At 48.1% G+C, this 72089-nt stretch overlaps 2 protein-coding genes across 3 annotated transcripts; both read right to left on the bottom strand.

Annotated features, from left to right (window-relative positions):
- Nucleotides 1-3819: 3819 nt before the first annotated feature.
- Nucleotides 3820-30557, bottom strand: IFITM5 (interferon induced transmembrane protein 5). Of its 2 annotated transcripts, XM_038764820.1 has the most exons (4): nt 30279-30557; nt 12052-12138; nt 10892-11093; nt 3820-4729 (listed from the first exon to the last, which is right to left on the bottom strand). In XM_038764820.1, the coding sequence occupies exons 3-4, from the start codon at nt 11075-11077 to the stop codon at nt 4517-4519; spliced, it is 399 nt and encodes a 132-aa protein (XP_038620748.1). In that variant the 5' UTR covers nt 11078-11093; nt 12052-12138; nt 30279-30557; the 3' UTR covers nt 3820-4516. The 2 variants fall into 2 exon arrangements, with proteins under 2 accessions (XP_038620748.1, XP_038620747.1); XM_038764819.1 differs by having other exon boundaries at nt 10892-12138.
- An 8372-nt stretch (nt 30558-38929) lies between these two features.
- LOC119943547 (interferon-induced transmembrane protein 3-like) lies at nt 38930-46047 on the bottom strand. The gene is made up of 2 exons (XM_038764600.1): nt 45823-46047; nt 38930-39483 (listed from the first exon to the last, which is right to left on the bottom strand). Exons 1-2 carry the CDS (start codon nt 46006-46008, stop codon nt 39313-39315), a joined length of 357 nt encoding a protein of 118 aa, XP_038620528.1. The 5' UTR covers nt 46009-46047; the 3' UTR covers nt 38930-39312.
- Between the last annotated feature and the right edge of the window lie 26042 nt (nt 46048-72089).

A 72089-nucleotide genomic window follows, 5' to 3' on the forward strand; every position in this document is an offset into this window, starting at 1 on the left:
CCCCATGTGAGACATGGACTGGGTCCAACCTAATTAGCTTGTATCTGCCTCAGCACTTAGTACAGTGCCTGGCAAGTCGTAAGCACTTAACAAATATCGTAAAAACGGGGAATAAAGCTGTAAGCCCCATGTGAGACATGGACTGGGTCCAATCCGATTAGCTTGTATCTGCCTCAGCGCTTAGTACAGTGCCTGGCAAGTAGTAAGCACTTAACAAATATCGTAAAAACGGGGAATAAAACTGTAAGCCCCATGTGAAACATGGACTGGGTTCAACCCAATTAGCTTGTATCTGCCTCAGCGCTTAGTACAGTGCCTGCCAAGTAGTAAGCACTTAACAAATATCATAAAGACAACATCAGAAAAGCAAAACACACACACATATACGCTCATTCATTAAGTCTGTGCCCGTGGTTCCCCCAGTGAAGGCAGGGACCACTGTCAGCAGCGCCGGGGAAGCCAAACCAAACGCTTCGGCCTCACTCGTAAAAATATCCACGGGGTCCACCCTTGAGGCCGCAGGAGGAGGGCGAGACCCCAGGCCAGTTTACCCACAATCACCAGCTGCCCGCCCACCCAGTGAGCTGGGAAGAGGGTGGGGGTCGTCACCGAGCCGATGGGGAACGGGAAGGAACCTCTGGCCATTGGAGAAGCAGTGTGGCCTGGTGGGTAGAGCCCAGGCCCCGGAATCAGGAGGACCTGGGTTCTCCTCCCGACTCTGCCACTCGTCTGCTGGGTGACCTTGGGCCAGTCACTTCACCTCTCTGGGCCTCAGTTCCCTCCTCTGTAAAATGGGGATTAAGGCTGTGAGCTTCTGGGGCATGGGCTGTGTCTATCCCAGTGCTTAGTACAGTGGCACATAGTAGGTGCTTCTCCCCCTTCTAGACTGTGAGCCCACTGCTGGGTAGGGACCGTCTCTATATGTTGCCAACTTGGACTTCCCAAGCGCTTAGTACAGTGCTCTGCACCCAGTAAGCGCTCAATAAATACGATTGATTGATTGATTGACAGAATCCATTAAAAAAAAATCAGTTTTTCAGAGGCAGGCTGGGAGCTGGCAGGACCGCCGGCAGGACCGATATGCCCCTTTAGCCTATAACAATAATAATAGCCATGGTACTTTTTAAGTGTGCCAAACACTGTACTAAGCACTGAGATAGATAGAGGAGAGTTAGGTCTGACATGGAGTTCACAGTCTAATAATACTAATAATAATCGTGGTATTTGTTAAGCGCTTACTATGTGCCAAGTACTATTGTAAGTGCTGGAGTAGCTATGAGGTAATCAGGTTGTCCCATGTGGAGCTCACAGTCTTAATCCCCGTTTTACAGATGAGCTAACTGAGGCACAGAGAAGTTAAGTGACTTGCCTAAGGTCACACAGCAGACAAGTGGCGGAGTTATAGACTGTAAGCTCATTGTGGGCGGGGAATGTGTCTATCAGCTCTAATATCATACTCTCCCGAGTGCTTAATACAGTGCTCTGCCCACAGTAAGCACTCAATAATAATAATAATAATGGCATTTATTAAGCGCTTACTATGTGCAAAGCACTGTTCTAAGCGCTGGGGAGGTTACAAGGTGATCAGGTTGTCCCACGGGGGGCTCACAGTCTTAATCCCCATTTTACAGATAAAGTAACTGAGGCACAAAGAAGTGAAGTGACTCGGCCAAAGTCACACAGCTGACAATTGGTGGAGCTGGGATTTGAACTCATGACCTCTGACTCCAAAGCCTGTGCTTTTTCCACTGAGCCATGCTGCTTCTCAATAAATACAATTGATTGATTGATTGAAGTAGGAGGAAGAACCGGGATTGAAGCCCCATTTTGCTGATGAGGGAGCTGAGGCCTAGAGAAGTGAAGTGACTTGCCAAGGTCACACAGCGGCCAAGCGACAACGGGGATTAGAACCCAGGTCCTCAGACCCCCAAGCCCGGGCTCTTTCCACTAGGTCACGCTGCTTCTCATTATGTAGGTGACTTGCCTAAGGTCACACAGCAGACAAATTCATTCATTCATTCATTCAATCGTATTTATTGAGCGCTTACTGTGTGCAGAGCACTGTACTGAGTGCTTGGGAAGTACAAGTTGGCAACATAAATGCAAGCACAAAGTATAAATGGCAGGGCTGGGATTAGAACCCAGGTCTTTCTGCCCCCCAGGCTCGGGCTCTAGCCATTAGGCCACACTGCTGCTCGATAGGGAGAGGGTGTCCCCACGAGGGGTCCAGCAAGTATGCCAAAAAGGGGGATTGCTTGGCCTGTCAGTGGGGATCGGAGGAGGGAGAGTCTGGGAGTCAGGCCTGGTGGTGGAGGGGAGAGGTGGCGGTCTTTGGGGGTCCCCCAGGTGACCCAGAGCTGGGATAATAATAATAATAATGATAATAATAATAATAATAATAATAATAACAATAATGGCATTTATTAAGCACTTACTATGTGCAAAGCACTGTTCTAAGCGCGGAGCACTGTTCTAAGCAGTGAGCACTGTTCAGGGGGACGTGCCATTCTTGGAACTCTGTGGTCTCCTCCCCCTCCGGGTCTGCAGTCCAAGCAGTGTGGCTCAGTGGAATGAGCACAGGCTTGGGAGTAAGAGGTCATGGGTTCTAATCCCGGCTCTGGCACTTGTCAGCTTGGGGCAAGTCACAACTTCTCTGGGCCTCAGTTACCTCATCTATAAAATGGGGATTGAGAATGTGAGCCCCGTGTGGGACAACCTGATCACCTTGTATCTCCCCCAGCACTTAGTGCTTGGCACATAGTAAGTGCTTAACAAATGTCATTATTATTATTCTGCTCAAGCCACAATACCCCCAACCGAGTGGGGTCCTACAAAGGTCATTTCAGTGTGGCTCAGGGGAAAGAGCCTGGGCTTTGGAGTCAGAGGTCATGGGTTCAAATTCCAGCTCCGCCAATTGCCAGCTGTGTGACTTTGGGCAAGTCAGTTCACTTCTCTGGGCCTCAGTTACCTCATCTGTAAAATGGGGATGAAGACTGTGAGCCCCACGTAGGAAAATCTGATCACCTTGTATCCTCCCCAGCACTTAAAACAGTGCTTTGCACATAGTAAGCACTTAACAAATGCCATCATTATTATTATTATCTCATCCAGCCCTCTGCCTCCAAGGAGGATGACATACCCCAAACACTCCCTTTAATAATAATAATAGTAATGATGGCATTTATTAAGCGCTTACAATGTGCAAAGCATTGTTCTAAGCACTGGGGAGATTATAAGGTGATCAGGTTGTCCCTCGGGGGGCTCGCAGTCTTCATCCCCATTTTCCAGATGAGGTAACTGAGGCCCAGAGAAGTGAAGTGACTTGCCCAAAGCCACACAGCTGACAATTGGCGGAGCCGGGATTTGAACCCATGACCTTTGACTCCAAAGCCCGGGCTCTTTTCCACTGAGCCACACTGCTTCTGCTACTGATACAGGATAATTGGATTGGACCCAGTCCCTGTCCCACACGGGGCTCACAGTCTTAATCCCCATTTTATAGATGAGGAAACTGAGGCCCAGAGAAGTGAAGTGAGTTGGCTGAGGTCACCCAGCGCACAAGTGGCGGAGCCGGAATCAGAACCCAGTTCTTCTGACTCCGGGGCTCTTTCCACACTGCCTGTATAACAGGGTTCTGGCCTGTGTCCCCCCCCGGACCCCCACAGCCGAGAAGGGCCACTGCAGGGGCCACTTCTTCAGGTCTTTTGGGTCAGATCAGGCCCCTCCAACCTGAGCCGTGAGGGTCCGGAGACCCCCTCCCCAAGACGCCACCAGTTTCCCACTCCCCCAAGGAATGAGGCCAATGCAGTTATGGTCCCCAAGGGGTGTGTTTAATGAGGAAGGGGAGCCCCTTCAGTACAACCACTTGGGCCGGGCCTCCCAACTAGCCCCCCAGGATGCAGAGGGACAAATGTCGGGGCCGCGCACTTCGCGGGGAGAGGGACGGGAGGGAGGCTCAGTCCTCGGGTGAGGTGGTCGGAGGTCTGGGCAGCCCCCCGAGTGAGGAGAGCGATGGGAGATCAGGATGTGTGTTTGTGTATGGTGTGTATCTGCTTTGGGGAAGACCCACTGAGGAACTATTTCTCGCGGCCCCAGCGGATGGAGCGATGAAGGAAGTTGAAGGAAGATGAAGGGGGGCGGCGGGCGGCTCAGGGGTTGCCCCCCAGTTTGAGGGGGAGCCCTGCCCCTTTCCCCCGACCTCCTTCTGCTGTCCCTTTCCTGGGGGGGTGGCAAAAGAGGAGAGCGATGGGAGATCAGGATGTGTGTTTGTGTATGGTGTGTATCTGCTTTGGGGAAGACCCACTGAGGAACTATTTCTCGCGGCCCCAGCGGATGGAGCGATGAAGGAAGTTGAAGGAAGATGAAGGGGGGCGGCGGGTGGCTCAGGGGTTGCCCCCCAGTTTGAGGGGGAGCCCTGCCCCTTTCCCCCGACCTCCTTCTGCTGTCCCTTTCCCGGGGGGGGCGGCCAAAGAGGAGGAAGAGGGCTCGGGGAGGGGACGGTGGGCCGCAGAGGGGGCTAGTTGTAGTCGGCCTCGTCGAACTTGACGCTGAAGTAGCTCATGGAGCCCTGGGCCAGCTTGGAGAGGTGCAGGGCGCCAGTCACCAGCAAGGCCACCAGCAGCAGGGGCAGCACCAAGGTCCACAGGGTGGCCAGGATGTTGAGGCACTTGGCCTTGGATGCCAAGTGGCGGGCGGCCGCCACGTTGCCCACCACCTTCTGGTCCCGGGCCTGGAGCGGGGGGGAGAGACGGGAGGGGGAGCGGGGAGAGGGGTCAGCGACAGGTCGGGGACAATCAATCAATATCAATCAATCGTATTTATTGAGCGCTTACTATGTGCAGAGCACTGGACTAAGCGCTTGGGAAGTACAAATTGGCAACATATAGAGACAGTCCCTACCCAACAGTGGGCTCACAGTCTAAAAGGGGGAGACAGAGAACAGAACCAAACATACCAACAGAATAAAATAAATAGGATAGAAATGTACAAGTAAAATAAATAAATAAATAAATAAATAAATAGAGTAATAAATATGTACAACCATCTATACATATATACAGGTGCTGTGGGGAAGGGAAGGAGGTAAGATGGGGGGATGGAGAGGGGGACGAGGGGGAGAGGAAGGAAGGGGCTCAGTCTGGGAAGGCCTCCTGGAGGAGGTGAGCTCTCAGCAGGGCGTTGAAGGGAGGAAGCCCCAAGGACAATGAAGCCTCCCCTACGTAGGATGATCTACAACATAGGCGAAGCAGCGTGGATCACTGGAAAGAGCACCGGCTTCGGAGTCAGAGGTCATGGGTTCAAATCCCAGCTCTGCCAATTGTCAGCCGTGTGACTTCGGGCAAGTCACTTCACTTCTCTGGGCCTCAGTTATCTCATCTGGAAAATGGGGATGAAGACTGTGAGCCCCCCCCCGTGGGACAACCGGATCACTTTGTAAACTCCCCAGTGCTTTGAAGGGTGCTTTGCACATAGTAAGCGCTTAATAAATGCCATTATTATTATTACTGTTATCTACAAGGTTATCCTTGGAACAGTGCTTGGCCCAGACTAAGTGCTTAACCAATGCCATAGTAAGAATAATAATTCCCCCTTTTAGACTGTGAGCCCACTGTTGGGTAGGGACTGTCTCTATATGTTGCCAACTTGGACTTCCCAAGCGCTTAGTACAGTGCTCTGCACACAGTAAGCGCTCAATAAATACGATTGATTGATTGATTGAATTATATTTATTATTAGGCTGTTTTCCAGGTTCAGCATGCCAGAGGTATCCATCCATGGGGCTGGGGGTTCCTACGTTATCCCACTCCCTGCGAAGCGGCGTAGCTCAGTGGAAAGAGCACGGGCTTGGGAGTCAGAGGTCGTGGGTTCTAATCCCGGCTCCGCCACATGTCTGCTGTGTGACCTTGGGCAAGTCACTTAACTTCTCTGAGCCTCAATTACCTCATCTGTAAAATGGGGATTAAGACTGTGAGCCCCATGTGGGACAACCTGATCACCTTGTATCCCCTCCAGCGCTTAGAACAGTGCTCTGCACATAGTAAGCACTTAACAAATGCCAATATCATTATTATTATTATTATTATTATTATTATTATTATTATTATGTGTTCAAATCCCCACTCCACCACATGTCTGCTGTGTGACCTTGGGCAAGTCACTTTTAACTTCTCTGAGCCTCAGTTACCTCATCTGTAAAATGGGGATGAAGACTGTGAGCCCCCCATGGGATAACCTGATCACCTTGTAACCTCCACAGTGCTTAGAACAGTGTTTTGCACATAGTAAGCACTTAATAAATGCCATCATCATCATCATCATCATCATCATCACTCCCCAGTGCTGCTCACATTTCTGCCCCATGTCCCCCCCAAGCCACTCTTCCTACACACATGCACAATTCCCAGCTGTCAGCAGGGGCTGTGCCCCACAGTAGGTTGGGAAATAATAATGATGGCATTTATTAAGCGCTTACTATGTGCAAAAAAGCACTGTTCTAAGCGCTGAATACCATAAATTCATGTCAAAAGGCACCTTGGTATTTGCACTGCCTCATCCTGCCTATACAACAGAGCATCAGTTGATCCATCAATGGTATTTATTGAGCGCTTATTGTGTGCAGAGCACTATACTAAGGGCTTGGAAGAGGATGATATGACAGAGTTGGTAGACAGGTTCCCTACCCACAAGGACCTCACAACCCCATCTCTTAATAATAATAATAATAATTACGGTACATGTTGCCCCACTTGGGGCTCACAGTCTTCATCCCCATTTTCCAGATGAGGGAACTGAGGCCCAGGGAAGTTAAGTGGCTTGCCCAAGATCACACAGCTGACAAGTGGCGGAGCCGGGATTCGAACCCATGACATTTTTAGACTGTGAGCCCACTGTTGGGTAGGGACTGTCTCTATATGTTGCCAATTTGTACTTCCCAAGCGCTTAGTACAGTGCTCTGCACGTAGTAAGCGCTCAATAAATATGATTGATGATGATGATGATGATTTGACTCCCAAGCCCACAGTCTTTCCACTGAGCCACGCTGCTTCATGAGCCCCACAAGGGACAGGGACCAAGTTTCATTCCCACCTGTGTATTCTCTCCCAATCAATCAATCAATCAATCGTATTTATTGAGCACTTACTATGTGCAGAGCACTGTACTAAGCGCTTGGGAAGTACAAGTTGGCAACATATAGAGACAGTCCCTACCCAACAGTGGGCTCACAGTCTAAAAGGGGGAGACAGAGAACAAAACCAAACATACTAACAAAATAAAATAAATAGAATAGATATGTACAAGTAAAATAAATAGAGTAACAGAGTAATAAGCACTTGATACATCTCATTTGTACTACCGCTCAACCTTAGCCATCCACCCCCAGCTTGATGCCCACCTTCACTTGGCTACTTTGACCCACAGGGCCGGTCAAGATGGTAATAATAATAATAATGATGATGGCATTTATTAAGCACTTACTATGTGCAAAGCACTGTTCTAAACACTGGGGATGATGATGATGATGGCATCATCATCATCATCATCAATCGTATTTATTGAGAGCTTACTATGTGCAGAGCACTGTACTAAGCGCTTGGGAAGTACAAATTGGCAACGTATAGAGACAGTCCCTACCCAACAGTGGGCTCACAGTCTAAAAGGGGGAGACAGAGAACAGAACCAAACATACTAACAAAATAAAATAAATAGAATAGATATGTACAAGTAAAATAAATAAATAAATAGAGTAATAAATATGTACAAACATATATACATATATACAGGTGCTGTGGGGAAGGGAAGGAGGTAAGATGGGGGGATGGAGAGGGGGACGAGGGGGAGAGGAAGGAAGGGGCTCAGTCTGGGCATTTATTAAGTGCTTACTATGTGCAAAGCACTGTTCTAAGCGCTGGGGAGGTTACAAGGTGATCAGGTTGTCCCACGGGGGGGGGGGGGGAGGTCACAGTCTTCACCCCCATTTTACAGATGAGGTAACTGAGGCCCAGAGAAGTGAAGCGACTTGCCCAAAGTCACACAGCTGACAGTTGGTGGAGCCGGGATTTGAACCCATGACTTCTGACTCCAAAGCCTGTGCTCTTTCCACTGAGCCACGCTGCTTCTCTAGCCACTTGGACCCACAGAGCCGGTCAAGATGGTAGCCACTTGGACCCATGGGGCCAGTCAAGACATCTGAGGTTGTACGTTGGTAAGGTACACTAGTTTGGAAGGTTCTTGTGGACCATGTTTACCAGCATCATCAATCGTATTTATTGAGCGCTTACTGTGTGCAGAGCACTGTACTAAGTGCTTACCAACGCTATGGCACTCTCCCAATCGCTTAGCCAAGGGCTGTGCACACAATAAATACCATCATGTGGCAGAGTGGGCTTGAGAGTCAGAATAATAATAATAATAATAATGATGGCATTTATTAAGCGCTTACCATGTGCAAAGTACTGTTCTAAGCGCTGGGGAGGTGACAAGGTGATCAGGTTGTCCCGCGTGGGGCTCACAGTCTTAATCCCCATTTTCCAGATGAGGTAACTGAGGCCCAGAGAAGTTAAGTGACTTGCCCAAGGTCACACAGCTGACAGTTGGCGGAGCCAGAATTTGAACCCATGACCTTTGACTCCAAAGCCCGGGCTCTTTCCACTGAGCCACACTGCTTCTCTGAAATGTCACGGGTTCTAATTCCAGCTCCACCGCTTGTCTTTTGTGTGATCTTGGGCTAGTCACTTCACTTCTCTGGGCCTCAGTCACCTCATCTGTAAATTGGGCATTGAGACTGTGAACCCTACATGGGACAAGGGCTTGTGTCCAACTCGATTTGCTTGCATCCACCCTAGCGCTTAGTACAGTGCCTGGCACGTAGTAAGCACTTAGCAAATACCACAGTTATTATTATTATTATTGTTATTGATTGATCCTCCCCCTTTTTAGACTGTGAGCCCACTGTTGGGTAGGGACTGTCTCTATATGTTGCCAACTTGTACTTCCCAAGCGCTTAGTACAGTGCTCTGCACACAGCGCTCAATAAATACGATTGATTGATTGATTGCTGGGGACTTAGGGGGCATGGGAAGTCCACACCTAGGGAAGGGTTAATGGGGCAGGATGCCAGGATGGAGGCAGTCAATAAATCAACCAATCAGTGATATTTAATGAGCGATTCGGGCAGAGAATGTGTCTGTTTATTGTTGTATTGTACTCTCCTATGCTCTTAGTGCAGTGCTCTGCACATAGTAAGTGCTCAATAAATATAATTGATTGATTACCAGTGGATCATGGGAGTTAGAGCTAGGACATCATGGATAATTGAAAACCCCAAATTGAATATTGAAATGGAAGCAGCGTGGCTCCATGGAAAGAGCACAGGCTTTGGAGTCAGAGGTCATGGGTTCAAATCCCGGCTCCGCCAACTGTCAGCTGTGTGACTTTGGGCAAGCCTCTTAACTTCTCTGTGTCTCAGTTACCTCATCTGTAAAATGGGCATTAAAACTGTGAGCCCCCCGTGGGACCACCTGATCACCTTGTAACCTCCCCAGCACTTAGAACAGTGCTTTGCACATAGTAAGCGCTTTACAAATGCCATGATTATTATTATAATAAAACCCCTCTTTTAGCTAACATTTCCAACCAGACCTGAGTGAACGGTTTTTCCAGAACTGCTGACTCAGCAGATCGGTTGGGTTTGCATTTCATGGAGCAGGAAAATGGGAAGGATCGGAATAGTGATATTTGTTAAGTACTTACTTCTCTGTGCCTCAGTTACCTCGTCTGTAAAATGGGGATGAAGACTGTGAGCCCCCCGTGGAGCAACCTCATCACCTTGTGACCTCCCCAGCACTTAGAACAGCGCTTTGCACATAGTAAGCGCTTAATAAATGCCATCATCATCATCCCCAGCACTTAGAACAGTGCTTTGCAAATAGTGAGCACTTAATAAGTGCCATCATCATCATTATTATTATTATATGTTGCCAATTTGTACTTCCCAAGCGCTTAGTACAGTGCTCTGCACATAGTAAGCGCTCAATAAATACGATTGATGATGATGACGATGATTACCATCTTGACCGGCCCTGTGGGTCAATAAATCATTTGTATTTATTGAGCGCTTACTATGTGCAGAGCATTGTACTAAGCACTTTACGTCAATAAATGCCATCATTATTTGTATTATTACTTACTATATGCTAAGCACTGGTCTAAGCACTAGGGTAGATACTAGCTAATGGGGTTGGACACAATACTCTTCTCACATAGGGCTCCCATTCTTAATCCCCATTTTAAAGATGAGGGAACTGAGGCCCAGAGAAGCTAAGTGACTTTCCCAAGTTCACACGGCAGACAAGCGGCGGAGCCGGGATGTGAACCCGGGTCCTTCTGACTCCCAGGTTTGTGCTCTATCCATAGGCCGTGCTGCTTCCCAAAGACAGGAATTTTATCAATCAATCAATCAATCAATCGTATTTATTGAGCGCTTACTATGTGCAGAGCACTGTACTAAGCGCTTGGGAAGTACAAATTGGCAACATATAGAGACAGTCCCTACCCAACAGTGGGCTCACAGCCAATTATCAGCCACATTCTCCCTGGGAAGGTGGCCTTAGCATCCTCCCGCCACCCCCAAACCCGGATCGAGAGATTTTGGGAGTCCAATTGGCTGGTGGGGTGGACAGCATTAGCTGATGACTTGACACCAGTCCACATGTTTTGTTTTGTCGTCTGTCTCCCCCTTCTAGACTGTGAGCCCGTTGTTGGGTAGGGACCGTCTCTACACGTTGCCATCTTGGACTTCCCAAGCGCTCTGCACACAGTAAGTGCTCAATAAATATGATTGAATGAATGAATGAATGAATTAGCTCCCCCCTGCCCACCCCCAAAACCTTACCTTGATGGAGTAGGCCAGCGCCATAAAACCCAAGCAGCAGAGGTTCAGGTAGATGGTATTGAAGATGGACCAGACCATGTAGTCCTTGGGGAGGACGGGGGTCCCCATGTTGATGACCGTGGGGGCGGGGGTGGGCTTGTGAGGCTCCATGGATTGGCGGTCCTCGTGGGGGTGAGATGCTTCCATGGGCTCCGGTTGTGGCCTCCCAGGAGCGGCCCAGGGCGGAATGAGGCTTTATAGCCTCCGGTTCGGGGGCCCAACCCCTACTCCCGCTATATATAACTGGAAAATTACAGCTCCCATCCCAGTGTGGTAAGCGGGAAACCCTCAGTCTGGGCCCGGAGCCTGGCCCCCTCAGCTCTCCCGGCCCCCCTCGTCCACACGACCCCTTTCATGGGACCCCCACCCACGTCTCGTGTTAGTAATTTGGGAATCCAGGCCCAGGGAGGGAGAAGAGAGTGGAGGGGCAGAGGAGATGGGCTTTTGCTTTGTCAGGAGGAGGGCGTGAGGGCCTGCTCATGGCATGCTGGCTCTTCCCACCCTCTTTCTTTGCTCCCCATTTACTGGCAAAGGCGGGGTGGGGAGGTAATGTGGGGGCAAGACCTGGCAGGGGCTGAGTGGGTGGTCCCTGTCAGGGGGTCAGTAGGAGCCAAAGCTACCTGTGGAAGCAGGACACTTTATTTCCCTAGACCCCGGGGACAGTTTCCCCAGCTTGCCAGTCAACCCCCGACCCCTTTCGCTCCAGTTTGGGAATTCACGCTTCCCAGGACAGGAGCGTGTTCCTGGGAACCCTTCCTCGCCCCCCATCCGGGACCTCCCCACCCCGCTGCCGATGTCGGCTTCCTGTTCTACCCCAGGATGGACCCCACTGGATAGCAGGTTCTGGGGTGGGTGTCCTGATTGACCATGGAGAAGGTGGTGAGAGTCATGGGGGGCGAGTAACCCCACTTCTCCGGGTCCGGGGGTGGGGGAACGAAGCCAGGCACTCAGCCTGGGGTGGGGGCAGCGGATCGGGGGGAGCAGGGGGACAGGAGCGGCTCATGGTGGGAGACTGCCGAGGTCAGGTCAGAGAGGAGGATGGAGGTGGGCTTGCTGCTAGATATGTCCCAGAGCTTCTTCACGGCCATGTACAGGAAGACACAGAACAGGGCGATCCCCACCGTGGTCACGGCATAGTCCATCAGTTTGATCCGCCGCCTACGGTGAAACGTGATGTCCAGCTCACCCCTCATGCTTCAGGCTGTGGCCTGAGGGAAAATCGGAGGGTGAGAGGGGCGGTCAGCACTTCATTCATTCAACTGTATTTATTGAGCACTTAGAGTGTGCACAGCACTGGACTAAGTGTTTGGGAGAGCCCAATGCAACAATAAACAGACACATTCCCTGCCCACGACGAGTTTAAAGTCTAGAGGGTACTGGACTGTACTGTGCACACTATGCGCACTCTAAGTGCTTGGGAGAGCCCAATACAACAATAAACAGACACATTCCCTGCCCACAACGAGTACTAGACTGTACTGTGCACACTGTGCACACTCTAAGTGCTTGGGAGAGCCCAATGCAACAATAAACAGACACATTCTCTGCCCACAACGAGTTTACAGTCTAGAGGGGAGAGTGCCTACAGTACTTCCAGAAGAGGCTAGAACCCTCCTTGTCCCCCAGCCTCTTCCCTGATAGATAGTATAATAAACAGTAATAATAATGATATTTGTTAAAGCACTTGAGTTGATAGTCCCCCTTCTAATAATAACAATGGCATTTATTAAGCGCTTACTATGTGCAAAGCACTGTTCTAAGTGCGGGGGAGGTTACAAGGTGATCAGGTTGTCCCACAGGGGGCTCACAATCTTAATCCTCATTTTACAGATGAGGTCACTGAGGCCCAGAGAAGTTAAGTGACTTGCCCAAAGTCACACAGCTGACAGTTGGCAGAGCTGGGATTTGAACCCATGACCTCTGACTCCAGAGCCTGTGCTCTTTCCTACTGAGCCACGCTTCTTCTCTAACTGTGATCCTACTGCTGAGTAGGGACTGTCTCTATATGTTGCCAACTTGTACTTCCCAAGCGCTTAGTACAGTGCTCTGCACACAGTAAGTGCTCAATAAATACGATTGATTGATTGATTGATTGATAGTCTGCATGCTTGACAGGGACTGTGTCCGACAATTAACTTGTCCCTCCTGCAGTACTTAGAACAGTGTTTGACACATAGTAAATGTTTAATGAAGAGAAGAGAAGCAGCGTGGCTCAGTGGAAAGAGCAAGGGCTTTGGAGTCAGAGGTCATGGGTTCAGATCTCGGCTCTGCCAATTGTCAGCTGTGTGACTTTGGGCAAGTCACTTAACTTCTCTGTGCCTCGGTGACCTCATCTGTAAAATGGGGATTAAGACTTTGAGCCCCCCGTAGGACAACCTGATCACCTTGTAACTTCCCCAGGACTTAGAACAGTGTTTTGCACATAGTAAGCGCTTAATAAACACCATCATTATTATCCTCCCCAGCACTTAGAACAGTGCTTTGCACATAGTGCTTAATAAATGCCATCATCATTATTATTATTATTGTTAATGAGTACCATAAAACAAATAAAGAAGCACTTACTAGGTGTCAAGCACTGTTCTAAGTGCTGGGGGCGATACAAGCTAATCAGTTTGGACACAGTACATGTCCCACATGGGGCTCACAGGGTTAATCCTGTACAGCTAAGGGAACTGAGGCACAGAGAAGTGAAGAGACTTGCCCAAGGTCACACAGCCGACAAGCGGTGGAGCATCCCTTAGGCCCATGTCTGTTATTTATTTATTTCTACTAGTGTCTGTCTCCCTGCTTTAGACTGTAAGATAGCTTAGTGCAGGGAATGTGTCAGTTTATTGTTATATTGTACCCTCTCAGGTTCTTTGTACAGTGCTCTGCACACAGTAAGTGATCAATAATAATAATACTATTATTATAATACTATAATAATAGTACTATATATAGTACTATATATACTATATATACTATATACTATATAGTAACAATAATAATAATGATGGCATTTATTAAGCGCTTACTATGTGCAAAGCACTGGTCTAAGCGCTGGGGGGATACAAGGTGATGAAGTTGTCCCACGTGGGGCTCACAGTCTTCATCCCCATTTTACAGATGAGGGAACTGAGGCCCAGAGAAGTGAAGTGACTTGCCCAAAGTCACACAGCTGACAAGTGACAGAGCCGGGATTTGAACCCTTGACCTCCGACTCCAAAGCCCAGGCTCTTTCCCACTGAGCCACGCTGCTTCTCTATGGTATATATAGTATATATATAGTATATATATACTATATATACCATAGTACTAATAGTACTATAATACTAATAATACTATTATTATTATTATAATAGTAATATTATTACTATTATAATTATAATAGTAATGGCATTTATTAAGCATTTACTATGTGCAAAGCACTGTCCTAAGCGCTGGGGAACGCTGCTTCTCTAATAAATCACTCAATAAATACAATTGAATGAAAGTAAGTGCTCAATAAATATGATTGACTGGCAGACTACTACGGCCCAGCCAAAAGACTCCACTCTTCTAACACCAACTATTGTCTGTACCTCAACTTCATCTAACCCGCCTCCAACCCCTTGGCCACATCCTCCCTCCCCCTTCACAGCGTGGCTCAGTGGAAAGAGCCCGGGCTTGGGGGTCAGAGGTCATGGGTTCTAATCCCCGCTCCCCCACATGTCTGCTGTGTGACCTTGGGCAAGTCACTTAACCTCTCTGAGCCTCAGTGCCCTCATCTGTAAAATGGGGATGAAGACTGTGAGCCCCAAGGGGGACAACGTGATCACCTTGTATCCTCCCCAGCGCTTAGAACAGTGCTTTGCATATAGTAAGCCCTTAACAAATGCCATTATTATTATTATTCATTCATTCATTCAATCGTATTTATTGAGCGCTTACTGTGTGCAGACATTATTATTATATTATTATTATAAAATTATATATTACATTTTTTATTATTATTATATCCAGCATTTAGAACCATGCTTGGCACATAGTAAGCGCTTAACAAACACCATCATTGTTATCTGACAAACCACTGCTCTTCCTGTGGTGAGCCCACAAGGAACTGCCTTATCAGTGACCGTTTGTGATCCCGTGAACAATAATGAGGAAGAGACTGGTGAAGGCAATCAATCAAATCAATCAATCAATTGTATTTATTGAGCGCTTACTGTGTGCAGAGCACTGTACTAAGCGCTTAGGAAGTACAAGTTGGCAACATATAGAGACAGTCCCTACCCAACAGTGGGCTCACAGTCTAAAAGGGGGAGACAGAGAACAAAACCAAACATACTAACAAAACAAAATAAGTAGAATAGATATGTACAAGTAAAATGAATAAATAGAGTAATAAATATGTACAGGGCATTTGTTAAGTGATTACTATGAGCAAAGCACTGTTCTAAGCGCTGGGGAGGATACAGGGTGATCAGATTGTCCCACTTGGGATTCACAGTCTTAATCCCCATTTTACAGATGAGGTAACTGAGGCCCAGAGAAGCTAAGTGACTTGCCCAAAGTCACGCAGCTGACAATTGACAGAGCAGGGATTTGAACCCATGACCTCTGACTCCAAAGCCCGGGCTCTTTCCAATGAGCCACGCTGCTTCTCTTGATGGGCAATGATGGGCTCTACCTGAGACAGGTGATTGCAGGCCTGTGTGGGTGGAGCATGGAGGGAGTCGTGGCTTTCTCTCCCTACTCTACCCAGTGATGGGCCTGGACCAGTCGGTGACTGCCACGTAGAGCCACAGCTGCGACACCTTAGACAGGTAAAAAAGTTTTGAATAACGAGGAAGCACACAGAGGGAAGCGGCACAGAGAAGCCAGCATTGAAAAGGCAAGCAGCAGAAGAAGCATCAGTAGAACAGGATCCTTTGATCAGCAGACTGGTACTGGACACTTGGTGGACAGGAGTGAGTGTATGTATGTGTCACTCCCTTGCACGTTGGTAAAACTAAGTAAAAAACCTTCCACAGTAATAATAATGATGGTATTTGTTAAGTGCTTACTATGTGTCATGTATTGGGGTAATAATAATAATAATAATAATGGCATTTATTAAGCGCTTACTATGTGCAGAGCACTGTTCTAAGCTCTGGGGAGGTTACAAGGTGATGAGGTTGCCCCTTGGGGGGCTCACAGTCTTAATCTGGCTCAGTGGAAAGAGCCCGGGCTTTGGAGTCAGAGATCATGGGTTCAAATCCCAGCTCTGACAATTGTCAGCTGTGTGACTTTGGGCAAGTCACTTCACTTCTCTGTGCCTCAGTTCCCTCATCTGTAAAATGGGGATTAAGACTGTGAGCCCCCCGTGGGACAACCTGATCACCTTTGTAACTTCCCCAGCGCTTAGAACAGTGCTTTGCACATAGTAAGCGCTTAATAAATGCCATTATTATTATTATTATTAATCCCCATTCTACAGATGGGGGAACTGAGGCACAGAGAAGTGAAGTGACTTGCCCAAAGTCACACAGCTGACAAGTGGCGGAGGCATGGTTGTCCCACATGGGGCTCCCAGTCTTAATCCCCATTTTACAGATGGAGTAGCTGAGGCCCAGAGAAGTGAAGTGACTTGCCCCAAGTCGCACAGCTGACAGGTGGCGGAGCCGGGATTAGAACCCATGATCTCTGACTCTCAGGCCTGTGCTCTTTCTACTAAAGTACGCTGCTTCTATTGTAACCTTGGTGGTCGGTGGTGTCTACCATATGTCACCGAGGCACCCCCGGTCCAGGAAGGTCCTGGTTGGTATGGGCCGGGGGACGGCTCATGATGCTCCCCAATCTTCGAAACAGTCTTAAAATCCCATCTCCGGCAAGAGACCATCCCTGACTAAGTCCTCCTTTCCATATTTCCTCTCCTTTCTGTATCGCCCTTGCCCTTGGATCTGTCTCCTTGAAGCATTTGATATTCACCCCATAGCACTTAGGTCCGTATCCATTATTTATATTAATGCCTGTCTCTAATGATGGCATTTATTAAGCGCTTACTATGTGCAAAGCACTATTCTAAGCGCTGGGGAGGTTACAAGGTGATCAGGTTGTCCCACGGGGGGCTCACAGTCTTCATCCCCATTTGACAGATGAGGGAACTGAGGCCCAGAGAAGTGAAGTGACTTGCCCAAAGTCACACAGCTCACAATTGGTGGAGCCGGGATTTGAACCCCTGACCACTGACTCCAAAGCCCGTGCTCTTTCCACTGAGCCATGCTGCTTCTCTAGGCTGTGAACTCATTAATAATAATGTGTGGAGGTTGTTCAGCACTTACTATGTGCCAAGCACTGTTCTAAGCGCTGGGATGGATATACAAGGTCATCAGAGAAGCAGCACGGCTCAGTGGAAAGAGCCCGGGCTTTGGAGTCAGTGGTCATGGGTTCAGATCTCGGCTCTGCCAATTGTCAGCTGTGTGACTTTGGGCAAGTCACAACTTCTCTGTGCCTCAGTTACCTCATCTGTAAAATGGGGATGAAGACTGGGAGCCCCCCGAGGGACAACCTGATCACCTTGTAACCTCCCCAGCACTTACTACGTGCAAAGCACTGTTCTAAGTGCTTAATAAATGCCATCTTTGTTGTTGTTATCAGGTTGGACAAAGTCATTGTCCGTCATGGGGCTCCCAATCTTGATCCCCATTTTATAGATGAGGTAACTGAGGCACAGAAGTTAAGTGAGTTGCCTTAGGTCACGCAGCTGACATATGGCTGTTGTAGACTCTTAAACATATTTCCCTGCCCCAAGTACCCCAGAGTACTCTGCACTAAACAAAAACTGTGGATACTGACTGACTGCCATTACTTGCAACACCCAGCTTGATTTCCAGAGAGTTTAAGATGGACTCTTTAGATCAAGAAAGGATTTTTTTTCTTTTTGTGGGCCGTGGGAAGGGTTCCCATCCACCAAGCTAGCTCTCTTCCTCCCTTCAAAGCCCTCTTGAGAGCTCACCTCCTCCAGGAGGCCTTCCCAGACTGAGCCCCCTTTTCCCTCTCCTCCTCCCCATCCCCCCTGCCCTACCTCCTTCCCCTCCTGACAGCACCTGTATATATGTCTGTACAGATTTATTACTCCGTTTATTTTACCTGTACGTATTTACTATTCTATTTATTTTGTTAATGATGTGCATCTAGGTTTATCTCTATTCAGATGACACCTGTCCACATGCTTTGTTTTGTTGTTTGTCTCCCCCTTCTAGACTGTGAGTCCGTTGTTGGGTAGGGACCGTCTCTATATGTTGCCAACTTGTACTTCCCAAGCGCTTAGTACAGTGCTCTGCACACAGTAAGAGCGCAATAAATGCGATTGAATTGAATGGATGAATGAAAGGGTTGGTCTTGACCCGTTCCTGGTCCTTCCAGCCCAAAGCTAAAGAGGGGCTTAGGAAGTAAAGTATGTCACATTTCCCAAAGAGCAGTGATTTCATGGGACATGGTCCCTAAGGGTGACTTTTTTAAAAAATGGATTTTGTTAAGCTCCTGTTCTATGCCAGGCACTGTACTAAGAGATGGTATAGATACAAGAAAATCGACTGTGAGCCCGTTCTTGGGTAGGGACCATCTCTGTATGTTGCCAACTTGTACTTCCCAAGAGCTTAGTACAGTGCTCTGCACACGGTAAGCACTCAATAAATACGACTGAATGAATGAAGATTAGACACAGTCCCTGTCCCTCATGGGGCTCGTACAGTGTTCTGCACAAAGTAAGCGCTCAGTCAGTTTAATTGAATGAATCCCCATCTTAGAGATGAGGGAACTGACCCGCCCCGTGGTTACGGAGTAGACGTGGCAGAGCTGCGATTAGAACTTGGGTCCTCTGATTCCCAGATAAGGGCTCTTTCCTCTAGGCCACAGTGTTCCCCCCGGATTGGGACATAATTCCAGGAGCCAGCCCAAAGTCACTAGAAGTTCTCATGTCACTGGCCTTGCTTCTAAGCCTTATCCTATCCTCAAATCTATCAATCAATCAATCGTATTTATTGAGCGCTTACTGTGTGCAGAGCACTGTACTAAGCTCTTGGGAAGTACAAGTTGGCAACATATAGTGACAATCCCTACCCAACAGTGGGCTCACAGTCTAGAAGGGGGAGACAGAGAACAAAACCAAACATATTAACAAAATAAAATAAATGGAATAGATATGTACAAGTAAAATAAATAAATGGAGTAATAAATATGTACAAACATATATGCATATATACAGGTGTATACATATACTCAAATGAGGGAGGTGCATGAGGACTGAGGGGAAGGGGCGATTTAAACCTACCCGAGCATGATAGAACGTCTCCCAAATCCATACCTTCAATCGTATTCATATCGTATCCCAAATCAATCAATCAATCGTATTTATTGAGCACTTACTGTGTGCAGAGCACTGTACTAAGCGCTTGGGAAGTACAAGTTTGCAACATATAGAGACAGTCCCTACCCAACAGTGGGCTCACTTTCTAAAAGGGGGAGACAGAGAACAAACCCAAACATACTAATAAAATAAATAGAATAGATATGTAATATTGTACTCTCCCAAGCATTTAGCACAGTGCTCTGCACCCAGAAAGCACTCAATAAAAGCACTGGAGTAACAGTGTGGTCAGGTGGAGAGAGCCCGGGCCTGAGAGTCAGAAGGATCTGGGTTCTAATCCCACCTCTGCTTGATGTGTGGTCTTAGCCAAGTAGTTTCATTTCTCAGTTTCTTCATCTGTAAAATGGGGGAACCTGTTCTCTCTCCTAATTAGACTGTGAGCCCCGTGAGGAACAGGGGCTGTGCCTGACCTAATCAACTTGTAATAATAATAATAATGATGATGATAACATTTATTAAGCACTTACTATGTGCAAAGCACTGTTCTAAGTGCTGGGGAGGTTACAAGGTGATCAGGTTGTCCCATAGGGGGCTCACAGTCTTAATCCCCATTTTACAGATGAGGTAACTGAGGCACAGAGAAGTTAAGTGACTTCCCCAAGTCACACAGCTGACAATTGGTGGAGTGGTGATTTGAACCCATGACCTTTGACTCCAAAGCCCATGCTCTTTCCACTGAGCCACGCTGCTTCTACCTACCCCATCAATTAGAACAATGTTTGACACAAAATAAGCGCTTAACAAATACTAGAGAAGCAGTGTGGCTCAGTGGAAAGAGCACAGGCTTTGGAGTCAGAGGTCATGGGTTTGAATCCCGGCTCCGCCACATGTCTGCTGTGTGACCTTGGGCAAGCCACTTAACTTCTCTGAGCCTCAGTTCCCTCATCTGTAAAATGGGGATTAAACTGTGAGCCCGCCGTGGGACACCTTGATCACCTTGTATCCCCCCCAGTGCTTAGAACAGTGCTTTGCACATAGTAAGTGCTTAACAAATGCCATTATTATTATTATTATTATTATTATTAATTTAAAAAAGCATTGATTGATTGGAGATTTTGGGGGGAACTGGCATGTGCCCAGTTGCACAGCGTCCCTTCCAGGGGTCTTCCAATCATTCAGTCAATCATATTTACTGAGCGCTTACTGTGTGCAGAGCACTGTACTAAGCGCTTGGGAAGTACAAGTTGGCAACATATAGAGACAGTCCCTACCCAACAGTGGGCTCACAGTCTAAAAGGGGGGAGACAGAGAAATTCCAGAAAACTACACTGATTCCAGCTCTCTACAGTTTCAGGCTATGGAGGGCCAGCGGGTGGGTGGGTTTTGGGGCGGGAGGGGGTCTTCCCTTCCGCCCTACGGAAGAGCTTCAGAAGATCCAGATTTAATAAAATTCATTAAAATCCTCTGAGGAGCTTTTGAGCTACTGGATTTCACAGAGGGGCCCAGTAGCTGGGGGGTGTCCTTTCTCTCTCCTGCCTCTCCCCAATTCCGGCAAGAGTGGAGGCCGGTGGCAGCTACCCGTCAGCAGATGGTTCTGTCGGCCCTGTTCAGCAAAGAGAGGAGTCCAAGAATATTTCCCTAGGCCAATAACTACCCGCTCCTGTTTTTTACCCCTCCTTATTTGGGATGTTTGGCTTTAGCCCATGGTTTTGTTGTTCCTGTTGACCTCCTCAGTGTGTCTACATCCATCCTCTCTTTAGATTGCGAGCCCACTGGGGTCCAGGAACCACTCATCGCTCACTCTTCCCAGTGTTTTGTGCAGTGCATTGCATCTTGTAAAGGCTTAATAAATGTTTGACTCCTGGCAGAGGTTTCTTGAAGTGTCTCTGTCCCCACCCTCTCGTGCACAATCCCAGCTGGTTATCTTCCCCCTGGATAAAACCATAGTCAATAATATTTATTGAACTCCTACTACGTGCAGAATATTAGACTAAGAGAAGCAGCGTGGCTCAGTGGAAAGAGCACGGGCTTTGGAGTCAGAGGTCATGGGTTCGAATCCCGGCTCCACCACAAGTCTGCTGTGTGACCTTGGGCAAGTCACTTAACTTTTCTGAGCCTCAGTTACCTCATCTGTAAAAATGGGGATTAAGACTATGAGCCCCCCGTGGGACAACTTGATCACACTGTATCCCCCCCAGCACTTAAAACAGCTTAGAACAGTGCTTTGCACATAGTAAGCGCTTAACAAATGCAATCATTATTATTATTATTATTATCTTGGGACAGTTAAAATGGACCAGTCTCCCATCTAGTTCATTCATTCATTCATTCAAGCATATTTATTGAGCACTTACTGTATGCAGAGTACTGTACTAAGTGATTGAGAAGTACAAGATGGCAACATATAGAGATGGTCCCTACCCAACAACGGGCTCAGTCTAGAAGGGGGAGGCAGACTACAAAACAAAACATGTGGATGTGTGTCAAGTCATCAGAACAAATAGAATTAAACTAAATGCACATCATTAACAAAATAAAGAGAATAGTAAATATGGACAAGTTAAATAGAGTAATGAATCTGTACAAACATATATGCAGGTGCTGTGGGGAGGGGAAGGAGGTAGGGCAGGGGGATGGGGAGGAGGAGAGGAAAAAGGGGGCTCAGTCTAGGAAGGCCTCCTGGAGGAGGTGAGCATCTAGTATTAATGCACCTGAAGATTCATCATTGGATCTCGTCTCAGTTAGGCCAACTTCTGGGAATTGGGAGTATTCCTAATGGAATGCTTAGCCATTAGCAGCCTGCCATAGTGTAAAGCACCGTACTAAATGCTTGGGAAAAGAAAAACCTCGACCCTGAGTTGTTTATATTCTGATGGGGGAAGAAAGCAGACCCGTAGTCAAGTACAAAAGCCAAAGGAGCTAGAGAATGGAAAAAAAAGTGATAAAAATGAAAGTAAATAAGCCCCCTTTTTCCTCTCCTCCTCCCCACCCCCTGCCCTATTTCCTTCCCAGCACTTACCATTTCAAGTTCATGTTTTTTATAATGCCACCCTCTCTTGGGCAGAGTAACATTACCCTCATCCACTCCCATATCCATTGTCTCCATCAATTATTCCAGACCATTAACTCTCTCCTGAGGCCCCAGCCCCTTTCCCTGCTTCAGCCTCCTTCCTTTCTCACCCCGATTACCCGTGCTGATTGCTCATGGACAAAATCAAAATTGCCAGGTGTATGCACCCCCAAAGATTCCCCCCTCACCTCGTTAGTTGCCGATCTCCTCTGCTAGACTGTCAACTCCTTGAAGGCAGAAGTCCTGTCCGCCAACTCTCCCGTATGCTCCCAAAAGTGCTCAGAACAGTGCTCTGCCTGCAGTAGGCTCTCAATAACTACTATTCCCTGACTTTCTCCTGTTCTCAACTTATGTCTACGTATTACGTTAAGGATGTGCTTGAGTCCGTCACTCTTAGCTCTTAAGTTCTTTCCTCCTCTCCCCCACACAGCAGTTATGAACAAGTCTTTGAACTTTGTTGCCACCACGTTTTTGTAATTTCTTTTAGTGCCTCTCTCTGTCCTGGAGGGCAGGGATCATGCCTACTAACTACACTGGACTCCCGCACTTGGCACTGTGCTCTGCACAGAGTAAATGCTCAATAAATATTATCGATAGATCAATTGATTGAAATTGTCATCATGTGCCTCCCTGCCTGCCCACCTTTCCCAGTCACCACTTGGCCCCCCATCAGCCCCCCACATCATGCCGTCAGGGTACTATTTCTAACCTCATGACCTCTGAAATCCCGCTCCTTGACCACATCCTCCTAGCTTGCTTTCTCCTTCCTCCATCCACCCTTCACCCTCTCCCTTTTCTCGCCCTTTACAAACCTCCCACTACCCCCCAATCTGTTTGGGACAAGAACTTTGTGCTGTGCGCTTGAGGGAAACCTTCAGGATTGACACAGTCCCTTAAAGGACTAATTCTAATGGGTGAGACGAGCACCCACACCTTGCCAAGTATATATTAGGTAAAAGAGCGAGAGGAGAAAGTATTGGCAAAAACTCAGGATGATTTACTTATTTTAAGGACATGCGGATTGAATTCCCCGTCTAGTTGGGTTGAAAAATATTGGTCACGGCACTGAAACCCCATGCCTGGGGAAATTTGCCACATTAAATACATCCTGTGGACTTTCTACAGCTATTGTAGATGCTCTTATTAAATATTTAAGCAAAACCTTTTCTGTTTTGCTGCTTTCTTTCCCCAGCAACCTTCCTGAAAATTTTCTTCCATAATGTTTTAAATTGCGAGAAGGTGTTGGATTTGATCATTCCTTCTTAATAGCCCTCCATCCCCAGCAACCAAATTCCCCTTCTAGTAGCAGCAGGTGCAACAGTAGTAGTATTTGCATGCCCACTCATTGCGGTAAAGCACACAGTAACGGTGTGGTCTGGTGGCCAGAGCTCAGGCCTGGGAATCAGAGGACCTGGGTTCTAATTTTGACTCTGCCACCTGACTTCTCTGTGACCGTATACTCAATTTTTCCAGGCTTCAGTTTCTTCATTTGTAAATGGGGCTTCAGTACCTCCTACTGAGACTGTCTCTGCCCTGATTATCTCATATCTACCTCAGCATTTAGTACAGTGTTTGGCACACAGCGAACACTTCACCAAATACCCCAGTTGTTATTCGATCACACTAGGTGCCTTGGAAATACAGAATTTAGTGATGTGTGCCCATAAGGAGGCTACACTCTCGTCAAGGAGACACGTCTAAAAATATCTGCAGGCGTCAAAATGAATGACTGAGTGTACAGTGGAATAGCCGTATCTACAAGGCTGCTGAGAGTCGGTGTAAATAAATCCATAAATACTCGAGCAGGCCGAAGGGACTATTTGGCTCAGGGGGCTGGGAAATGAGTCAGGGAAGGCTCGTTGGAGGAGGTGGGAATTTAGGAGAGCCATTTGCGGTCTTCTCTTGCTCTCCCTCCACCTCACCCCAGAACAAAAGTCATCTGACTAACTCTTTGGGTCACGTGTACAGGTCTCACGTGGAGTACATGGACTCATTTTAATTCCACACACCGAGACAAGGGGAGACAGGTGGGGAGTGGGCGGTTCACAGTTAACAAAAGGAAATGCTTCTTTACGTGGCAGATGGTAAACACGTTGACTATAAGGCCGCAAATATTATTAGTCACAGCAGATTTAATGGGTGAGCTATTCATAGTGGGCTATTAGGAAGGAAAGAGAAAGCTAGGTATAGTAGGGATCCCATCGCTGTCCAGAAAGCAGTCATCACATTGTTCATCGAAGCATCTAGTTGCCAATCTGGGGGTCAGGATAGTGGGCTGGATTACTCTATAGCAGAACATAACTGACAATATTTCTGGGTGAGGCATTGGGAATCAGTCAATCGTATTTATTGAGCGCTTACTGAGTGGGAAGTCTATTGAATTACCCTTATATTATAGCTGTAAGTTTTTAGGCAGTGGAGAAAGGCATATATCATTCTATACGATCTGGAGAAATAGTCTTTCTGCCCTGCAATTCCATCTGTACCCTTAGATCACTTGATATCCACCCAACTCCCAGACCCACAGCACTTACTCACATATCTGTACAAGAAGCAATTAAAAGCACTCAATCACTTTGCCCCTTCCTACCTTACCTCATCATCATCATCATCATCAATCGTATTTATTGAGCGCTTACTATGTGCAGAGCACTGTACTAAGCGCTTGGGAAGTACAAATTGGCAACATATAGAGACAGTCCCTACCCAACAGTGGGCTCACAGTCTAAAAGGGGGAGACAGAGAACAAAACCAAACATACTAACAAAATAAAATAGAATAGATATGTAGAAATAAATTAAATAAATAAATAAATAGAGTAAAAAAAATACGTACAAACATATATACATATATACAGGTGCTATGGGGAAGGGAGGGAGGTAAGATGGGGGGATGGAGAGGGGGGCGAGGGGGAGAGGAAGGAAGGGGCTCAGTCTGGGAAGGCCTCCTGGAGGAGGTGAGCTCTCAGTAGGGCCTTGAAGGGAGGAAGAGAGCTAGCTTGGCGGATGGGCAGAGGGAGGGCATTCCAGGCCCGGGGGATGACGTGGGCCGGGGGTCGATGGCGGGACAGGCGAGAACGAGGTACGGTGAGGAGATCAGCGGTGGAGGAGCGGAGGGTGCGGACTGGGCTGTAGAAGGAGAGAAGGGAGGTGAGGTAGGAGGGGGCCAGGGGATGGACAGCCTTGAAGCCCAGGGTGAGGAGTTTCTGCCTGATGCGCAGATTGATTGGTAGCCACTGGAGATTTTTGAGGAGGGGAGTGATATGCCCAGAGCGTTACCTCACTCCTTTCGTACTACAACCCAGCCTGGATACTTCACTCATCTAAAGCAACCTATTCACTGTATCTCATTTCCCTCTGTCTCGCCGCCAACCTCTTGCCCATGTTCTGCCTCTAGCCTGGAAAGCCTTTCTATATCCGACAATTACTCTCACCAACTTCAAAGCATTATTATTATTATTATTATTATTATTATTATTAAAAGCACATCTCCACCAGGAGGGCTTCCCCGACAAGCTCTCATTTCCTCTCTCACACTCCCTTTTATATCACCCTTGCACTCCCCCCACCATTTTCCCTCCCTCTCTCAGCCCCACAGCACTTATAATCATATCCGTGAGTTATGTAATAGTAATGATGGCATTTATTAAGTGCTTACTAATGCGCAGAGCACAGTTCTAAGCACTGGGGAGGTTACAAAGTGATCAGCTGTCCCACAGGGGGCTCACAGTCTCAATCCCCATTTTCCAGATGAGGTAACTGAGGCACAGAGAAGTGAAGTGACTTGCCCAAAGTCACACAGCTGACAAGGGGAAGAGCCATGATTTGAACCCATGACCTCTGGTTCCCAAGCCCTTGCTCTTTCCACTGAGCCATGCTGCTTCCCCATGAGTTATGTCCATGAGTTATCTTATATTAATGTCTGCCTCCCCCTCTAGACTGTAAGCTCACTGTGGGAAGGGAACGTGCCAACCGACTCTTGTATTTTACTCTCCCAAGTGCTTAGCACAGTGCTTTGTACACAGTAAGCACTCAATAAATTTGATTGATCGATCAATTTTTATTATAGTATGTCAATCTGTTGCCAAATTGTACTTCCCAAGTGTTTAGTACAGTGCTCTGCACACAGTAAGCGCTCAATAAATACAGTGGATTGATTGATTGAATGGCAGAGCCAGGATTGTGGGCAGGGAACGTATCTAACAACTCTGTTGTACTCTCCTAAGTGTTTATTACAGTGCGTGGCCCAGTGGAAAGAGCAAGGGCTTGGGAACCAGAGGTCATGGGTTCAAATCATGGCTCTGCCACTTGTCAGCCGTGTGACTTTGGGCAAGTCACTTCACTTCTCTGTGCCTCAGTTACCTCATCTGTAAAATGGAGATTAAGACTTTGAGCTCCACGAGGGACCACCTGATCACCCTGTATCCTCCCCAGCACTTAGAACAGTGCTTTGCACATAGTACGCAGCTTAACAAATGCCACTATTATTATTATTATTATTATTACAGTGCTCTCTGCACACGGTAGGGGCTCAATAAATATAACAGAGTTAGGAGGCACCTTCCCTACTTATAACAAGCTTATACTCTAGAGGGGGAGAAAGACAATAATTTAAATAAATAAATTATGGATGTGTATGTATTTGCTATGGGGCTGAGGGAGGGTGAATAACGGGAGCAAATCAGGGCAATGCAGAAGGGAGTGGGAGAAGAGAGAATTAGGGCTTAGTCAGGGAAGGTCTCTGGGAGGAGATGGGCCTTCAGTAAGACTTTGAAGGTGGGGAGAGTCATTATCTGTCAGATAATGATGATAATAAAAATAATGATGGCATTTATTAAGCGCTTACTATGTGCAAAGCACTGTTCTAAGCACTGGGGTGGTTACAAGTTGATCAGGTTGTCCCACAGGGGGCTCACAGTCTTCATCCCCATTTTATAGATGAGGTAACTGAGGCTCAAAGAAGTTAAGTGACTTGCCCAAAGTCACACAGCTGACAATTGGTGGAGCCGGGATTTGAACCCATGACCTCTGACTCCAAAGCCCGTGCTCTTTTCCAGGGAGCCACGCTGCTTCTCGTCAGATATGAAGAGGGAGAGAGTTCCAGGCCAGAGGTGGGACATGAGTGAACGGTCAGTGGCGAGATAGAAGCAGCGTGGCTCAGTGGAAAGAGCATGGGCTCTGGAGTCAGAGGTCATGGGTTCAAATCCTGGCTCCGCCAATTGTCAGCCTTGGGCAAGTCACTTAACTTCTCTGTGCCTCAGTTACCTCATCTGTAAAATGGGGATGAAGACTGTAAGCCCCCCCCACCCCGTTCGACAACCTGATCACCTTGTCACCTCCCCAGTGCTTAGAACAGTGCTTTGCACATAGTAAGTGCTTAATAAATGCCATTGTTGCATATGTTGCCAACTTGTACATATGGTGCCAACTTGTACTTCTCAAGCGTTTAGTACAGTGCTCTGTACACAGTAAGCGCCCAATAAATACGAATGAATGAATTATTATTATTATTATTATGGAGGTACAGTGAGAAGGCTGGCATTAGAGGAGCAAAGTGTGCGGACTGGATTGGAGTCGGAGAGTAGTGAAGTGAGGTAGGAGGGACAAGAGGATTGAGGGCTTTAAAGCTGATGGTGAGGAATTTCTGTTTGATACAGAGGTGAACAGACAACCACTGGAGGTTCTTGAGGAGTGGGAAAACATGGCCTGAACATTTTTCGTAGAAAAATGATCTGGGCAGCAGAGTGAAGTATGGACTGGATTGAGGAGAGATGGGAGGCAGGGAGGTCAGCAAGGAGGTTGCTACAGTCATCCAGTCAGGTTAGGGTAAGGATTAACACAGTAGCAGTTGGGATGGATTTTAGCGATGATGTGAAAGCTGAATGGACAGGATTTTAAAAAATTATTATTATTATTGTTATTATTTTCCACAGGAGGAGGTAGTTGAAGCCATGGGAATCTGAGCCTTGTACGGGACAGGGACTGTGTATGACCTGATTAATTTGCATCTGCCTCAGCACTTAGAACAGTGCTTGATACATAGTAAGTGCTTAACAAATTACCTAATATGTATATATATTTACTTATTTATATTAATGTCTGTCTCCCCATCAGGACTGTACGCTCGTTGGGGCCAGGGAATGTGTCCACCAATTCTGTTGTACTCTCCTTTTCCAAGTGCTTAGTACAGTACTCTATATTTATATTAATGTCTGTCTCCCCATCCAGACTGTACGCTCGTTGGGGCCAGGGAATGTGTCCACCAGTTCTGTTGTACTCTACTCTTCCAAGTGCTTTGTACAGTACTCTATACATAGTAAGTGCTCAGTGAATACCAGTGATTGTTCAGCTCATATTGTATCTACCCCAGCGCTTAGTAAAGTGCTTGGTATTCATTCATTCTTTCAATTGTATTTATTGAGCGCTTACTGTGTGCAGAGCACTGTACCAAGCTCTTGGAAAGCACAATTCTGCAACGGAGAGAGACAGTCCCTACCCAACAATGGGCTCATGGTCTAGGAGGGGGAGACAGCAGAACAAAACAAGTAGACAGGTGTCAATACCATCAAAATTAAATAGAATTATAGATATATACACACATCATTAATAAAATAGAGCAATAAATATGTACAAATTTGCACAAGTGCTGTGGGAAGGGGAAGGGGGTAGGGTAGAGGGAGGGAGTGGGGGTGATGGGGAGGGGATGAGGAGAGGATAAGGGGGGCTTCAGTCTGGGAAGGCCTCCTGGAGGAGTTGAGCTCTCAGTAGGGCTTTGAAGGGGGGAAGAGAGCTAGTTTGGCAGATGTGTGGAGGGAGGGCGTTCCAGGGTAGGGGTAGGATGTGGGCCAGGGGTGGACGGTGGGACAGGTGAAAACGAGGCCCACTGAGGAGGTTAGCGGTGGCAGAGGAGCGGAGGGTGCGGGCTGGGCTGGAGAAGGACAGAAGGGAGGTGAGGGAGGAGGGGGCGAGGGGATGGACAGCCTTGAAGCCGAGAGGGAGGAGTTTTTGCTTGATTCAAAGCTTGACAGGCAGCCACTGGAGGTTTTTGAGGAGGGGAGTGACATGCCCAGAGTGTGTTTAACAAATATTATCATTATTATTATCTGCATAGAATAGGTAGTTGAAGTCATGGGACTGTGAACTCCAAGTTTAGACTGTGAGCCCCATGAGGGTCAGGGACTGTGTCCAACCCGATTAACTTTTATCTATTCCAGTGCTCAGAACAGTCCTTGATACACACTAAGTGCTTAACAAACATCATATTAGTAATAATAATGATGATGATGATAATAATGATAATAGATGAGTTCCCTAAAGGAGGAAAGAGTGAGCAGGAAAGAGAACCTGAAACAGAGGTTTGAGGGGTTCTCATGGCTTAATCCAACGCTCCGCACGCAGCGTGAAGAAGCAGTGTGGCTCAGTGGAAAGAGCCCGGGCTTGGGAGTCAGAGGGAGTGGGTTCTAATCTCGGCTCTGTCATTTTTCAGCTGTGTGCCTTTGGGCAAGTCACTTAACGTCTCTGGGCCTCAGTTCCCTCATCTGTAAAATGGGGATGAAGACTGTGAACCCCACGTGGGACAACCTGATTACCTTGTATCTACCCCTGCACTTAGAACAGTGCTTGGCACATAGTAAGCGCTTAACAAATACCATCATCATCATCAATCGTATTTATTGAGCGCTTACTGTGTGCAGAGCACTGTACTACCATCCTTATTAAGTGCTCAATAAATGGCACTGATTGACAGATGGATCGATTAGGGGTTGGGAGGAGGAGGAAGAAGCGGTAAAAGCAGTGCTTTGCACAGAGTAAGCTCTTAATAAATGCCATCATTATTAAAAGAGAGGGAGAAGGAGGAGCCAGAGAGGGGGGAGGAGAGGGCCAGGAGCAGGGTGGTGCCCAGGAGGGTTAGGCTGGGGCAGGGCAGGGCAGGGTGGCAGGGTGAGGAGGGGACTGGGGGTGGCTCACCCCTGCTGAGACCCCTGAGGTTTCCTCTCTCCTTCGGCCGGAGCAGGGGTCGGGGGTCGGGGCTGGGGTCAGGAGCTGGGGTCAGAGGTCAGGTGCGGTTGGCATCTCTGGGAGAAATGGGAAGGGGAGCTGGTCCTGCAGCCGGGGTCACTCCGGTGTCAGGCCGGGGGTCAGCAGCGTTGGGGGGGCGGAGGGTGGGGTTGGGGTCAGAGGTCAGGGGCAGTTGGCATCTCCGGGAGAAATGGGGAGGGGAGCTTGTCCTGCTGGCTGGGGTCAGTTGGGGGTCACTCCAGGGTCAGGCTGGGGGTCAGCAGCGGGGGAGGGCGGGGCTGGGGTCAGAGGTCAGGGGTTGGTTGGCATGTCCAGGAGAAATGGGAAGGGGAGCTGGGCCTGCTGGCCAGGGTCAGTCCGGGGGTCACTCCGGGGTCAGGTTGGGTGTCAGCAGCCGTGGGGGGGGGGGAAGGGCCGGGGGCCGGGCTGGGGTCAGAGGTCAGGGCTTGGTTGGCATTTCCAGGAGAAATGGGAAGGGGAGCTGGGCCTGCTGGCCGGGGTCAGTCCGGGGTCACTCCGGGGTCAGGCTGGGGGTCAGCAGTGGGGGGGAGGGCCGGGGGGCTGGACTGGGGTCAGAGGTCATGGGTTGGTTGGCATCTCCAGGAAAAATGGGAAGGGGAGCTGGGCCTGCTGGCCGGGATCAGTCGGAGGTCACTCCGGGGTCAGGCTGGGGGTCAGCAGCGGGGGGGGGCGGGGCTGGGGTCAGAGGTCAGGGGTTGGTTGGCATCTCCAGGAGAAATGGGGAGGGGAGTTGGTCCTGCTGGCCGGGGTCAGTCCGGGGGTCAGCAGCTTGGGGGGGCGGGGGTCTCCCGGCGGGACAAAGGGATGACCAAGCGGGGTCGGTCCTGGGGAGGGGGATGGGGGTCCCAGAGGGATCGTTTCCAGGGGGACGGAGAAAGCAATCTGCGGGTACGACCGTTTAACCGGGGGGGGGGGGGGGGGGGGAGACCGTGACGTCAGAGGGGAAAATCAGCCGTTGAGATGGAAAGTGTGATGTCGGGAAGCGGGCCGTGACGCCAGGGGGGAAAACCAGCCGTCAGTCAGTCATTCATTCAATCGTGTTTATTGAGCGCTTACTGTGTGCAGAGCACTGGACTAAGCGCTTGGGAAGTCCAAGTCGGCAACATAGAGAGACGGTCCCCACCCAACAACGGGCTCACAGTCTAGAAGGGGGAGACAGACCACAAAACAAAACATGTGGATGGGTGTCAAGTCATCAGAATAAATAGACTAGACTGTGAGCCCTATTTGTTGCCAACTTGTACTTCCCAAACGCTTAGTACAGTGCTCTGCACACGGTAAGCGCTCAATAAATACGATTGAATGAATGAATGAAATAGAAATAAAGCTAGATGCACATCATTAACAAAATAAATAGAATAGTAAATATGTACAAGTAAAATAAATGGAACAATCAGTCTGTACAAACATATACAAGTGCTGTGGGGAGGGGAAGGAGGTAGGGTGGGGGGGATGGGGAGGAGGAGAGGAAAAAGGGGGCTCAGTCTGGGAAGGCCTCTTGGGGGAGGTGAGCTCTCAGTATTCATTCATTCATTCGTATTTATTGAGCGCTTACTGTGTGCGTAAGAATAGGAATGAATAAATAACAGATATGGACAAAAGTGGTGTGGGGCTGGGAAGGGGGATGAATAAAGGGAGCACTTGGGAAGTACAAATTGGCAACATCTAGAGATGGTCCCTTCCCAACAGTGGGCTCACAGTCTAGAAGGGGGAGACAGACAACAAAACAACACATTGACAAAATAAAATAAAGGGAATAGTAAATTTGTACAAGTAAAATAAATAGAGTAATAAATCTGTACAGACATATATACAGGTGCTGTGGGGAGGGGAAGGAGGTAGGGCAGGGGGGATGGGGAGGGGGAGAGGAAAGAGGGGGTTCAGTCTCAGTAGGGCTTTGAAGGGAGGAAGAGTGGCATCAAACAGAAACTCCTCCTTACCATTGGCTTTAAAGCCATCAATCCCCTTGCCCTCTCCTACCTCACCTAACTGATCTATTGCAACCCAGTCTGCACACTTTGCTCCTCTAATGAAAACCTTCTCACTGTCCCTCCATCACATCTATCTCACCTCCGACCTCTCGCCCAAGTCCTGCTTCTGGCTGGGACGCCTTTCCCCCTCACATCAAACAAATCATCACTCTCTCCCTCTTCAAAGCCTTACCAAAGGCCCATCTCCTCCAAGAGGCCTTCCCTGACTGAGCCCTCCTTTCCTCTTCTCCCACTCCCTTCTGCGTCGCCCTGACTCGCTCCCTTTATTCATCCTCCCTCCCTGCCCCACACCACTTTCGTCCATATCTGTTATTTATTCATTCCTATTCATGTCTGTCTCCCCCTCTAGATTGTCAGCTCACTGTGGGCGGTGAATGTGTCCATTGTATCATCCTCTCCCAATTCATTCTTTCATTCAGTTGAATTTATTGAGCGCTTACTGTGTGCAGAGCACTGTACTAAGCTCTTGGGAAAGTATCATACAGCAGTAAGCAGTGACATTCCTTGCCCACAATGAGCTCACGGTCTAGAGTGGGGGAGACAGACATCGATACAAATAAATAAAATGACAGATACGCACATAAATGCTTTGGGGCTGGGATGGGGGGAAGAGAAAAGGGAGCAAGTCAGGGCAACCCAGAAGGGAGTGGGAGATGAGGAAAAGTGGGGCTTAGTCTGGGAAGGCCTCTTGGAGGAGGTGGGCTTTTGATAAGGCTTTGAAGCAGGGGAGAGTGGCGATCTGGATTAGAGGAGCAGCCTGGGATACAGCACGAGCCTGGGAGTCGGAAGGTCACAGGTTCTAATCCCGATGCCTCCACTTGCCGGCTGTGTGACCTTGGGCAAGTCACTCCGCTTCTCTGTGCCTCAGTGACCTCATCTGTAAAATGGGGATTGAGACAGTGAGCCCCATGTGGGACAAGGGACCGTGTCCAACTGGATTTGCTTTTATAGAGAAGCAGTGTGGCTCAGTGGAAAGAGCACAGGCTTTGAAGTCAGAGGTCATGGGTTCGAATCCCAGCTCTGCCAATTGTCAGCAGTGTGACTTTGGACAAGTCACTTGACTTCTCTGTGCCTCAGTTCCCTCATCTGTAAAATGGGGATTAAGACTGTGGGCCCCCCATGGGACAACCTGATCACTTTGTAACCTCCCCAGCACATAGTAAGCGCTTAATAAATGCCATTATTATTATTATTATTATCATTATTTTATCCACCCCAGTAATTGGTATAGTGCCTGGTACATAGTAAGGGCTTAACAAATGCTATTATTATTAGAGGAGGGAGGGTGTTCCCAGAAAGAAACAGGATGTGGGCTAGGGGTTGGCAGCGAGACAGGATAGATGGAGGCCCAGTGAGAAGGTTAGCACTAGAGGAGCAAGGTGCTTGGGCTGGGTTGTAAAAGGAGAGAAGCGAGGTGAGATAGAAGGGGGGCAAGGTGATGCAGGGCTTTAAAGACAATGGTGAGGAGTTTTGTTTGATGCGGAGGTGGATGGGCAACCACTGGAGTTTTTTGAGGAGTGGAGTGACGTGTCCTGAACGTCTTTGTAGAAAAATGATCTGGGTAGCAGAGTGAAATATGGCCTGAAGTGGGGAGAGACAGGAGGCTGGAAGGTCAGAAAGGAGGCTGATGCAATCATCCAGGTGGGAGAGGATGAGTGAATGAATTAACGTGGTAGCAGTATGGGTGGAGAGGAAAGAGTGGATTTTAGCCATGTTGTGAAGTCAAGACTGACAGGATTTGGTGATAGATTGAATATGTGGGTTGAATAAGAGAGAGGAGTCAAGGATAATGATGATAATAATGATGGCATTTATTAAGTGCTTACTATGTGCAAAGCACTGTTTTAAGTGCTGGGGAGGTTACAAGGTGATCAGGTTGTCCCACGGGGGGCTCACAGTCTTCATCCCCATTTTACAGACGGGGGAACTGAGGCCCAGAGAAGTTAAATGGCTTGCCTAGAGTCACACAGCTGACAGTTGGCGGAGCCGGGATTTGAACCCACGACCTCCGACTCCAAAGCACGTGCTCTTTCCACTGAGCCATGCTGCTTCTATAACCTCGGATAATGCCAAGGTTATGGGCTTGTGCAACAGAAAGGTTGGTGGTGTCGTCTACAGTGACGGGAAAGTCGGGGGAAGATAGGGTTTGGGTGGGAAGATAGGGAGCCCTGTTTTGGACAGAACACTTAGTACAGTGCTCTGCACACAGATAAATAAATAAATTCAATAAGTTCAATAAATACTAATAACTGGCTGATTGCCTAGAGGGGAAGGTGGAGCGACAGGGAATGGGACAGGACATCCCCCTGAGGAGAGTCGTTGCCTTGTGGTTGTCCTTCTGATTCCTAGGCCCCTGTACGGACTGATCGCCCTGAGAGAGCCCGGTCTCCTCCCGGCCAGGTGGGGAAGGGTCCCTGCCCACCTCATTCATTCATTCAATTGTACTTATTGAGCGCTTACTGTGTGCAGAGCAGTGTACTAAGTGCTTGGAAAGTACAAGTTGGCAACATAAAGAGATGGTCCCTACCCATGGTGGGCTCACAGTCTAGAAGGGGGAGACAGAGAACAAAACAAAACATATTAACAAAATAGAATAAATATGTACAAAATTAATAAATAGAGTAATAAATACGTACAAACATATATACATACATACAGGTGCTGTGGGGAGGGGAAGGAGGTAAGGTGGGGGGGGGGGGGGGAGGAGGGGGAGAGGAAGGAGGGGGCTCAGTGTGGGAAGGCCTCCTGGAGGAGGTGAGCTCTCAGTAGGGCCTTGAAGGGAGGAAGAGAGCTAGCTCGGCGGATGTGTGGAGGGAGGGCATTCCAGGCCAGGGGGGATGATGTGGGCCGGGGGTTGACGGCGGGACAGGTGAGAACGAGGCCCAGTGAGGAGATTAGCAGCAGAGGAGCGGAGGGTGCGGGCTGGGCTGGAGAAGGACAGAAGGGAGGTGAGGTAGGAGGGGGTGAGGTGATGGACAGCCTTGAAGCTGAGGGTGAGGAGTTTTTGCCTGATGCAGCTGGAGGCACCAGCCCTGCTCCCTGTTTTGCAGTTGGCCCGTATCCCCCTCCCCGCGAGGAGCCAGTGAGCCCTGTCTCCCTCCCGACCACATCCCCTTTCACCCAGCAACTGTCGGGGAGAGTGGGGGGTCGGGGTGGGGCCTGCCGAGATGGCAAAGATGAAAGTAGGGGAACCACAAGGGGCCCCACCCCAGGATCAGAAACACCAGGGGGAGGGGAGGATTCGTCAGTCAGTCATTTATATTTGTTGAGCACTTACTGTGTGCAGAGCACTGTATGGAGCTCTTGGGAGAGGACAGTAGAACAATAAATGGACACATTCCCTGCCCACAAGGAGCTTACCGTCTAGAGGGGGTCAGGAAAGAGGGGGTTCATTCTCTGTGGGGGATTTCCTGCCCTCGTCAGCTAGGCTTCAATAGATCGATCGATCATATTTATTGAGCGCTTACTGTGTGCAGAGCACTGTACTACGTGCTTGGGAGAGTACAACACAACAATGTAACAGACACATTCCCTGCCCACACTGAGCTTACACTCTTCCCTCCTCATCTTCAAGGCCCAGCCTCCTCCGAGAAGCTCTCCCAGACTGCACAGGGAAAGGGTCGGACACCTCCCTCCACCCCACTCAGAGGGTTCTGGGTTAACTCCCCCTCTACACCTAGAACACCCTCCCTCCCTCCTCAAATCCTACAAACAATTACTGTTCCCCCCTTCAAAGCCTCACCGAAGACACATCTCCTCCAAGAGGCCTTCCCTGACTAAGTCCTTGCCCTGACTGGCTCCCCCCCGGCTGTATTTTTAAATGGTATTTGTTAAGCACTATCTATGTGCCAAGCACTGTTCCCTTCATTCATCCCCTGCTCCCAGCCCCACAGCACTTATGTCCATAACTGCCATTTATTTATTTCTATTCATGTTGGGTAGGGACTGTCTCTATATGTTGCCAATTTGTACTTCCCAAGCGCTTAGTACAGTGCTCTGCACATAGCGCTCAATAAATACGATTGATGATGATGATGATGATGATGTCTGCCTCCCCCTCTAGACTGTAAACTCATTGTGGACAGGGAATGTGTCTTTTTATTGTTGTAGTGTACTCTCCCAAATGCTTAATACAGTGTTCTGCTCACAGTAAGCACTCAATAAATACAATTGAATGAACGAATGAATAATAATAATAATAATGGCATTTATTAAGCGCTTACTATGTGCAAAGCACTCTGGGGAGGTTACAAGGTGATCAGGTTGTCCCACGGGGGTGCTCACAGTCTTAATCCCCATTTAACAGATGAGGTAACTGAGGCACAAAGTAGTTAAGTGACTTGCCCAAGGTCACACAGCTGACAATTGGCGGAGCCAGGATTTGAACCCATGAACTCTGACTCCAAAGCCCAGGCTGTTTCCACTGAGCCACGCTGCTTCCCCTAAATAAATATAAATTGTACTGAATAAACTGTAAGCTCATTGTGGGCAGGGAACGTGTCTATCAATTCATCCAGGCGCTCAGTACTGTGCTCTGCTCACAGTAATAATAATAATGATGGCATTTATTAAGCGCTTACTATGTGCAAAGCACTGTTCTAAGTGCTAGGGAGGTTACAAGGTGATCAGGTTGTCCCACGGGGGGCTCATCGTCTTCATCCTCATTTTACAGATGAGGGAACTGAGGCACAGAGAAGTGAAGTGACTTGCCCAAAGTCACACAGATGACAATTGGCAGAGCTGGGAATTGAACCCATGACCTCTGACTCCAAAGCCCGGGATCTTTCCACTGAGCCACGCTGATGCTCATTCAATCCATCATTCAATGGTATTTACAGAGCGCTTTCCTTGTGCAGAGCGCTGTACTAAGCGATTGGGCAACCACAGTTTAACAGAAGTGGTAGACACTTTCCTTGCCCACAGTGAGCTTAGAGTCTAGAAGGGGAGAGAGAGACATTAGAATAAATAAAATCAATTATGGATATGGATGTAATTAGTTGTTGGGCTGCTAACTTTGTTCATTCCCCCCTCCCAGCCCCACAGCACTCACGTCCATATCTGTCACTGATTTATTTCTATTCATGGCTGTCTCCCCTTCTAGACTCTAAACTCATTGTGAGCAGGGAATGTATCTGTTTATTGTTGTATTGCACTCTCCCAAGCGCTTAGTATAATGCTCTGCATACAGTAATAGCTCAATAAATATGATTGAATGAATGAGGGGGTGAATAAAGGGAGCAATTAATTAACTCAACTTTTTGCCCCGAGTGGGTTCATTCATTCATTCATTCATATTTATTGAGCACTTACTGTGCAGAGCACTGTACTAAGCACTTGGGAGAGGATATATAACAATAAACAGACACATTCCCTGCCCCCAGTGAGCTTACAGTCTAAAGGGAGAGATAGATATTAAAATGAGCCTGTTGTTGGGTAGGGACTGTATATGTTGCCGAACTGTACCTTCCAAGTGCTTAGTATAGTGCTCTGCACACAGTCTGCACTCAATAAATATGATTGAATGAATTATTATTATTATGGTATTTGTTAAGCGCTGACTACCTGCCGAGCACTGTTCTAAGCCCTGGGGTAGATACAAGGTAATCAGTTGTCCCATGTGGGGCTCACACTTTTCATCCCTATTTTACAGATGAGGTAACTGAGGCACAGGGAAGTTAAGCGGCTTGCCCAAGGTCACAAAGCAGACAAATGATGGAGCCGGGGTTAGAATCCATGTCCTCTGACTCCCAAGCCCGGGCTCCTTCCACTAAGCCACGCTGTTTCCCTGTGTTTTTGTGTGTTTGTGTATGCGTTTGTGTGTGTTTTGCAGCCCTGATATTAGTGGTAGCTCCTCTAAGGGTGTCCCATGTCTCCCTAGCCCCCTCTCATCACATCTACTGGGGATCCCAGACTGAGCCCCCTTTTTCCTCTCCTCCTCCCCATCCCTCCCGCCCTACCTCCTTCCCCTCCCCACAGCACTTTTATATAAATTTGCACAGATTTATTACTCTATTTTATTTGTATGTATCTACTATTCTATTTATTTTGTTAATGATGTGCATATATTTATTTTGTTAATATGTTTTGTTTTGTTCTCTGTCTCCCCCTTCTAGACTGTGAGCCCACTGTTGGGTAGGGACCATCTCTATGTGTTGCCAACTTGTGCTTCCCAAGCGCTTAGTACAGTGCTCTGCACACAGTAAGTGCTCAATAAATACAATTGATTGATTGATTGATATAGCTTTAATTCTATTTGTTCTGACAATTTTGACACCTGTCTACATGTTTTGTTGTCTGCCTCCCCCTTCTAGACTGTGAGCCCATTGTTGGGTAGGGACCGTCTCTATCTGCTGCCGACTTGTACTTCCCAAGCGCTTAGTCCAGTGCTCTGCACACAGTAAGCGCTCAATAAATAAGTTGAATGAATGAATGAATGTACCCCCCCACACCCAAACACCCACATACATGCCCATCTTCAGGGTAAGGACCACCAGGAAACCAAGACCCCTGGGTTTCCCATACATTTTAATCGGTTCATTGGACCCAGCCCTTTCCACCCACCCCCATTCAATCAGTCAATCAATCAATCAGTGGTATTTATTGAACACTTATTATGTGCAGAGTACAGTTCTAAGCACTTGGGAGAGTACAGTAAAACAGAATTAGTGAACACGTTCCCTGCCCGTAAAAATCCGGAGAGGGACGGGAGAGGCCACTGGGCAGGGCGGAGAGCAAGGTGTCAGTTATGACGGTGGACCGTGGACTGGCTTAAGGCGGGAGGAAATGGAAAGGGCCCAGATGGGGCTGGAGTGGAGGGAGAAAGTGCCCAGTTGGCCTGTGCTGGGGACGGTGCCCGCTGTGAGCCTCATGGGGGGTGCCACGGGGAGCCAGAGGGGCCGGGCGGCCCTGGGGAGTGGGCTGCAGTAGGCTGCCCCGGCTAGTGCAGAGGCTTCCGGGAAGGTCGTCGGGCGCTAGTGATGGAAGTTGGCATTCACCTTGGGCAAGATGACCACGAAGAACAGTACCAGCACCACGATGAGCAATAGCAGGTTGAGCAACAGCGCCCAGATGTTCAGCCACTTTGCCGTAGAGCCGTAACTTTGCGCGCCCAGCGCATCGCCCATGACCTTCCGGTCCCGAGCCTGGAGGGAGGGGTGACGGGGAGGACAGAGCCAGTCAGGAAGACCCCCTCTCTACCCTCGGGGAGCCGCGATGGGCCGGCGGGGTGGCACCCACCCTGAATTCGCCGCAGCTATGGGTTTTTGGGGTCCCAGGCCGACTTGGGGGCCCTTCTAATAATTATAATAATTATGGTATTTTAAACATTTACTATGTGCCAGGTACCGTACTAAGCGCCGGGGTGGATACAAGCAAATCGGGTTGGACACAGCCCCTGTGGAGCCTTGGCTTAGGGTTGGAGGGGGGCCCTATTGGACTTGGGAAGGGGGTTCTGCTCCGGATACCCCCCAACCCCCAATTAGGATGTTATGGTACTTGTTATGCACTTACTATGTGTCAAGCACTGTTCTAAGCGATGATAGATACAAGTTAATCAGTTTGGACACAGTCCCTGTCCCACATGGGGCTCACTGCCTTAATTCCCATATTTCAGAGGAGGGAACTGAGGCACAGAGAAGTGAAGTGACTTGCCCAAAGTCACAGAGAGGACAAGTAGTGGGGTTGGGACTTCTGACACCCAGGCCTGGTCTCTAGCCACTAGGCCATGTGGCTTCTCTTGCCTAGGGTTGGCTGGGGGCCCCATTGGGCTTGGGGAAGGGGGAATGTGCCAGATTCCCTCAGTCCCCCAGGCAGCATCCATGACCTCAGACCCTTGGCATGGGCGACGTGATAATAATAATAATAATAATAATAATAATAATGGTATTTGTTTAATGTTTAGTATGTGGCAGGCACTGTACTAAGCACTGGGGCAGTTGGACACAGTCCCTTTCCCACATAAGGCTCATAGCCTTAATCCCTATTTTATCTTGTTTTTTGCTGTCAAATCCTCTCTTACCCACACTGATTGCACAGGTACATTTTTCCCAGAGCGCCCCACCTTCGTCTGCAATTGGATCCATAGAGTTTTCTTGGTAAAAATGAGGAAGTGGTTTGTCATCGCCTTCTTCCGAGCAGTAAGCTCGAGTCTCCACCCTCGATTCTCTCCCATGCTGCTGCTGCCCAGCGGGGGTGAGTTTTGACTTGTAGCAGATTGCCTTCTACTCACTGAACACTGTCCAAGCCAGGAATGGAACGGGCAGGCCCCTGCTTGACTCTCCCTCCCTTAGCCAAGACTGGAAGAAGACTGGAAACTCTCCAGTTGCAATCTGGAGAGAGGAATCCCTGGAGGAAACTGAGGCCCAGAGAAGTGAAGTGACTAGCGGAAATTCACACAGCAGAAAAGTGGCAGAGCAGGGATTAGAACATATCTATTCTATCTATTTTATTTTGTTAGTATGTTTGGTTTTGTTCTCTGTCTCCCCCTTTTAGACTGTGAGCCCAGTGTTGGGTAGGGACTGTCTCTATATGTTGCCAATTTGTACTTCCCAAGCGCTTAGTACAGTGCTCTGCACATAGTAAGCGCTCAATAAATACGATTGATGATGATTAGAACCTCCGTCCCTTTGACTCCCCTGCTCTATTTACCAGTCCAGGCTGCTTCTCTAAGGATGTGAGCCAGCTGTTGGGTAGGGACTGTCTCTATGTGTTGCCGACTTGTACTTCCCAAGCGCTTAGTACAGTGCTCTGCACACAGTAAGTGCTCAATAAATACGACTGATTGATTGACTAGGTCCGGGCTTGCTTCCGACTCCCTGTGACCTGGGACAACTTCCACTGAGAAGCAGCACGGAGTAGCGGCTAGAGCGTGGATTCTGGGAGTCAGAAGGTCATGGATTCTAATCCCGGCTCTGCTACTTGTCTGCTGTGTGACCTTGGGCAAGTCGTTTCATTTCTCACTTTGTAAAATGGGGATTGAGACTGGGAGCCCCACGTGGGACAGGGACTGTGTCCAACCCGATTTGCTTATATCCACCCCAGCGCTTAGTTCAGTGCCTGGCACACAGTAAGCGCTTTATAAATGCCAATCCCAACCCCTTCTCCATCCCAGCCGCCCAGTGATTCCCAACTGCCCCGTCTCCACTCTGTAGGGCCACAGCAGGGGCTTGGATTTGGGTCAGGGGATGAGAGTGGTGAGGAGGGGCTAGTGAGAAGCGGTGTGGCTTAGTCGATAGAACCCGGGTCAGGGCATTAATCAATCAATCAATCAATCAATCGTATTTATTGAGCGCTTACTGTGTGCAGAGCACTGTACTAAGCGCTTGGGAAGTACAAGTTGGCAACATATAGAGACAGTCCCTACCCAACAGTGGGCTCACAGTCTAAAAGGATCAGAAGGACCGGAGTTCATTCCTTCATTCAATCATATTTATTGAGCACTTACTGTGTGTGGAGCAATGTACTATGAGAAGCTGTGTGGCTCAGTGGAAAGAGCAGGGGCTTGGGAGTCAGAGGTCAGGGGTTCTAATCCCGGCTCCGCCACCTGTCTGCTGTGTGACCTTGGGCAAGTCACTTAACTTCTCTGAGCCTCAGTTACCTCATCCGTAAAATGGTGACGAAGACTGTGAGACCCATGTGGGACAACCTGATCACCTTATCATCAATCGTATTTATTGAGCGCTTACTGTGTGCAGAGCACTGTACTAAGCGCTTGGGAAGTCCAAGTTGGCAACATATAGAGACAGTCCCTACCCAACAGTGGGCTCACAGTCTAAAAGGGGGAGACAGAGAACAAAACCAAACATACTAACAAAACAAAATAAATAGAATAGATATGTACAAGTAAAATAAATTTTATTTATTTATTTTATATTTTATTTTATATTTCCCCCAGCGCTTAGAACAGTGAGCTTCTAGACTGTGAACCCGCTGTTGGGTAGGGACCGTCTCTGTATGTTGCCAAGTTGTACTTCCCAACTTGTACTGCCCAAGCGCTTAGTACAGTGCTCTGCACACAGTAAGCGCTCAATAAATACGACTGACTGAATGAATGAACAGTGCTTTGCACATAGTAAGCGCTCAACAAATGCCATCACTATTATCATTATTATTGCTAAATCCCAGCTCTGCCATCTGTCTGCTGTGTGACCTTGGATAAGTCACTTCACTTCTTTGGGCCTCAGTTCCCTCATCTGTAAAATGGGGATAAGAGTGTGAGCCCCATGTGGGACAGGGACTGTGGTTCAACCTGATTACCTTGTATCTACCTCAGCACTTAGAACACTGCTTGGCACCTAGTAAGGGCTTAATGTACCATAATGATTATTATTAGACTATTATTAGACTTCTAGACTGTGATCCCATTGTTGGGTAGGGACCATCTCTAGCTGTTGCTGACTTGTACTTCCCAAGCGCTTACTCCAGTGCTCTGCACACAGTAAGCGCTCAATAAATACAATGGTATGAATGAATGAATGCACCCAGTAAGCGCTCGACGATTGAATGAGTGAACGAATGCACCCAGTAAACGCTCAATAAATACAATTGAATGAGTGAACGAATGCACAAACGCTCAATAAGTACGATTGAATGAATGAATGAATGCACACAGTAAGCGCTCAATAAATATGATTGAGTGAATGAACAAATGCACTCAAGCGCTCAGTAAATACGATTGAATGAATGCATAGTCCCAGCAAGTGCTCAATAAATACGATTGAATGAATGAACGAATGCACTTAGTAAGCGCTCAATAAATACGATTGAATGAATGAATACACCCAGTAAGTGCTCAATAAATATGATTGAATGAATGCACCCAATCAGTGCTCAATAAATATGATTGAATGAATGAATGCATGCACCCAGTAAGCGCTCAATAAATACGATGGAATGGATGAGAAGCAGCGGGGCTCACTGGAAAGAGCAGGGGCTTTGGAGTCAGAGGTCATGGGTTCAAATTCCGGCTCTGCCACATCATCATCATCATCAATCGTATTTATTGAGCGCTGACTGTGTGCAGAGCACTGTACTAAGCGCTTGGGAAGTACAAGTTGGCAACATATAGAGACAGTCCCTACCCAATAGTGGGCTCACAGTCTAAAAGAGTGGGCTCACAGTCTGGGCAAGTGACTTCACTTCTCTGGGCCTCAGTGACCTCATCTGGCAAATGGGGATGAAGACTGTGAGCCCCCCGAGGGACAACCTGATCACCCTGTAACCTCCCCGGTGCTTGGAACAGTGCTTGGCACATAGTAGGCGCTTAATAAATGCCGTTATTATTATTATTATTATTTTTATTCATGAACGACTGACTGAATGGGTGTCGCTCTCCAATGGCCCTTTGGTGTCGGGGTGGGGAAGGGGAGGGGGGGTCTCTGTGGTGTGATGGGGGCTGCCGAGGGCAGGGGGCTGGCCCGAATGACCCCGGGGGGGTCTCCTGGGCTTCGATCGCCGCCGCCAGGGGGCGCCCACCCCGAGACGTGTCCCAGCCCCCCGGGGACCCCCCATCCTGTCCCGCTGAGCCCCCCCCCCCCCCCGCGAGGACCCCCGGACCTTCCCCTGCAGACCCCCCCACCCCGGGCCCGCCCCTCTGACCATCCCTCTGCCCATCCGCCAAGCTAGCTCTCTTCCTCCCTTCAAGGCCCTGCTGAGAGCTCACCTCCTCCAGGAGGCCTTCCCACACTCAGCCCCTTCCTTCCTCTCCCCCTCGTCCCCCTCTCCATCCCCCGCATCTTACCTCCTTCCCTTCCCTACAGCACCTGCTTGTACAGATTTATTACTCTATTTATTTATTTTACTTGTATCTATCTATTCTATTTATTTTATTTTGTTAGTATGTTTGGTTTTGTTCTCTGTCTTCCCCTTCCAGACTGTGAGCCCACTGTTGGGTAGGGACTGTCTCGATATGTTGGCAGCTTGTACTTCCCAAGCGCTTAGTACAGTGCTCTGCACACAGTAAGCGCTCAATAAATACGATTGATGATGATGATGATGATGGCGACCCCCCGGACCTGCCCCGCTGACCCTCCCTCTGCCCATCCGCCAAGCTAGCTCTCTTCCTCCCTTCAAGGCCCTACTGAGAGCTCACCTCCTCCAGGAGGTCTTCTCAGACTGAGCCCCTTCCTTCCTCTCCCCCTCGTCCCCCTCTCCATCCCCCGCATCTTACCTCCTTCCCTTCCCCACAGCACCTGTATATATGGATATATGTTTGTACATATTTATTACTCTATTTATTTTACTTGTACCTATCTATTCTAGTATGTTTGGTTTTGTTCCCTGTCTCCCCTTTCTAGACTGTGAGCCCACTGTTGGGTAGGGACTGTCTCTATATGTTGGCAGCTTGTACTTCCCAAGCGCTTAGTACAGTGCTCTGCACACAATAAGCGCTCAATAAATACGATTGATTGATTGATTGATTGATTGACCCCCCGGGCCTGCCCCGCTGACCACCCCCGGTCCTTTCCCCGCTGACCATCCCCGATCGCCCCCCTCTCCATCCCCCCGTCTTACCTCCTTCCCTTCCCCACAGCACCTGTATATATGTATGTATGTTTGTACATATTTATTACTCTATTTATTGTACTTGTACATATCTATTCTATTTATTTTATTTTGTTAATATGTTTGGTTTTGTTCTCTGTCTCCCCCTTTTAGACTGTGAGCCCACTGTTGGGTAGGGACTGTCTCTAATATGTCGCCAACTTGTACTTCCCAAGCGCTTAGTACAGTGCTCTGCACACAGTAAGCGCTCAGTAAATACGATTAGTGATGGAGATCCTGCCCCTACGGACCCCCAGGTCGTTCCCCTGCAGACCCCCGGTCCTGCCCCGCTGGCCACCCCCGGTCAATCAATCAGTCGTATTTATTGAGCGCTTACTGTGTGCAGAGCACTGGACTAAGCGCTTGGGAAGTCCAAGTCGGCAACATATAGAGACGGTCCCTACCCAACAGCGGGCTCACAGTCGAACTGCCAGCTGTGTGACCTTGGGCAAGTCCCTTCACTTCTCTGTGCCTCAGTCACCTCATCTGTAAAATGGGGATTGACTGTGAGCCCCACGGGGGACAACCCGATCACCTTGTAACCTCACCAGCGCTTAGAACAGTGCTTGGCACGTAGTAAGCGCTTAATACATGCCATTATAATAGATAATAAATAAAAGGGGGAGACAGAGAACAAAACCAAACATACTAACAAAATAAAATAGAATAGATATGTACAAGTAAAATAAATAGAGTAATAAATCTGTACAAACATATATACAGGTGCTGTGGGGAAGGGAAGGAGGTAAGATGGGGGGATGGAGAGGGGGTCCTGCCCAGCTGACCACCCCCTTTCTGCCCCCCACAGACCCTCCGGACCCTCCCCCTGATCCCCCGACCTTCCCCCAGCCCCGTTCCGGGGGATGGGGGGTCCCTTAGGGTCAGGGGGTCAGAGGTCACGGGAGAATTGGGGGTCCCAGGCCTTCCCTCGCCCCCCAAACCTTGACGGAGTAGACGAGGGCGGCGAAGCTGAGGCAGCAGGGGTTCCCCAGCAGCAGCAGGTTGAAGAAGGAGAAGAGCAAGAAGTCCCGGGGGGGGGAGGGGGACCCCGCAGAGGAGGGGGGCCCGGGACCCTTCTCTGGGGGGGCGACCACCCCGCTCATGGAGATCACAGTGCACTCCGACATGGCACTGGGCGACGCCAGACAGGACCGGGGACTGACCGCGGGATGGAGTGGGCAAGGGCTCCCAGGCTCAGCCTGGGACGAGGTGGGGGGGGTGTAGGAAACGCCCCTTCCCCTCCTCCCGCCCCCCAGCTCCTCCCCGGACTCTTGGGTTCCTCACCCCCACCCCCTCCCAGGAATTCCTGGGCATCTCTGAGGCCCAGCCACGTGCCCATCGCCCGGAATATCAATCAATCAATCAATCAATCGTATTTATTGAGCGCTTACTATGTGCAGAGCACTGTACTAAGCGCTTGGGAAGTACAAATTGGCATCACATAGAGACAGTCCCTACCCAACAGTGGGCTCACAGTCTAAAAGGGGGAGACAGAGAACAGAACCAAACATACCAACAGAATAAAATAAGTAGGATAGAAATGTACAAGTAAAATAAATAAATAAATAAATAAATAAATCGTATTTATTGAGCGCTTACTATGTGCAGAGCACTGTACTAAGCGCTTGGGAAGTACAAATTGGCATCACATAGAGACAGTCCCTACCCAACAGTGGGCTCACAGTCTAAAAGGGGGAGACAGAGAACAGAACCAAACACACCAACAGAATAAAATAAGTAGGATAGAAATGTACAAGTAAAATAAATAAATAAATAAATAAATAGAGTAATAAATATGTACAACCATATATACATATATACAGGTGCTGTGGGGAAGGGAAGGAGGTAAGATGGGGGGATGGAGAGGGGGACGAGGGGGAGAGGAAAGAATCATATTTAATCAATCATATTTATTGAGCGCTTAGTGTGTGCAGAGCACTGTACTAAGCGCTTGGGAAGTACAAATTGGCAACGTAATACGGAATACCGTGAGCCCGCTTTGGGCAGGGATTGTCTCCATCTGTTGTCCTTTCCGGTGCTGTGCCCACAGTAAGCGCCCAATAAATACGATCGAATGAATGAATAATAATAAGGGTGGTGTCGGTGAAGCGCTTACTGTGTGCCAGGCACTGTACTAATTGCTGGGGTGAAGACCGGCAAATCGGGTTGGGCACAGGCCCTGTCCCGCGTGGGGTTCAACCGTCTGGATCCCCATTTTCCAGATGAGGGAACTGAGGCCCAGAGAAGTGATGTGACTTGCCCAAGGTCACACAGCAGACAAGGAGCAGAGATGGGATTAGAACCCATCATCAATCATCATCAATCGTATTTATTGAGCGCTTACTGTGTGCAGAGCACTGTACTAAGCGCTTGGGAAGTACAAGTTGGCAACATATAGAGACAGTCCCTACCCAACAGTGGGCTCACAGTCTACTACTGTGACCTTCTACTGACTGCCTCTCCCCAACTCGGACCCCAGACCACCTGGGTCTCTCAGGAGCTGGAGCAGTGGGGTTTGAGGGGATCCGAGGCTTCGGTCCCTGATTCCCCCCCCCGGGGCCCCGCCGGTGGGGACGGTCCCCATTTTCTCTGCAGCCCCAGACCCGAGACTCAGGTGGGGCCCCCACCCCCAGGTGGGAATCTTCACAACCCAAATCTACATCTCCACCCTGTTCTCTCTCCCTCCCTCCAGGCTCGTATCTCCTCCTGCCTTCAGGACATCTCCATCTGGATGTCCGCCCACCATTTAAAACTCAACATGTCCAAGACTGAGCTCCTTATATTCCCTCCCAAACCCTGTCCTCTCCCTAACTTTCCCGTCACTGTAGACGGCACTACCGTCCATCCCATCTCACGAGCTCGCAACCTGGGTGTCGTCTTCAACTCCGCGCTCTCGTTCACCCCACACATCCAATCCATTACCAAAACCTGCCAGTCTCACCTCCATCACATCGCCAAGATCCTCCCTTTCCTCTCCATCCAAACAACTACCTTGCTGGTTCAATCTCTCATCCTATCCCGACTGGATTACTGCATCAGCCTCCTCTCTGATCTCCCAACCTCCTGTCTCTCCCCATTTCAGTCTATACTTGACTCTGCTGCCGGATTATCTTTGTATAGAAACGCTCCAGGCATATCGCTCCCCTCCTTAAAAATCTCCAGTGGTTGTCTGTCAACCTATGCATCAAGCAAAAACTCCTCACCCTGGGCTTCCAAGCTGTCCACCCATCCCCTCGCCCCCTCCTACCTCATCTCCCTTCTGTCCTTCTCCAGCCCAGCCTGCACCCTCCGCTCCTCTGCCGCTAATCTCCTCACCGTGCCTCGTTCTCGCCTGTCCCGCAGTCGACCCCCGGCCATGTCCTCCCCCTGGCCCGGAATGTCCTTCCTCCACACCTCCACCAAACTAGCTCTCTTCCTCCCTTCAAAGCCCTACTGAGAGCTCACCTCCTCTAGGAGGCCTTCCCACACTGAGCCCCCCTTTTTTCCTCTCCTTCTCCTCCTCCCCTCCCCATCACTGCCCCCCTTTGCCCTACCCTCTTCCCCTCCCCTCAGCATTTGCGAATATTTGTACATATTTCTGACTCTATTATATTAATGATGTGTATATAGCTATAATTTTATTTATTCTGATAAATAATAATAATAATGGAATTTATTAAGTGCTTACTACGTGCAAAGCACTGTTCTAAGTGCTGGGGAAGTTACAAGGTGATCAGGTTGTCCCACGGGGGGCTCACAGTCTTAATCCCCGTTTGACAGATGAGGTAACTGAGGCACAGAGAAGTGAAGTGACTTGCCCGAAGTCACACAGCTGACAAGTGGCGGAGCCGGAATTTGAACCCATGACCTCTGACTCCAAAGCCAGGGCTCTTTCCACTGAGCCATGCTGCTTCTCTGATGGCATTAACACCGGTCTACTTGTTTTGCTTTGTTGTCTGTCTCCCCCTTCTAGACTGTGAATTCGTTGTAGGGTAGGGACCGTCTCTATGTGTTGCTGACTTGAACTTCCCAAGCACTTAGTCCAGTGCTCTGCACACAGTAAGCGCTCAATAAATGTGATTGAATGAATGAATAAATTAATTAATTAATTAACCCTTCCCCCATCCCCCACCCCGGGGCACTGCCCTGGGCCCAGTGGGCAGACAATAATGGTGGCTTTTGTTCATTCATGCATTCATTCATTCATTCATTCAATCATATTTATTGAGCGCTTACTGTGTGTAGAGCACTGTACTAAGCGCTTGGGAAGTACAAGTTGGCAACATATAGAGACAGTCCCTACCCAACAGTGGGCTCACAGTCTAGAAGGGGGAGACAGAGAACAAAACAAAGCATATTAACAAAACAAAATAAGTAGAATAAATATGCACAAGTAAAGTAAATAAATAGAGTAATAAATATGTATAAACATATATACATGTGCTGTGGGGAAGGGAAGGAGGTAAGGTGGAGGGGATGGAGAGGGGGAGGAGGGAGAGAGGATGGAGGGGGCTCAGTGTGGGAAGGCCTCCTGGAGGTGGTGAGCTCTCAGTAGGGCCTTGAAGGGAGGAAGAGAGCTAGCTTGGCGGATGGGCAGAGGCAGGGCATTCCGGGCCAGGGGGATGACGTGGGCCGGGGGTCGATTGCGGGACAGGCGAGAACGAGGCCCAGTGAGGAGATTAGCGGTGGCAGAGGAGTGGAGGGTGCGGGCTGGGCTGGAGAAGGACAGAAGGGAGGTGAGGTAGGAGGGAGCAAGGTGATGGACAGCCTTGAAGCCGATATATATTTCAATTCATTCAATTGTATTTATTGAGCGCTTACTGTGTGCACAGCACTGTACTAAGCACTTGGGAAGTACAAGTTGGCAACATATAGAGATGGTCCCTACCCAACAGCGGTTGTTAAGCGCTTACTATATGCCATGCACTGTTCTAAGCGCTGGGGCATATACGAGGTAATCAGGTTGTCCCACGAGGGGCTCACAGTCTTAATCCCCATTTTACAGATGAGGTAACTAAGGCACAGAGAAGTTAAGTGACTTGCCCAAAGTCACACAGCAGACAAGGGGCGGAGGTGGGATTAGAACCCATGACCTCTGACTCCCAAGCCCGGGCTCTTTCCACTAAGCCACGCTGCTTCTCTGGACAAGAGCCCTCCTCTCACCACCTGAGCCACGCGAGGGGCATGGGATGGGAAACGGGAATGAACTGAATCGCATTGTCACACAGGAGAGGAGAGAGGGACTGAGCTCTCGAGTGGCTAGAGCCTAGGCCTGAGAGCCAGAAGGTCATGGGTTCTAATCCTGGATCCGCCACTTGTCTCCATAGGGCAGGGAGAGCGAGGGGAAGAGACAGAGATGCGGCCATGGGGGTTAATCAATTTCCATAGCCCACTGTTGGGTAGGGACTGTCTCTATATGTTGCCAATTTGTACTTCCCAAGCGCTTAGTACAGTGCTCTGCACATAGTAAGCGCTCAATAAATACGATTGATGATGATGATGATGATAGCATCGTAAGCTCCTTGAGGATATTCATTTCATTCATTCATTCAACCTTATTTATTGAGTGCTTACTGTTTGCTGAGCACTGTACTAAGCGCTTGGGAGAGTACAATCGTGGCTCAAGGGAAAGAGCATGGGCTTTGGAGTCAGAGGTCATGGGTTCAAATCCTTGCTCCGCCAATTGTCAGCTGTGTGACTTTGAGCAAGTCACTTAACTTCTCTGTGCCTCAGTTACCACATCTGTAAAATGGGGATTAATAATAATAATAATAATAATAATGGCATTTATTAAGCGCTTACTATGTGCAAAGCACTGTGAGCCCCCCATGGGACAACCTGATCATCTTGTAACCTCCCCAGCGCTTAGAACAGTGCTTTGCACATAGTAAGCACTTAATAAATGCTATTATTATTATTATTACAATATAACAATAAACAGACACATTCCCTACCCACTATGAGCTGTCAGTCTAGAAGGGTAGGGCTGGGACAAGTCCATTAACTCTTTTTTCTTTTAATGTGCCAGGCACTGTACTAAGTGCTGGGATGGACACAAGAATGAGTCCCTGTCCCACGTGGGGCTCACAGTCTTAATCCCCATTTTACAGATGAGGTAACTGAGGCACAGTGAAGTTCAGTGACTTGCGACAGGCCACACAGCAGACAAGCCACAGAGCTGGGATTAGAATCTGTGACCTTCCGACTCCCAGGCCCGTGTTCATTCATTCATTCAATCGTATTTATTGAGCGCTTACTGTGTGCAGAGCACTGTACTAAGCGCTTGGGAGGTACAAGTTGGCAACATCTAGAGTTGGTCCCTACCCAACAGTGGGCTCACAGTCTAGAAGGGGGAGACAGAGAACAAAACGAAACATATTAACAGAATAAAATAAATAGAATAAATATGTACAAGTAAAATAAATAAATAAATAGAGTAATAAATACGTGTTCTATCCATTAGGCCAGATCCCTTCCTTTTTCACTTTCCTTCTGTCTTTCGCCATGCCTACACTGATCCTTGGGGACTTCAATATGATGATGATGATGATGATGATGATGATGATATTTGTTAAGCACTTACTATGTGCCAAACGCTGTTCTAAGCGCTGGGGTAGAAACAAGGTAATCAAGTTGTCCCACTTGGGGCTCACAGTCCCAACCCCCATTTTACAGACGAGGTAACTGAGGCACAGAGAAGTTAAGTGACTTTCCCAAAGTCACACAGCAGACAGATGGCAGAGCCGGGATTTAGTAATAATAATGATAATAATGATGGCATTTGTTAAGTGCTTACTATGTGCCAAACACTGCTCTAAGTACTGGGGTAGATACAAGGTAATCAAGTTGTCCCACGTGGGGCTTACAGTCCCAACCCCCATTTTACAGATGAGGTAACTGAGGCACAGAGAAGTTAAGTGACTTGCCCAAGGTCACACAGCAGACAAGTGGCAGAGCCGGGATTAGAACCCACAACTTCTGACTCCCAGGCCCCACTAGGCCAGACTGCTTCTCCAAGATGTTCCTAATGAGAACAGAGAAGCAGCATGGCTCAGTGGAAAGAGCCCAGGCTTTGGAGTCAGAGGTCATGGGTCCAAATCCCGGCTCCGCCAATTGTCAGCTGGGTGACTTTGGGCAAGTCACTTCACTTCTCTGGCCCTCAGTGACCTCATCTGTAAAATGGGGATGAAGACTGTGAGCCCCCCGGGGGACAACCTGATCCCCAGCGCTTAGAACAGTGCTTTGCACATAGTAAGTGCTTAATAAATGCCATTATTATTATTATTATTATTAATGGCCCTTTCTCTGGCTGTCTTCTATCACTCCTCAACTACGCTGACCTCCTGCTCCAACTCACCCCACCCACTCACTCACTTGAACATAAACTCGAACTCATCAGCTCTAACCACTGCAAAATCTCTGCCCCCACCACCTCTGAAATCCCTCTCTCTGACCACAACCTCCTCCCCATAAATCTGTACTCTTTCCCCACAGAGACCTCCGGTCTATCGACCCCATCCAACTGACCTCAACTCGTCATGCCCCACACATCCTCCACACCCAAAAGACTTTCCCTCGATGACAAAATTGACGCTCTCAACGCCACCCTCTCTACCGAACTCAACTCCCTCCCTCCCCATCCCTTCGCCCATCTCGTACCACTCTCTAACCCACAGCCCTGGATCAACTCCACAGTTTGCCTCTTTTACTCTAGCACACAAGCCGCAGAGCTCTGCAGATGAAAATCTAGATATCGGACTGACTTTCTCCACTTCAAGTTTATCTTTGAGTGCTTTAACTCTGCCCTCTCCCCTGATTGGCAAAATTATTTCTCCACCTTTATTGACACCAGTGCCCATCGCCTTCGCCAGCTGTTCCAGACATTTAATTCCCTCCTCAAGGCCCCTGCTCCACTCTCTCCCTCATCCCCAGTGACCAGGCCACCTACTTTATTAAGAAGATTGAAACTATATCAGATGTGATCACCCTAAAATCTTCCCTGCCCCTCCCCGGTGCCTCACCCCTCCTGCCCCTTCTTCAACTCTCCCATCTTTCCCAGCAGTATATCTAGAGAAGATCTCCCACCTTCTCTCAAAATCCACCCCATCCCCTCACATCTCATCAAAACACTTGTTCCCTTCCTTTTTCCTTCCCTGACCACCATCTTCAGCTGTTTGCTCTCCACTGGCTTCTTTTCCAATGCTGTCAAACTTACCCACATCTTCCTTATCCTAAAAAAGCCCTCCCTTTACCCCACAGCTCCCTCCAGTTATCACCCCATCTCCCTCCTACCCTTCCTCTCCAAACTCCTTGAGCGAGTCGACTACACCCGCTGCCTCAAATTCCTCTCCTCCAATTCTCTTCTTGATCCCTTCTAATTTGGCTTCCATCTCCCTTGTTCCACAGAAACCAGCCTGTCAAAGGTCGCGAATGATCTCCTTCTTGCCAATCCAACGGCCTCTACTCCATCCTAATCCTCTGCGACCGCTCAGCTGCTTTCTAAACCGTCAACCACCCTCTTCTCCTGGAGACGTTATCCATCCTTGGCTTCGCTGACTCTGTCCTCTCCTGGTTCTCCTCATCTCTCTGGCCGCTCATTCTCAATCTTTTTCACTGGCTCCTCCTCTGCCTCCCACCCACTAGTTGAGGGGGTCCCTCAGGGTTTACTTCTGGGTCCCCTTCTATTCTCCATCAACACCCACCCTTTGGAGAACTCATTCAACTACCACCTCTATGCGGATGATACCCAAATCCACATCCCCAGCCTTGATCTCTCTCCCTTTCTGTAGCCTCACATTTTCTCCTGCCTTCAAGACATTTCTACTTGGATTTCCTCCCATCACCTGAAACTTAACATTTTCAAAACAGAATTCCCTATCTTCCCACCCAAACCTTGTCCTCTCTCTCATTTTCTCATCACTGTAAATGGCATCACCATCCTTCCCATCTCAAAAACCTGTAACCTTGACGTTAGCCTTGACTCCTCTCTCTCATTTAACCCATATATTCAATCCATCATCAAATTCTGTCGGTTCCACCTTCACAACATCGCTCAAATCCTCCCTTTCCTCCCCATCCAAACTGCTACTATGTTAATACAATCATTTATCCTATCCTGCCTTGTTTACTGTATCAGCCTCCTTGCTAACCTCCCAGCCTCCTGCCTCATCCCATATCAGTCCATACTTCATTCGGATCATTTTTCTACAACAACGTTCAGGACATGATGATGATGTTGGTATTTGTTAAGCACTTACTATGTGCCAAGCACTGTTCTAAGCACTTGGGGAGATGCAAGATAATCAGGTTGTCCCATGTGGGACTCACAGTCTTAATCCCCATTTTGCAGATGAGGGAACTGAGGCACAGTGAAGTGAAGTGACTTGCCCAAAGTCACTTAGCTGACAAGTGGCGCAGCTGGGATTGGAACCCCTGACCTCTGACTCCCAAGCCCGGGCTCTTTCCATTGAGCCATGCTGCTTTCCTCAAGAAATTCCAATGGTTGCCCATCCACCTCCTCATCAAACAAAAACTCCTCACTGTTGGCTTCAAAGCACTAAGTCACTTTTTCCCCTTCTTCCTCACCTTGCTACTCTCCTACTACAAACCAGCCCACACACTTCACACCTCTGATGCTAACCTTTTCACTGTGCCTCACTGCCCACCCCTTGCCCACATCCTGTCCCTGGCCTGGAATGCCCCCCACCCTTAAATCAGGTAAACAATGACTCTCCCCTCTTTCATGGCCTTTATTGAAGGCCTATCTCCTCCAAGAGACCTTCACTGCCTAAGCCCTCCTTTCCTCTTCTTCCACTCCCTTTGGTGTCACCCTAACTTGCTCCTTTTCATTCATTCATTCATTCATTCATTCATTCATTCACTCGTATTTATTGAGCACTTACTGTGTGCAGAGCACTGTACTAAGCACTTGGGAAGTACAAATCAGCAACGTTTAGAGACAGTCCCTACCCAACAATGGGCTCACAGTCTAGTAGGGGGAGACAGACAATAAAGAAAACATGTAGGCAGGTGTCAATACCATCAGAATAGATAAATAGAATTATAGTTATATACACATCATTAATAAAATAGAGTAATAAATATGTACAAATATACGCAAGTGCTGTGGGGAGGTGAAGGGGGTAGGGCAGAGGGAGGGAGTGGGGGCGATGAGGAGGGGAGGAGAAGCAGAAGAAAAGGGGGGGGTTCAGTCTGGGAAGACCTCCTGGAGATGGTGAGCTCTCAGTAGGGCTTTGAAGGGAGGAAGAGAGCTAGTTTGGCCAATGTGTGGAGGGAGGACAGTCCAGGCCTGGGGTAAGACATGGGCCAGGGGTTGATGGTGGGACAGGCGAGAACGAGGCCCAGTGAGGAGGTGAGTGGCAGCAGAGGAGCGGAGGGTGTGGGCTGGGATGGAGAAGGAGAGAAAGGAGGGAGGGTAAGAGGGGGTGAGGGGATGGACAGCCTTGAAGCCGAGAGTGAGGAGTTTTTGCTTCATCCAAAGGTTGATAGGCAATCACTGGAGATTTTTGAGGAGGGGAGTGACATGCCCAGAGCGTTTCTGTACAAAGATAATCCGGGCAGCAGAGTGAAGTATAGACTGAAGTGGGGAGAGACAGGAGGATGGGAGATCGGAAAGGAGGCCGATGCAGTAATCCAGTCGGGTTAGGATGAGAGATTGAACCAACAAGGTAGTGGTTTGGATGAAGAGGAAAGGGTGGATCTTGGCGATGTTGTGAAGGTGAGACTGGCAGGTTTTGGTAATGGATTGGATGTGTGGGGTGAATGAGAGAGTGAAGTCAAGGATGACACCAAGGTTGCGGGCTTGTGAGATGGGAAGGATGGTAGTGCCGTCCACAGTGATGAGAAAGTCAGGGAAAGGACAGGGTTTGGGGGGGATGATAAGGAGCTCAGTCTTAGACATGTTGAGTTTTAGGTGGTGGTTGGACATCCAGGTGGAAATATCCTGAAGGCAGGAGGAGATATGAGCCTGGAGGGAGGGACAGAGAACAGGGGAGGAGATGTAGCTTTGGGTGTCATCTGCGTAGAGATGATAGTTGAAGCTGTGGGAGCGAATGAGTTCACCAAGAGAGTGAGTATAGATGGAGAACAGAAGGGGACCAAGAACTGATCCTTTATTCATCTCCTCTCCTAGCCCCACACCACTTATGTCCGTATCTGTCATTTCTATTAATGTCTGTCTCCCCCTCTATATGGTAAGCTTGTTGTGGGCAGGGAATGTAAGTGTTTATTGTTCATTCATTCATTCAATCGTATTTACTGAGCGCTTACTGTGTGCAGAGCACTGTACTAAGCGCTTGGGAAGTACAAGTTGGCAACATATAGAGACAGTCCCTACCCAACAGCGGGCTCACAGTCTAGAAAGGGGAGACAGAGAGCAAAACAAAACATATTAACAAAATAAAATAAATAGAATAAATGTGTACAAATAAAATAAATAAATAAATAGAGTAATAAATACGTACAAACATATATACATATATACAGGTGTATTATACTCTCCCATTTGCTTAGTACACTGTGCTGCACAGTAAGCGCTCAATAAATAAGTTTGAACAAATGAATGAACAGAGTTGGCAGACACATCCCCTAACCACAACGAGCTTACAGTCTAGAGGGGGAGATAGACATTAATACAACTAAAATCAGAAAGAGGCAGAGAGGCATCAACACCTAGAGTGAAAGAAAAAGGCAGACCTAGACAGAACTAGGGTTCCAGGACTCTCCCAAGCACTTAGTACAGTGCTTTGCACAAAGCCCACACTCAATAAATACTGTCGGGTGATGACGCTTAGAGCAGTGCTTGGCACATAGTAAGCGTTTAACAAATGCTATTATTATTATTATTATTATTATTATTATTATTACAGATCAAGTTGAGGATGTGGAAACCAAAGAGACGCACAGAGAAGTTTGTGGTTGTAGTTGTCAAACTCTGATCCCTAGAATTAAGCACTTGAGGGAGAGCAGGACATTAGAGTTGATAGACACAATCTCAGCCTTCAAGGAATTTCTAGTTTCATTGGGGAGACAGATGCTAAGATAAATTCCAGTTGGGGGAAAGTGTAATTAGAACTCAGCACAGCATAGTTATGTTGCCAACTTGTACTTACCAAGCGCTTAGTACAGTGCTCTGCACACAGTAAGTGCTCAATAAATACGATTGATTGATTGATTGATTGATAGGATCGGGTAGTGGAAAGAGATTGGGCCTAGGACTCATAAGGTCATGGGTTCTAATTCCAGCTCCACCACTTGTCTGCTGTGTGGCCTTGGACAAGTCAAGTCACTTCTTTGTGCCTCAGTTACCACATCGGTAAAATGGGGATTAAGACTTTGAGCTCCACGTGGGGCAGAGACTTCATCCAACCCTATTTGCTTGGGTCCACCCCAGTGCTTGGTACAGTGCCTGGCACATGGTATGCGCTTAACAAATGCCACAATTAAATACCACAATTAATTCATGGCGGGCGATCACAGGGGGATGAGAGTGAAATGGGCAGAGAGCAGGCAGAACCCAGAAAAAGGGTGAGGGGTGGATCAGTAGGTCCTGCTGGAAAGGGAAAGAGGCCTGGGATTCCTCTGAAATCTCCAGCGGGTCCCCGAGGGACATTCTGGGGAAAAACAAAACAAAACACTGTTTTGCTCTGAGGTGAGCCCGACCGGCCGGAGATGGGGCGGCGGGGAGGAGGCGTCTGGAAAATCTTCAGCTTGGTTGGGAGGGGGTTCGTGGGGAGAGGGGGGCAGGGCTGGGGCTGAGTGTTGGGTGCGAGGCTGCCGCCCAGATTAAGAGAGCAGAGAGGATAGGTTGACCGCTCCACAGGAGGCTGAGGATTGCCCATCCCAGATAAATCAACTGCACAACCAGCCCTTTGACTGACAGTTCTGGGCCTCATCAATCAATCGATCAATCTATCAATCAATCAATCATATTTATTGAGCGCTTACTGTGTGCAGAGCACTGTACTAAGCGCTTGGGAAGTACAAGTCGGCAACACATAGAGACAGTCCCTACCCAACAGCGGGCTGCTAGGACCTCACAATCCCTTGAGCTAAGCAGACAATGGTTACCCAGAGGCCACTTTTTAGTCCAGTTTTTATTTTTTGTTTTGTTTTAATATAGCATTTAGAAAGCTTAGTGGATTGAGCGTGGGCCCGGGAGTCGGGAGGACCTGGGTTCTATTCCTGGCCCTACCACTTGTCTGCTGGGTGACCTTCACGTCTCTGGGCCTCAGTGACCTCATCTGTAAAATGGAGGTTGATACTATGAGCCCCACATGGGACAGGGACTGAGTCCAAATTGATTTGTTTGTATCTATCCCAGGGCTTAGTACTGTGCCAGACGCATAGTAAGCGCTTAACTAATACAATTATTATAATTGTTATCATTATTATTATTATCCCAACTCCAGCCCCGGGCAAGGGTCCTGACACATCCCTTGCAAACTCCTGCTCCCAAGGATCCTAAAATTGAATCCCCCATCATCACCACCATTATCCTCATCATCAGTGGTATTTATTGAGCACTTACTATGCACAGAGCACTGTACTAAGCGCTTGGGAGAGTACAACACAACAGAGTTGGCAAGCATGTTCCCTGCCCACAATGAACTTGAAGTCTAGAGGGGGAAACAATCATTAATATAAATAAATAATTTATAATATCTATTTAAAGATATGTACATAAGTGCTGTGGGGGTGGGGGCTTTGATGGTGATGATGAGATCATGAGGTGGTAGTGACCCATCAGTCATTCATTCAATCATATTTATTGAGCACTTACTGTGTGCAAAGCACTGAACTAAGCACTTGAGAAAGAAAATACAACAGAGTTGGTATACACTTTTCCTATATACATATCAATGCATTGTGAGCAGGGAATGTGTCTACCAACTCTTTAATAGTGAACTCTCTCAAGCGTTTAGTTCAGTGCTCTGCACATAGTATGCTCTCAATAAATACGATTGATTGATTAATATATAGGATATATTAATTGTACTAAGCGCTTGGGAGAGTACACCACAATATTCTAACAGACACATTCCCTGCTCCAAGAAGGTCAGCGCTTAGTACGGTGCCTGGTACATAGTAAGCGCTTAACAAATACTATCACTGTTAAAGAGCGTATGGTCTAGAGGGGAAATTAATGTAAATAAATAAATTACAGATATGGACATAAGTGGTGTGAGGCTGGGTTGAGGGGTGAATAAAGGGAGCGAATCAGGGTGACACAGAAGGGAGTGGGAGAAGAGGCAATGAAGGGTTAGTCGGGGAAGGTCTCTGGGAGGAGGTGTGCCTGTGATGAGCACGAGTGACTCCATTTTGTAACCCAGACACCATTTCACGAGCAACCATCATTTGACTCCGTGAACAACATAGAAGGAGGAATGTGGGGAAGAAACAATACCATAGAAGGAGGACTTTGAGGAGGCCTTGAACTGTTTTGCCGTTAGGCCAAAGGAGGACTGCCAGAGGTACACGACATAAGCTACCTTGCATAAACAGCCATCGGGGTACGAGAGGAGGGGTAGCCATCCCCCCCGCTTTTCCTGGTAACGGGCTTGAGACGGCAGGCAAGTCAAAGCAGTGAATCAACACCCACCGCAACCCCTCTAAAACAACCAACATGAGTGGCTAAAAAGAGAGGGGAATGACCAGACGAGAGCAAGGAGACCGAGCCCGGGCCCAACAAGGGTGTTGAACAACTGAAGCACGTGGTTGGCGTGAGCTAAAGAATCCGACCTTCGTCGGCGGTAAAGGCCATCTGAGCCGAGACGCCTTCGACACGGCCGCCAAGAACTACCTAAAGACTTGCACCAGGATGACGGGGAGCCAGACTCCTCTAACTCATCCGATGTGAGACCATCTGCTTGAACTTGGGGAAAACAGTCAGATGGCATAGCCATAAGTGGGTGTGAGAGTGTGTGTGTCTATGTGTGTGTGTGTGTGTGTGTGTGCATATAATTTACCCCTCCAATTAGACTGAGAATTGAATCAAGCGTTCCGCTACATATTGAGGCAGTTTGGTTTCACCACGGTTTGACTTGTCATTGAGCGCCTGATGAGGTGAGACAGTACCAGGGTTGGACTTCTAGAATAAGTGCCTAACGGAGTGAGAGGGACCTAAAATAGAGGTGTCTGACAGGACCAGGGTGGACTGGTCCCGTCTGGACTACTGTATCAGCCTCCTCTCCGATCTCCCATCCTCCTGTCTCTCCCCACTTCAATCCTTACTTCACGCTGCTGCCCGGATTGTCTTTGTCCAGAAACCCTCTGGGCATGTTACTCCCCTCCTCAAAAATCTCCAGTGGCTACCAATCAACCTACGAATCAGGCAGCAATTTCTCACCCTCGGCTTCAAGGCTGTCCATCACCTCGCCCCCTCCTACCTCACCTTCCTTCTCTCCTTCTACAGCCCAGCCTGCACCCTCCGCTCCTCTGCCGCTAGTCTCCTCACCGTGCCTCATTCTCGCCTGACCCACCATTGACCCCCAGCCCACATCATCCCCCTGGCCTGGAACGCCCTCCCTCTGCACATCCGCCAAGCTAGCTCTCTTCCTCCCTTCAAGGCCCTACTGAGAGCTCACCTCCTCCAGGAGGCCTTCCCAGACTGAGCCCTCTCCTTCCTCTCCCCCTCCTCACACTCTCCATCCCCCATCTTACCTCCTTCCCTTCCCCACAGCACCTGTATATATGTATATATGTTTTTACGTATTTATTACTCTATTTATTTATTTATTTATTTATTTTACTTGTACATATTCTATTTATTTTATTTTGTTAATATGTTTGGTTTTGTTCTCTGTCTCCCCCTTCCAGACTGTGAGCCCGCTGTTGGGTAGGGACCGTCTCTATATGTTGCCAACTTGTACTTCCCAAGCGCTTAGTACAGTGCTCTGCACACAGTAAGCACTCAATAAATACGATTGAATGAATGAATGAACGACTTAAAGAGTAAGCTCCTGATGGTATGAGACTGGCTCATGACAGTGCCTTCAGTAAGGCTTTGAAGGTGGGGAGAGTGATCGTCTGTCAGATCTGAAGTGGGAGGGCATTCTATGCCGGAGACAGGATGTGGGCGAGAGATAGGCGTTGAGATAGATGAGATGGAGGTATAGAGAGTGGGTTGGAATTAGAGGAGCGAAGTGTGTGGCCTGGGTTGGAATAGGAAACAGAAAGTGCTCTGCACACGGTAAGCGCTCAATAAATACAATTGAATAAATGAAAACAGGAGCCATAAGGTAGGAGGGGGCTAGGGGATGGAGGGCTTTAAAGCCAATGGTGAGGAGGAGTTTCTGTTTGATGCAGAGGCAGATGGGCCACCACTGGAGGTTCTTGAGGAGTGCGGAAACCTGGACTGAACGGTTTTGTAGAAAAATGATCCGGGCAGGAGAGTGAAGTATGGACTGGAGTGGGAGAGACAAGAGGCTGGGAGGTCAGCAAGGAGGCTGATGCAGTAATCAAGGCAGGATAGGATAAGTGCTTGGATTAACAAGGTAGCAGTTGGGATGGAGAGGAAAGGGCAGTTTTTAGCAATGTTGGAAAGGCTGAGCAATAATAATAGTGGTATTTGTTAAGTGCTTACTTGTGTGCCAGGCACTGTACTAAGCGCTGGGGTGGATACAAGCGAATCGGGTTGGATTCATTCATTCATTCAATTGTATTTATTGAGCACTTACTGTGTGTAGAGCACTGTACTAAGCGCTTGGGAAGTACAAGTTGGCAACATATAGAGACGGTCCCTACCCAACAGCGGGCTCACAGTCTAGAAGGGGGAGACAGACAACAAAACAAAACATATTAACAAAATAAAATAAATACAATAAGTATGTACAAGTAAAATAACTAAATAAATAGAGTAATAAATATGTACAAGCATATATACATATATAAAGGTGCTGTGGGGAGGGGAAGGAGGTGAGGTGGGGGGGATGGGGCTCACAGTCTCCAACCCCATTTTACAGATGAGGTAACTGAGGCCTAGAGAAGTGAAGTGACTTGCCCAAAGTCACGCAGCAGACATGTGGTGGAGCCCTGATTAGTATTCAGGTCCCTCTAACTCCCAAGCCTGTGCTCTATCCATTTGGCTATGCAACTGAGAGGTTGGAAGTATATAGTACCACAGAGTTGAGTTGAAAAACACGTTCCCTGACTCTACAATCTAGAGGGGGAGACAGATATTAAAATAATTTATGGATCTATGAATAAATACCGGGGGGTGGGGGGAGGTGGAGAGGGTAGGTTGAATATCTGATGCTTTAAGGATAAGGAGCAAATAATAATAATAATGGCATTTATTAAGCACTTACTATGTGCAAAGCACTGTTCGAAGCTCTGGGGAGGTTACAGAGTGATCAGGTTGTCCCACGTGGGGCTCACAGTCTTCATCCCCATTTTACAGATGAAGTAACTGAGGCACAGAGAAGTTAAGGGACTTGCCCAAAGTCACACAGCTGACAAGTGGTGGAGTTGGGATTTGAACCCATGACCTCTGACTCCAAAGCCCGGGCTCCTTCCACGGAGCCACGCTGCTTCTCATGCATAGAGGGCGTAGAAGGGAGAGGGAGGAGGGGAGGGGAGGGCATAGTCGAGGAAATACTCTTTCTTGGAAGAGATATGATTTTAATATGGCTTTGAAACTGGGGAGAGAGGTGGTCTGTCGGATATGAAGGGGAGGAAGTTCCAGAACGGCAGAAGGTCATGGATTCCAATCCCGGCTCCGCCACTTGTCTGCTGTGTGACTTTGGGCAAGTCTCTTCACATCTCTGTGCCTCAGTTACCTCATTTGTAAAATGTGGATTAAGACTGCGACAGCCCCCTGTGGGACATGGAACTGCGACCAACTCAGTTTGCTTGTATCCACCCTAGCGCTTAGTACAATGGCTGCCACATAGTAGGCGCTTAACAAATGCCATAATCATTACTAAATGCCAAACAGATGCCCAGATAACTGGCTCTGGAAGCCACAGGGGTGAGGGGGGCTGGTGGGGGGAAAATAGTTGGCGGAGTTTGGTTTCATCTAGCCCCAAAGGAGAGTTGCGGAGGCGGGGGGAGGGTAAAGGAACTCGTTTGATTTCTGGGAAAGGGAGGGATGTGGGAAGCCACGGTGCCAACAATGTGGGGCTTTGAGCCAGATACTGTGCGCAGGGAGCTAAGTCCAGGGACCTTCCATCCCCCCGACCCCCTGAGCTTCAGCCTCATTCAACCTTTCCTGGGGCCCACTTCACTCTATTTTTCTTGGCAGGAAGAGTTGAAAGATGAGGGCAGGGGAGAGGGAGAAGGAAGGGTGTGTGGGATGGAAAGGAGAGGCCTTCAGAGCATGCGCGCTGGGGTAAAGCAATCCAGATGTTGGCTTCCATCTAGCCAACAGCTGGCAGAACAGCCTGTGACTTTCGGGGGAGCGCGGGGGGGCCGACTTAGAAGTAAACAGGCCCGTTTCTGAGAAATGATTTCACCCGGCCCTCCAGGAAGTGAGCGCTGCGATGAGATTGCTGGGTGGACTGAGAGAGAGAGCGGAGGGCAGGGGTTGGGGCCGGGGGAGGATTGGGAGGCTGAGGATCTAGCTGGGGGAGGGGGCTGGGGGCATTGGGAAATGGGTTTGCGTGTGTGCATGTCTGTGTCTGAGTGGATCAATCAATCAATCAATCATATTTATTGAGCGCTTACTGTGTGCAGAGCACTGTACTAAGTGCTTTGGGAAGTCCAAGTTGGCAACATATAGAGGCGGTCCCTACCCAACAGTGGGCTCACAGTCTAGAAGACAATCAAACAAAAAATCAAACAGTCTAGCAAACAATCAAGCTCGGTATGGGCATTCATTCGTTCGATTCAGTCGTATTGCGCTAACTGGGTGCAGAGCAGAAAATACAGTTTGGCAATAAAGGGAGACAATCCCTACCCACAAGGAGCTCACAGTCTAGAGGGCAGAGGACTGTGGCTACCAACTCTGTTATATTGTAGAGCAGTGTGGCAGCTGGAACCCGGGCCTGGGAGTTTGAAGGACCTGGGTTCTAATCCTGGCTCTGCCACGTGTCTACTGTGTGACCTTGGGCAAGTCGCTTCACTTGTCGGTGGCCAGTTATCTCATCTGTGAAATGGGGATAAGAGTGAGAGCCCCATGTGGGATAGGTACTGTGTCGGACCTGATTAACTTGTATCCAGCCCAGCGCCGAGAACAGTGCTTGGCTCATAGTAAGCACTTTAATAAGTCTTGTCTTATGCCGTCGAGTCGTTTCTGAACCATAGTGACACCACGTACACATCCCTTCCAGAATGCCCGCTCTCCATCTGCAATCCTTCTGGTAATGGATCCAGAGAGTTTTCTTGGTAAAAATATGGAAGTGGTTTGCCATCGCCGCCTTCCGTGCCGTAAACTCGAGTCTCCGCCCTCGACTCTGTCCCATGCCGCTGCTGCCCAGCACCGGTGAGTTTTGATTTGTAGCAGATTGCCTTCCACTTGCTGACCACTGCCCAAACTAGGAATGGAATGGACAGGCCTCTGCTTGGCTATCCCTCCTGTAGCCGAGACTGGTAGAATAATAATAATAATAATAATAATAGCATTTATTAAGCACTTACTATATGCAAAGCACTGTTCTAAGCGCTGGAAAGGTTGCAAGGTGATCAGGTTGTCCCGCGTGGGCTCACAGTCTTAATCTCCATTTTACAGATGAGGTAACTGAGGCCCAGAGAAGTTAAGTGACTTGCCCAAAGTCACACAGCCGACAACTGGCAGTCATGATTTAGTCAATCAATCAACCAATTAATCAGTCGTATTTATTGAGCGCTTATTGTGTGCAGAACACTGTACTAAGCGCTTGAGAAGTACAAGTTGGCAACATATAGAGACAGTCCCTACCCAACAGTGGGCTCATAGTCTAGAAGGGGGAGACAGAGAACAAAACCAAACATATTAACAGAATAAAATAGAATATTTTAATAATAATAATAATGATGATGGTATTTATTAAACGCTTACTATGTGCAAAGCACTGTTCTAAGTGCTGGGGAGGTTACAAGGTGATCAGGTTGTCCCACGGGGGGGCTCACAGTCTTAATCCCCATTTTACAGATGAGGGAACTGAGGCACAGAGAAGTTAAGTGACTTGCCTAAAGTCACACAGCTGACAAGTGGCGGAGCCGGGATTTGAACCCATGAACTCTGACTCCAAAGCCCGGGCTCTTTCCACTGAGCCATGCTGCTTCTCTGTAGGCACAGGGGGTAGGCACGATGACCAACATGCAACTGTTGTTTCCAAAAGCTCATTAAACCATGACCTCTGACTCCAAAGCCCGGGCTCTTTCCATTGAGCCATGCTGCTTCTCTAAACATGTACTATGTGCAAAGCACTGTTCTAAGCACTGGGGGGATACAAGGTGACCAGGTTGTCCTACGTGGGGCTCACAGTCTTAATCCTCATTTTACAGATGAGGGAACTGAGGCTCAGAGGAGTTAAGTGACTTACTTGCCCAAGGTCACCCAGCAGACGTGGCAGATTCGGAATTCGAACCCATAACCTCTGACTCCAAAGCCCGTGATCTTTCCACCGAGCCACGCTGCTTCTCTTCTCTGCTTTTCCCACTACTGAGTCCAACGGAAACCAGAGTGGAAGGGCTGGGAGCAAGCGGGGCGGGAGTCCCGGGTGGCACCCGCCAGGCCTGCAGTCATGGGTCGGACCCCAGAGCATCAGCGGCGACTCACTTGATCATCTCGATGTTGCAGCTGGGCTGGATGAGCCCCAATCAATCAATCAATCGTATTTATTGAGCGCTTACTGTGTGCAGAGCACTGTACTAAGCGCGTGGGAAGTACAAGTTGGCAACATATAAAGACAGTCCCTACCCAACAGTGGGCTCACAGTCTAAAAGGGGGAGACAGAGAACAAAACCAAACACACCAACAAAATAAAATAAATAGAACAGATATGTACAAGTAAAATAAATAAATAAATAAATAAATAGGGTAATCATCATCATCAATCGTATTTATTGAGCGCTTACTGTGTGCAGAGCACTGTACTAAGCGCTTGGGAAGTCCAAGTTGGCAACATATAGAGACAGTCCCTACCCAACAGTGGGCTCACAGTCTAGAAGCGGGAGACAGAGAACAAAACCAAACATATTAACAAAATAACAATTGGCAGGGCTGGGATTTGAACCCATGACCTCTGACTCCAAAGCCCGGGCTCTTTTCAGGGGTGACCCTGAGAGGGGACTTAACAAGTACCATTATTATTATTATTATTATTAGGAGGGTGGAGAAAGCACTGGGGAATAGGTTGGTGGGCGTGTGTGTATATGTGTATCAATCAGTCAGTCAAACTCATTATGGGCAGGGAACACATCTACCAGCATGTTATACTGTATCCTCCCAGGCACTTAGTACAGTGGTCTGCACCCTAGACTCTAAACTCCTAATGAGCAGGAAACATGTCTACAAATTCTGGTATAGTACACTCTCCCAAATGCTTAGTACAGTGCTCTGCACACATTAAGAGCTCAAAACTCTGTGACTTGTCTGCGGTGTGACTTTGGGCAAGTCACTTAACTTCTCTGTGCCTCAGTTACCTCATCTGTAAAATGGGGATTAAGACAGTGAGCTCCACGTGAGACAGAGACTGTTCGACCTGATTAGCTCGTAACTACCCCAGCGCTTAGAACAGTGCTTGACACATGGCAAGCGCTTAACAAATACCATTATTACTAGTATTATTGAGAAGCAGCATGCCTAGTGGCAAGAGCAGGAACTTGGGAGTCAGAGGATGTGGGTTCTAATCCTGGCGCCGCCACTTACCTGCTGTGTGACCTTGGGCAAGTCACTTCACTTCTCTGTGTCCCTGTTACCTCATCTGTAAAATGGGGATTAAGATTGTGAGCCCCATCTGGGACAATCTGATTACCTTGTATCTTCCCCAGCCTACAGTGCTTGGCATGTAGTAAACATGTAAATACCATAATTATTATCATTATTATACGATTGGAAAAAAATCAGACTGAGCCCCCTTTTCCCAGACTGAGCCCCCTTTTTCCTCTCCTCCTCCCCATCCCCCCACCCTACCTCCTTCCCCTCCCCACAGCACCTGTATATATGTTTGTACAGATTTATTACTCTATTTATTTTACTTGTACGTATTTACTATCTATTTATTTTGTTAATGATGTACATCTAGCTTTACTTCTATTTATTCTGATGACTTGACACCTGTGCACGTTTTGTTTTGTCATCTGTCTCCCCTTTCTAGACTCTGAGCCCGTTGTTGGGTAGGGACCGTCTCTATCTGTTGCCAGCTTGTACTTCCCAAGCGCTTAGTACAGTGCTCTGCACACAGTAAGCGCTCAATAAATATGATTGAATGAATGAATCGTACATATTGAGTGTTTACTGTGTGCAGAGCACACTGTACAATATAACTCAGGAGAGTACAATATAAGGGTGAATAAAGGGTACAAATCCAAGGGCAAGCATGACTTTCCACCCTTCCCAGGCCCTATGGCACTTATGTATATATCTGTAATTTTATTTATTTGATGTCTGTCTCCTCCAGTCTAAACTGTGAGCTCATTGTGGGTAGGGAATGTCACTGTTTACTGTTTTATTATACTTGTCCAAGAGCTTAGTACTGTGCTCTGCACACAGTAAACGCTTAATAAATATGATTAATTGATTGATTGTCTGACCCAGAAAGGGGTAGGAGAGGAGGAAATGCGTGCTTAGTTAGGGAAGGCCTCTTGGAGGAGATAATAACAGTAATAATAATAATAATGATGATGATAGCATTTATTAAGCACTTACTATGGGCCAAGCACTGTTCTAAGTGCTGGGGAGGTTACAAGGTGATGAGGATGTCCCACCAGGGGCTCACAGTCTTAATCCCCATTTTACAGATGAGGTACCTGAGGCCCAGAGAAGTTAAGTGACTTGCTCAAAGTCACACAGCCGACAATTGGCGGAGCCGGGGTTTGAACCCATTACCTCTGACTCCAGGCGATGGGGTTTTAATAAGATTTGAAGGTTGGGAGTGTGATCTTCTGAAGAGAGAGGGTGTCCCAGGCCAGAGCCAGGACATGGGTGAGTGGTCAGTGGCGAGATAGATGAGATCAGAGTCCGGTGAGAAGGTTGGCTTTAGGTGAGTGAAGTGTGCAGGCTGGATTGTAAGAGGAAATCAGGAAGGTGAGGCAGGAGGGGACAAGGTGATTGAGTGCTTTAAAGTTAAAGAGAGGAGTTTCTATTTGACGTGGAGGTGGAAGGGAAACTACCGGCGGTTCTCGAGGAAAGGGGAAACTTGGCCTGAACATTTCTGTAGAAAAATGATCAGGGCAGCAAAGTGAAGTATGGTCTGGAGTGAGGAGAAGCAGGAAGCAGGGAGGTCAATAATGAGGCTGATGCAGTAAACAAGGCAGGAAAAGCACTTGTAATAACGTGGTAGCGGTTTGGATTGAGAGGAAAAGGCTGGTGTGGAGCTTGAACTGACAGGATATGGTGACGGATTGAATATGTGGGTTGAATGAAAGAGATGATTCAAATGAGAGAGATGAGTTGATTGAGAGATAGGAAGCAGTAAGGCCTAGTGGAAAAAGCCCATGCCTGGGAGTCAGAGGACCTGTGTTCTAATTCCACTTTCACCACATAAGAATCATTATAATAATAACGATAATTGTGGTATTTGTAAAGTGCTTACTGGGTGCCAAGCACTGTTCTAAGCACTGGGGTAGACACAAGATAATCGGGTTGGACACCAGTCCCTGTCCCACATGGGGCTCAAAGTCTTAATCTCCGTTTTACAGATGAGGGAATTGAGGCACAAAGAAGTGAAGTGACTTGCCCAAGGTCACACAGCAGACATGTGGCAGAGGTGGAATTAGAGCCCACATCCTTGGCCTTCCAGGCTTGTGTTCTATCCACTAGGCCACACTGCTTCTCAAGCGCAGACCTTGTGCCCAACGCCATGCAGTTACAATACAACTAGATCAGACACAGTCCCTAGACCTGTTGGGGCTCACAGTCATAAAGTAGGAGGAACAGGTATTTTATCCCCATTTTAGAGGTGGAAAAAGAAGCACAGAGAGGGTGTGACTTGCCTAAGGTCACACAGCAGGTCAGTGGCAGAATTGGGAGCAGAACCCAAGTCTCCTTTCTGCTTCCCCTCTGCCTCCCCTTGGCCGTAGACCCCTTAATCACCTTGATCCCCACTCCAACCCTACAATACTCATGAAAATCATCAATGGTATTTCATTTGTTCATTCATTCGTTCATTCAATCGTATTTATTGAGTGCTTACTGTGTGCAGAGCACTGTACTAAGCGCTTGGGAAGTACAAGTTGGCAACATATAGAGACAGCCCCTACCCAACAGTGAGCTCACAGTCTAGAAGGGGGAGACAGAGAACAAAACAAAACCTATTAACAAAATAAAATAAATAGAATAGTAAATATGTACAATATGTACAATTTGTTCTTTCAGTCGTATTTACTGAGCACTTACTGTGCGCAGAGCACTGTACCAACCACTTAGGAAGTACAATTCAGCAACAAATAGAGGCAATCCCTGTCCACAATGGGCACACAGTCTAGAAGAGGGGGAGACAGACATCGAAACAAGTAAACGGGCATCAGTAGCATCATTATAAATAGACAGAATTATAGACATATACTCATCATTAATTTAATGTTTAATTAATTGAGCACTTACTGGGTGCACGTCACTATACTAAGCACTTGAGAAGCAGTGTGGCTCTGGGAAAGAGCCCGGGCTTTGGAGTCAGAGGTCATGGGGTCAAATTCCGGCTCTGCCAATTGTCAGCTGTGTGACTTTGGGCAAGTTACTTCACTTCTCTGGGCCTCAGTTACCTCATCTGTAAAATGGGAATTAAAAGTATGAGCCCCACGTGGGACAACCTGATTATCTTGTATCTACCCTAGCGCTTAGGATAGTGCTTGGCACATAGTAAGTGCTTAACAAATGCCATAGTTATTATTATTTTTAATATCCATTTCTCCTATAGACTGTAAACTCCTTGTGGACAGGGATCATATCTACCAGCTCTGTTATATTATATTTTCCCAAGTGTTTAGTACAGTGCTCTGAACCCTAGGCTCCTTATGGCCAGGGAACATGTCTACCAACTCTGGTATATTGTATTCTCCCAAGTGTTCAGTACAGTGCTCTGCACACATTAAGTGCTCAATAAATATGATTGATTTATTGCAATTAATTAATGCATCCAATAGGCACTCAATAATTACCCTCGATTGATAGACTGACTCCCAACACCTAGTTCCGTGCTACTTCTCCCACTAAGCCACACTGCCATCTCAATTCCTCAGACAAGCCATGTTTTTCTCTCTGGGGCTCAGTTTTCCCATCTGTAAAATGGGAGAGGAACTCAGGAACCCTTCCACATGACTTTCATTCATTCATTCAGTCATATTGATTGAGCACTTACTATGTGTAGAACACTACCAAGCGCTTGGAAAATGCAATATAGCAATAAAGACAGACAATCCCTGCCCACAGTGGGCTCGCAGTCTAGAAGGGAGCAGGAAGCAGCATGGCTCATTGGTAAGAGGACGGGCTTTGGAGTCAGGGGTCACGGGTTCAAATCCCAACTCTGCCAATTGTCAGCTGTGTGACTTTGGGCAAGTCACTTCACTTCTCTGTGCCTCAGTTACCTCATCTGTAAAATGGGGATTAAGACTGTGAGCCCCACATGGGACAACCTGACCACCTTGTAACGTCCCCAGCGCTTAGAAAAGTGCGTTGCACATAGTAAGCGCTTAATAAATGCCATCATTATTATTATTATTATTATTATTAGAAGTGAGGAGACAGACAACAATACAAGTAAATAGGCATCAATATAAATAAATAGAATTTATTTATTCTATAGATAAACAGAGGGGGCTAGATCAAAGGGAGTGAGTCGAGGTGATGTGGAAGGGAGGGGGAGCTGAGGAAAAGGGGGGCTTAGTCTGGGAAGGCCTCTTGGAGGAGGTGTGCCTTCAATAGGGCTTTGCAGGGGGGAAGAGTGATTGTATGGAGGATTTGAGGAGGGAGGGTGTTCCAGCAGAGGTAGGACTTGGGCCAGGGGTTGGTGGCGAGACAGTAAAGATCGAGGCAATGTGAGAAAGTTAGCGGCACCAGAGGAGCAGAGTGTGTGGGTTGGGATGTAGAAGGAGAGAAGCGAGGTGAGGTAATAATAATAACAACAACAACAATGATAATAATAATAATGGCATTTATTAAGCGCTTACTATGTGCAAAGCACTGTTCTAAGCACTGGGGAGGTTACAAGGTGATCAGATTGTCACACATGGGGCTCACAGTCTTCATCCACTTCATCCCCTCTCCATCCCCCCCGTCTCCCCTCTCCATCCCCACCGTCTTACCTCCTTCTCTTCCCCACAGCACCTGTATATATGTATATATGTTTGTACATATTTATTACTCTATTTATTTATTTTACTTGTACATATCTATTCTATTTATTTTATTTTGTTAGTATGCTTGGTTTTGTTCTCTGTCTCCCCCTTTTAGACTGTGAGCCCACTGTTGGGTAGGGACTGTCTCTATATGTTGCCAACTTGTACTTCCCAAGTGCTTAGTACAGTGCTCTTCACACAGTAAGTGCTCAATAAATACGATTGATTGATTGATTGATCCCCATTTTACAGATAAGGTAACTGAGGCACAGAGAAGTTGTTATTTGCCCAAAGTCACACACAGCTGACAGTTGGCGAAGCCGGGATTTGAACCCATGACATCTGGCTCCAAAGCCTGGGCTCTTTCCACAGAGTCATGCTGCTTCACTATAAGAATAATAATGATGGCATTTGTTAAGCGCTTACGATGCGCCAAGCACTGTTCTAAGCATTGGGGTAGATACAAGGTAATCAGGTTGTCCCGCATGAGGCTCACAGTCTCAATCCCCATTTTACAGATGAGGTCACCGAGGCACAGAGAAGCAAAGTCACACAGCAGAGCCGGGATTAGAACCCACGTCCTCCGGCTCCCAAGCCCGGGCTCTTTGCAAGGTGATGGAGGGCTTTAAAGCCAATATTGAGGAGTTTTTGTTTGATAGGGAAGTTGCCAGGCAACCACTGGAGATTTCTGAGGAAGGGGGTGACATGCACGTAGTGTTTCTGTAGAAAGATAATCCAGGCAGCAGAGTGAAGTAAGGACTGAAGTGGGGAGAGACAGGAGGTTGGGAGGTCA

Source organism: Tachyglossus aculeatus, chromosome 22, assembly GCF_015852505.1.
Source record: "Tachyglossus aculeatus isolate mTacAcu1 chromosome 22, mTacAcu1.pri, whole genome shotgun sequence".
NCBI lineage: Eukaryota > Metazoa > Chordata > Mammalia > Monotremata > Tachyglossidae > Tachyglossus > Tachyglossus aculeatus.

Coding starts and splice junctions, on each gene's coding strand:
- IFITM5 (XM_038764820.1), bottom strand. CDS start 11,077: ATGGAAGCATCTCACCCCCACGAGGACCGCCAATCCATGGAGCCTCAC. Junction 4,730..10,891: donor CGCTGGCCTACTCCATCAAG/GTAAGGTTTTGG, acceptor CCCCCGCTCCAG/GCCCGGGACCAGAAGGTGGT.
- LOC119943547 (XM_038764600.1), bottom strand. CDS start 46,008: ATGTCGGAGTGCACTGTGATCTCCATGAGCGGGGTGGTCGCCCCCCCA. Junction 39,484..45,822: donor CCCTCGTCTACTCCGTCAAG/GTTTGGGGGGCG, acceptor CCCTCCCTCCAG/GCTCGGGACCGGAAGGTCAT.